At 40.1% G+C, this 72,089-nt stretch overlaps 5 gene segments (V, D, J or C); all 5 read left to right on the top strand.

Moving 5' to 3' along the window:
* Positions 1-16,187: 16,187 nt before the first annotated feature.
* On the top strand, positions 16,188-16,835 carry LOC119088453. The segment is given in 2 exon segments: positions 16,188-16,274; positions 16,450-16,835. Coding segments are annotated over 2 exon segments (438 nt in total).
* Positions 16,836-29,465: 12,630 nt separating this feature from the next.
* LOC119088452 lies at positions 29,466-30,136 on the top strand. The segment is given in 2 exon segments: positions 29,466-29,555; positions 29,703-30,136. Coding segments are annotated over 2 exon segments (486 nt in total).
* Positions 30,137-35,744: 5,608 nt separating this feature from the next.
* On the top strand, positions 35,745-36,488 carry LOC119088451. The segment is given in 2 exon segments: positions 35,745-35,920; positions 36,097-36,488. Coding segments are annotated over 2 exon segments (444 nt in total).
* An 18,228-nt stretch (positions 36,489-54,716) lies between these two features.
* On the top strand, positions 54,717-55,344 carry LOC119088533. The segment is given in 2 exon segments: positions 54,717-54,813; positions 54,961-55,344. Coding segments are annotated over 2 exon segments (372 nt in total).
* A 16,063-nt stretch (positions 55,345-71,407) lies between these two features.
* Positions 71,408-72,089, top strand: part of LOC119088532 — a 722-nt gene continuing 40 nt past the window's right edge. Inside the window, 2 exon segments of the V gene segment in view lie at positions 71,408-71,564; positions 71,724-72,089. The exon segment at positions 71,724-72,089 is cut by the window's right edge and continues 40 nt beyond it. Coding sequence covers positions 71,513-71,564; positions 71,724-72,085 — 414 coding nt within the window.

Raw genomic sequence — 72,089 nt, 5'->3', positions numbered from 1 at the left:
CCATTGTCAGATGTGATAGGCTCTATTTTATTTTATTTTATCTTAGTACAGTTTATTTTGTTATATTTTGTTGTTATCTCTTAGAAGCCTGTTCTTTTCTAATGAGAGACAGAAGAGGAGTGGATCCAGGTGGAGGTGGGGAAGCACTGGGAGCCAGATGCATTAGTGCATGTCTGTAGTCCAGAGCTCAGAGTGACCAAAGACAAGCACTTGAAAAGCATCTCCCATCGACCCACAGTTTGTACCCAGGCAGATCAATAGGACTCAGCCACTTGATTAAAAACTGTCTGAGATAAAATGTTCAGAACATGCAGAGGAAAAAAGCAAAACACAATTCAATATATCTTCTCAATCTAGTGTTTTTTTTTGGGGGGGGGGTTGAGATGAGGAAACTATTAAATTACCTTCAGACCAAATAAGTAATTCTACTGTTAAATTGTTAAACTTGCAGAATCATTTTTGCGTTATTTTTATAGAAAGCCTAACTGCTTAACCAACTTTTAAATAACATGTCTCACATTGATTTTTTTCAAAAATAGAATTGTGATCCAATAGGGTAGACCAGATTGTTTTAATTTTGTCCTCTTTCTGTAATCATATTGTGAAAGCCTTTTGTGCAACAAGAAGAAATATAAAGTGTTCTACAAATGACCTTGTCTGGGAAAAATATGATTTTGAAAACTACCTACATACATTGCTCATGTTTGGAGGTTTCTCGCTGAGGGAGCATTTCATGTGGGATTCATGCTAGCCTGTCCAGTGTTTTTCCTTTATAACGAGTGTGTAACTGAGAAGTCAAGGCCAGAATGACAGCTAACATGCCAATGAATATCAGATGGAAGAGTGTAGTGTCTATCTTGTGTCTAAACAAATGTGGCTCAGGAGGAGAAGGAGAGGGAGAAAAGAGAGAGGAAGTTAGGCTAACAAGGGGGGGTGAAAGAAAAATTGGGTGAGAATAGGTGTTAATGCTTTAGTAAAGTGATTTCTCCTTGAATTGCTGTTACAATTTCTTTCACAAGGCATTAGCAATGTTTTATTGTTAATATGTAAGGCTGAGGAAAGGTGGAAGATGCCCATGTGATCACTCTGAACTTCGCCAGCTAGCTGTATCTTCTAGTGACACTGTCTTTAAAAGGTGAGGTTTCAGGTAGGGAGACTTATTAGTCATAGAGACTTTAAATCCCCCTTATTACATGAGAATAATATTCCATCCCCAGAAGAATTAAGGACATTATACCTGGGTGAGTCCCTGTCAACATTAGAGTCTTAGCTAGTGTTGGGCTGCAAAGGTCAAGGTTTGCAGATACTGAGATGAAATACTAGTTTAGCAGGCCAAGTTTTTAGAAAAGGTATGACCCTGATACGGTGTCATTTGGCACAGGGCCTTTCGAAAGAGGTGATGGGACAAACCCGACTATTCCTCAGAATATAGTGGGTGGTCCAACAGGTTATCCAACAGTGAATGGTTTCACTTTACATCCAAGTCCTAACTGATTCAGGCTGCAAGCATGTTAAAGGTGGAAAGGCCAATGCACAGAAGACATAATAGAGTGTATGGAACATGAACCCATTATCACAGACTGCAGGACATGTGAGGATTATTCCAACCTCTATAAATAAGGTGATTGATAATGGCCATCAGGCTCCAGACTCTGCTGGAGTCTACTGATTTTTCTGTTATTTTAGGGGATTCCTGAAATTATCACCACCCACCCCACATCTCAGAGCCCTTGATCTTGCTCATCATATCTCCACATTGTTGTAATGGCATCCCTGGCTAGAGCTCTTTGTTAGGTCTGTGTTGAGCAGAAAGTACAACTAGTCTGTTCCTGGACCCGTTTCCCTCCTCCAACTGTCTAGGGTCCTGAACCATTGCTTACTCGGCTTTCTATCCTGCAGCCAGTGCAGTGGTATATGTTTTTATTTTGAAAAGACAATGAAGGTAGACAGGCACATACTACATTTGATGCAAAGAATTTCTGATCCTTACCCATTAGCCCGGTTACTTGTCCACCTGTAGCCATTGCCTTTGTCTTGGCCTAGTTTGACCTGCCCACACCCCATGTGCTTTGCGATGCTTCCCCTTATTTATCATTTTGTTCTAGACAAAAAGACACAGGCTCAGAAACTTGATGTTCCCTTACACCAAATGACATGATAGCACATAGGAGTCTTGAAGACTAGAGGTATAAGCTCAGTCAGTGAAGTGCTTATTGTGTAAATATGAGTGCCCTAGTTCAATCCCCAGAACCACCTCAAAATAAAACTAGCCAATACAAATGGTCAGTCCTAAAAGCATATATATTCAAGAAACACTCAGTGAACTCAGAAGGTTGTCTTTATATATTTCTCATATATTATATACAATATATAACATGCACATAACATACATACAGAGAGAGAGAGAGAGAGTGTGTGTAAAACAATAATTGAAAAAAGAGTGCATGTATTTGACAGGGAGTAGAGGAACACAAAAGGGAAACAATGCAATATTATTTTAATTAAAACTAAAATTTTGTAAATAAAGCTAGGGCTAGTGACAAGTGCTTACAATCTGAACACTAGAGGAGATCCCTGGTGCTTGCTGGCTAGACATCCCAGCTGAATCAGTGGCATCAGTGAAGGATACCATCTCAAAAAATTAGGTGGAGAGTGATTGGTAAAGACATCTAGTCTCCACGCACTTGTATCTATGTCCATGTATACATACATGTACATGCACATAAAACATACACATAGGGAGAGAGAGAAAGAGAGAGAGAGAGAGAGAGAGAGAGAGAGAGAGAGAGAGAGAGAGAGAGAGAGAGAGAGAGAGAGGACTCCTTTACAGAGATTCAGTGATATGGTTGCTTCTCACAGTCCCAGCACACTTGAGAGATATCTCCAGCTAGAACATTAGCCATCCCAAAGAATATGATCTGGGAAGATGAGTGAATCTGCCCAGCTCATGAATGGCAAAGCTAACTGTGTCTAGCAATGAAGGGCACACAAAGAAGGAAGCTTTTAAAGAACAGCTCTGACTGACATCAAACACCTGCCCAAAATAGACTCAGCACTAACATAAAGCAGAGAAAAGACAGTAGTTGCCAGTCACCTCACTCTTGCATATAGGCCATTTTCTCCAACTTTTGAAAAACCACAAAGAAGCTGCTCAAAAACTTCATCTTCTTTCTTTTTTAAAAAAATTGAACATATAAGACTGTATTTACTTAACTGTGTTTAACAAACTTTTTTTCATTTCATTCCCCCTCATACATTCATCTAATTTTGTTCACACATTATCTCCTTTCTTGCTTTTTTTGTTACCACCATTTTTCTCTTTTTTCTATTATGCTTTTAGTAGTACTTTTGTTGTTTGTAGTTTTCATTTCCCATCTTGAATTTATTTGATTTTTGGCTTTCTGTTTACTGGGAATTTTTTCCTTTCCTTTTGTTGTATTCTAATATATTTCTCATTTCTCTCTTCCTTATAAAATTCACTCCATTCCTCTTTTATTTCTTTAGACTTATTTCATCTTGTTTCTACTCGTTTCTGTCCTCCCCTCATCTCAAGAGGAGGCTGCTCAATACAAACTCCCCAAATAAAGCTGTCAGAGGTGTTCAAAACAAGTATGTGCAAATAATATCACAAAACATAAGAGATATGAAAACTACAACTTTATACCCCCCAAAACCATAACTCTTCAGCCACTAAATTTAAAGATGAATTCAATATAGGACATACAGAAGGAAGTCAGATTGCAGGGGGAAGGGAGTCGGTATGAGAAAATCAGCAATATGAATCAAAAGTAAACAATATGGGGGGAAAATTGTGTTGCAGTGAATGACCCTAAACCCATATGTGAATGGATAGCACTGGTAGGAATTACTGGGTTATCAAAAAAAGAAGAAGAAGAAGGCATGAAGTTAGGAAGGAAATATTGGGTGGTGGGTGTGGTGGGAACTGGAGAAGGAAATGGGAGTATTTATTATATATGATCATATTTTATTTTATACATGTATGAACTGTTCAAAGAGTTTTTTAAAGTGAGTTATATACTGAAACATCACATGAGGTACTCAGAAATGAAGTATGTCTGCCTGTCATCATACCAATTGATACAATTGGGAAGACAAGTGTTTTTATTTTATGAAGTTGAAAGTCTTTACTCAAAAGCTATTTGAAGAAAAAAAATCCTTTTATGTAAAGTATGAGATGAGTAAGAATCACTGAAATTATTAGTTTAAAAGAAACTTACATGAATAAAAGAGGTTTGTGCTGAATAATAATGATAATACTACTAATGATGATGATAATAATAATTAATAACAATAATAATAATAAGAGGAGGAGGAAGTTCATAGACCATGATCTGGTTGTTTTCATCCCAGGGATGCAAGTTTGCCTTAGATAGGAAAATCAATTAATGTAGTCAATATATACACTTAAAGACAGAAATAACAAGATTATTTTAATAAAGGGTAAAAACACCATTGACAAAGTTCAACATCTCTTCCTTACAGAAGTTCTAAAAAATCTAGGAACAAAAGAGTCTAATCTCAATATAATAATGGCTACAAAAAAAAACCTACACCACTATTATAATAAGCATAGAAAACTAAAGACATTTCTTCTAAAATCAGAAAAAAAAGCATGTGTGTCCACTTTTACCACTGTTACTCAATATAACACCTGAGGTATCAGAGAGAGGAAATCCAGGAGAAGAGAATGAGAAGAGTACAAGTAGAAAGAAAAGTTATTTGGAGATGGGACCCTCTTCTTGTTTATATTTCTATTGTTATGATAAACACATCGACAAAAGTGACTTAAGGAAGAAAGGATGTCCTTGACTCACAGTTTGAGGTGCAATCTACAGTGGAGAAGCCAAGGCACTGGGAGTTTTAAGCAGCAGGTCACATTCATTGTCTGTGCAATCAGAAAGATAAGAGCAGTGAATTCTGGGAGTCAGCTAGTTTTCTAATTTTCATGAAGTTCAGGTCCAAAATCCTGAGAATGGTGACATCCACACTGGGTGGTCTTTCTTACTCAAACCAATCATGATGATCCTCCACAGGCATCCAGATACCCATCCACAGGCATGCATAGAAGTCCATTTTCCAGCTGTTTCTAGATTTTAACAGGTTGACAGCTGACATTAACTATCACAATCATGTTCTTAGAACAAAATTAGCCCAACCAGAAAACTCTTAGATCTGATAAATACACAGTAAGGTAGGAAAATATAAAAGTCAGTATAAAGGTATCAGAAGCCTTTCTGTCAACAAATAATAAACTTGGCATAAAATACCTATACAGGTATTTCTCAACTAAGATTCTTCTTCTCTTATGGCCCTATCTTATGTCAAGTTGACATAAAAACTAGTCAGCACAATGACTCCTTGTCAAATTGACACACAAGCACATCATTTATTAAGGAATTAGTTTTCTTTTATTATTTTCCCTGATGTCATATAATATTAATATGACAATATAAAACAAACTTTTAAAGTCCTGTAGCTTTTATACATGTTGACACTTTAAAAGTTGTCTCCCTAAAATATCCAGTCTCTTTAAAAAAATCCAAAGTTTCTCTAAAATTGCAATTTTTCTCCAAAATTCCAAAGTCTCCTTAAAAATTCAAAGTCTCTCAATGGTGGCCTCCTTTAAAATCAAAAGAAGTTGAATTCCTTTTTCCTTACAGGGCACAGTCACAATCAAAGCAAAGCAAAGTCAAACTACAACTGTGTGGCCAATGTCTGGGATTCACTCACGATCTTCTGGGCTCCAAAGGCCTTGGGCAGTTACAGTTCTCTGGCTCTGCCATTCACAACATATACAGCTTGTCTGCTAGGTGCTGGCTGGCTCTACAACATGACAATGACTGACCTTGGTGGTCATCTTATGGTACTGGCATCTCCAAAATGCTGAGTTCTCTGTGGGCTGCACCTTCACCAAAAGCCTCTTCTGGGCTCTCTTCAGAGACTCTGACACTACCACAAGGTACAAACTGTCTCCATGATCCCTTCAATCTTGGGTTTTTCTATTGCACCTGGCACTGCCCCTTCACTAACGGCCTCTTCACACCTCTCTCTTCAGGAACTCCAGCTCTGCAGCACAGTGACAAGTCTCAGCTGTCCTCTATGATCCTTTCATACCTTCAAAACCAGTACATCCTGGGTGATTCTCATACATTCTATACATTACCAAGTTTGGCTGCCAATCATGAGATGCAGCCTCATCCCCAATTGGACCACATATGTTGACTATGAAAAAATATTTTCAGATTTACAATCCTCAATGTTACTGGGCTCTTCTTAATCATCACTAATTTCATAGCTACAGCTAATCATCATCAATTGTCCCAGCAAAGCAAAGGTTTCACTTTAGTGATTCTTAATTAAAAATATCATTTAAATGGTCTCAATAGGGTCTTTAAGAGATAACTTTCCTCTGAAACTTCACAAGCCAGTCCTGCACCATTGGTATTGCTTTAAACATCCTTATCTTCTAAACTTCTACAGAACAGCCCATTGAGCTTTCAGCACTAAATGACCTTTCCAGATGAGAGTTCAAATGACACCATAATGCTACCAAAAATATATGGTCATATCTGTCATATCAATGCCCCATGACCTGGTACCAATTTCTACCTTAGTTAGGGTTTCTGTTGATATGATTAAAAACTATGACCAAAAGAAACTAGAGAGGGAAGTATTTATTCATCTTATAGCTTGTAGTCAATCATCTATGGAAATTAAGCAGGAACCTGGAGGCAGAAAATGCAGAGGCTCTGGAGGAGTGCTGTTTACCTGCTTGCTCTCAATGGCTTGCTCATCCTGCTTTCTTGTTCCATCAAGGATCACCTGCTCATGGGTGGCACTCCCCATGATGATCTGGACATCCTACATCAACCATCCAACATGAAAATACCCAACAGTTTTCTTACAGGTCAATCATATAAAGACATTCTCTGGATTAAGATTCCTTCTTCTCAGGTGACCACAGCCTGTGTCAAATTGACATTAAAAAAATATCCAACACAAAGATGAAAGGACCTTTCATGCTCATGAATTGGCAGAATTAATGTTGTGAAAAAGGTTGTATTACTTTAAGTGATCTACAGATTCAACTCCATCTCAATCAAAATCTCAATTGCATCTTTTATGGAACTAGAAAATAACTAAGTTCATATGGAAACCCAAAGACCCCAAATACCAAATAATCTGGAACAAAGGTTAATGTTCCACCATATAATGATCACCGTATCAGATCTCAAACTATGCTACAGAGCTACATTCAGAAAGCAGCATTGTGGTGGCACAAAAGTACACATGTATACCAATAGAAAAGAAGACAGGCCTCAAAACTAAATGAATATAGTGATAGCCACCTAGTTTTTTATTCCTTGAATGTATTGTACATTTATGTGATGTACATTGATCATATCTACCAGCCACTATCTCCCTCCAACTCTTTCTATTGCCCCTCTCTACATAATCCTCCCAGATTCATATTCTTATTTATTTTATTATTAAGTGTTACTTGAGTCTAACTAGTACTGCCCAGATGTAGTATGGTCATCCACTAGTTCATAAGCAACCTAACAACAGCTTCATCCCCAAAGGAGAGTAATTCTCTTTCCCTCAGCAGTCATCAACAATACACACTTAATTTTTGACAAAGCTGTTAAAAAAATCATTATAAAAAATGGCAACTCATTTAATAAATAGTATTGGAAAAACAGGATATCCACATATTGAAGAATGAAACTTCCATCTGTATTTCTCATTTGCACACATACACACACACACACACACACACACACACACACACACACACAAATCAGCTCAAAATGTATTTTAAAAATTAAGATAGAACTGGAAATCTAGAGACTGCTAGATGCAACTATAAAGAAAAAAAAACTTCTTCAATCTTCAACACACATGTGAAGGTAAGAACTTTCTGAAAGAATCTTCACTACCAGCATAGAAAACAATCCCATGGATAGAAAATTAAGATTATAGGAAATTAAAAGCTTCTGAAAAACAAAGGAAACCATAGATGGAGATGGAGCCAACAGACAGCTTACCAAATATGAAAACGTCCTTTGTCAACCATGTATCAGACAGTGGATTAATATCTAGATTATTTAAAGAACTTCAACATTTTAAAAACTCCAAAATCAAATCATCTAATCAATTTATGAACTGCTCATTATTTATTATCAATAATTACCTGGATAGATATTCAAAAATTCAATACAAACAGCCAATAAGTATTGGAAAAAGTGTACAACATCTTTAGTTATTAGGGAATGGGAAATAAAGGCTACTAATTTCACTTCAGCCAAGTGATTATTGTTTTAATCAGACACTGATGAGGATGTGAAGAAAGAAAAGCCCTCGTATACTTCAGGGGGATATAAACTGGTATGACCACTATGCCAGTCAGTATGGAGGTTCTGCAAAAATTAAAATTAGAATTGCCATATGACCCATCTATATGACTCAGACATATGTCCAATAGACCCTAAGTCAATATACCACATAAATACCTGTACATCTATGCTAATTGCTAAACTCTTCACTCTAGCCAGGAAATGGGTGTCCTAGAGTCCACTGATAAGATAATGAATAAGTTACGCATTAGCTTAGACTGTAAAAGTTGATTATTTTGTCTCAGTGCTAGCCTTCCTCATGTTAAAAAATCAGTAATATGACTATGGGTATTAATGTGATAAACTGATATATTAAATTTTTGTTTTGGGATCATGTAGGTGATAAATGATCTAAAAGATTTGATGTAGGATAAATGAAGCATATCCTTCAGAGTCCCTTACTTTGAGGTCTAGGCCCAAGAAGAGCCCAGTGGTATGTGCACATGGTCTTGATTTTTATATTGTTTTTAAAAGTAAAATATTTTGAAGGTTTTTCCCCAAAATTCTTCTTTATTACAATTTCATTTCACATTTTATAAACTTTTAAAACCTTTCAAATAAATAAGCTCCACACACCAAAATTAACCAGATCCAAAATCTATACAACTTAATGAACTTATGTACACTTAGAATTGGCTGATGCCAATTATTACAACTTTAATTTTCTTTTTTTTTATTTTATTTTTTGAGACAGGGTTTCTCTGTGTAGCTTTTGCACCTTTCCTGGAACTCACTTGGTAGCCCCGGCTGGCCTTGAACTCACCGAGATCCGCCTGGCTCTGCCTCCCGAGTGCTGGGACTAAAGGCGTGCGCCACCACTGCCCGGCACAACTTTAATTTTCTAGGTGATGATAAAGTGGCCATAAACATGTTTTGGATTTGGCTGAAGTGAATGTCTGAGTTGGACTGAATTATATGACTAACATTTTTTTTCATTATTGTACAGCCTTTAGCTGTATTACATTGTGTCTGGTTACTTAACCCAGAGCCATAGTTTATTTCCTGTCAGTTTTCAGTATTGGAATCTGTATCTTCCCTTCCCTAGCTGCTTCCAATGTTCTTTTCTACCCTCACTCACTGCTGCCACACTGTGCACTCTGGTTGATCTGAGGAGGATTCTGTCCTTTATGTTCTTCCTTTGGCATAAAATTGCTTCACTAAACGGTACCTGTTAAGGCTTACAATAATTATTTTGATTCACCAATATGTTTATTTACGTAATTTAATACACACAATACCTTGCTTGAACTAGAACTGTGGTAGTAGAATGGAAGGTGATGCTCATGATTCCTGCCCCCTGGTGTGCAAGCCTGGCATAATCTTCTGTGGGCAGCACCTACTATATGACAAGTGTCATTCCTTGAATTAAGTCACATCTCATAAGAATGGGAAAAAGACTTTTGCATAGGTAACTAAGTCCCTAGTAGGTTTGACACATGTTGAATTTGACTTTGAGTTAATGCAGTGAACTGGAAATTTTAAGTTTCAGGCCTGCTATAATAGTCTTGTTTACTTGATTTACTTCTGTAATTCTTTTTGGACTCCATAATTCTTAATCAGGTCTTCATATGACAGCACATTTATAATACTTCCTATGGAGAGAAAAAAAGAAATGCCATGTTTATTCCTAGCACCATCAATCAAATTTCTACTCAGGTGCATTTTGATGATGTTTAGAACTTTAGCAATAAGAATGTTGCACAGTTTTCTGAACTGTGGTATTTCTGGTAGGTTCCTTTAAAATATATTAAGATGCTGTGTTTTTCTCACTCTAAGCTTTTTTGCACACATTTTCAGTTCATAACATTTTTGAAGTCACAAGCTTAACACCTTAGAAAATATATTTTCCTTGATATATGACTGTCCTAGTCACTTTTCCTGTTGCTATGATAAACCATGGACCAGAAGCCACTTGGAAATGAATGCATTTATTTCTGATTACAGACTATAGCCCACCATTGAGGAAGTCAGAGCAGGAACTCCAGGAAGGAACTAAAGCAGAACCAAGGATTCCCAATTTTCTGAGGAACCATCATATTGATTTCCAAAGTGACTGAACAGGTTTGCACTCCCACCAGCAATGGAGGAGATTTCCTCTTTCTCCACATCTTCTCCAGCATGAGCTGTCATCTGTGTTTTTGATCTTGGGCATTCTGCAGGTGTAAGATGGAATCTCAGCATCATTTTGATTTGCATTTTCCTGATGGCTAAGGATGATAAACATTTCTTTAAATGTTTATCTGCCATTTAAGATTCTTCTATTGAGAATTCTCTGTTTAGGTCCATACTCCATTTTTTTAATTGGATTCTTTCTCTCTTTGTTTCTTTCTTTGTTTCTTTCTTTCTTTCTTTCTTTCTTTCTTTCTTTCTTTTTTTTTTTTGATGTCTAGTTTCTTGAGTTCTTTATATGTTTTAGAGATTAGCACTCTGTCAAATGTGGGATTCGTGAAGATCCTTTCCCATAGGCTTCTTTTTTGTCCCATTGGCAGTGTCCTTTGCCTTATAGAAACATTTCAGTTTCATGAGGTCCTATTTATAAATTGTCGATCTTAGTGTCTGTGTGACTGGTATTCTATTCAGGAAGGTGTCTCCTGTGCCAATGTGTTCAAGACCCAGTGATACAACTCTTGGGCATATACCCAAAAGGTACTCAATCATATCACAAGGACACCTGCTCAACTATGTTCATAGTAGCTTTATTTGTAATAGCCAGAACCTGAAAACAACCTAGATGCCCCTCAACCAAATAACGGATAAAGAAAATGTGGTACATTTACAAAATATTATTATTTAGCTGTCAAAAACAATGACACTAGGAAATTTGAAAGCAAATGGATGGAACTGGAAAAAAACATCCTAAGTGAGGTAACCCAGAAGGACAAACGCTGTATCTACTCATAAGTGGATATTAACTATAAAGTAAAGGATAACCATGCTACAATCCACAGCCTCAGAGAGACTAGGTAACAAGAAGGGCCCAAGGGGGAAAACACATGCATCTACATGGAAAGGGCAAATAGAGATCTCCTAGGTAAACTGGGGGTGGGTAGGCATGGGAAAGTGAGGGACATGGTTGGGGGGAGGTGTGGAGGAGGAGCATGTTGAAAGAGATGACTAGAAAGGGGGGCTTTGTGGAGTTGGGTAGAAGCTAGATACAAAGGAAACTCCCATGAGTCTACAAGGATAGCCCCAGCTAGGACTCCTGGCAGCAGTGGATGCATAGCCTGAACTGGCCATTCCCTGTGATCAGACTATTGACTACCCCAATTGTTAACAGGGAGTCTTCATACAGTCACTGATAGAGGCAGATTCAGAGACTCATGGACAAACATCTGAGTCCTGGGAGTCTGAGGAGAAACATATATGCAATATAACAAAAATAACGTTAAATATGTATCAATACACCAAAATCTTTGTCAATGTAAAATATCTGAGATTAGTAGTTGTCTCTTTATCCTATATTTCAAGTGTCCCCTAAATGATAACAAACATCCATAACCCACCAAATAACCAACAACCATCCACCCCATCACTTGGGAGTGTGGGCACCATCTATTCTAGACTATTTCCTATTGTTCATGGATGAAGGCATCTTTAGGGGTCCATGAGAAGATTGAGATATTGCCCAAGTCCTAGGAAGACCAGCTGTAACCTTTGAGATTCAGGAGGTCTCCTCCAATCAAACCTGATCCATATTAATCCTGAAGGAATCCACACCCTGTGGAAACAAAAGCAAAAACTCTTCCCCAAGGCATTTTTTACTTCCATTTGACAAATACATTTTTTGTTTTCCACTTTAAAGTCAAGGCATTCTTAAAATATCTAGGCTGGGTTATTTCATCAGTCCCTCTTTCAATCCCATGTCTCTTGACAGCTGTCATTTGCTTATCAGCAACAAAAAATTCAAGATGAATACAGCAACATATGAGATCGAGACTTCCTGTGTATTTTCTGTCTCTACACAGCTTGTTCATATATGTGTGTGTGTATTATGTATATATGTATAATTTTACTTGTCTTTTTAAAGACTATTATTTTTAAACTATTGTTTCTTTCTATTACTGTCTATATCTTTTTTCCTTTCTTTCTTAAACCTCCATTTTTAAACATACTGGAACCTGTTTAGAGTTTTTTCCATCTGGACTTCTTTTACTGTATATCTCTACTCTTTTATTGACCTGTGAGCCTTTAAACTGCTAAGCTGCAGCAGCTAGAACCTCTGTCATGGCTGTAGTGACTGGCTCTGCCAACTTCTTGGGTCTTTGAGAGCCAAGCTTAAAGCTTGCGGGCCTGGTCAGAGGTAGGTGACCAAGAACTGCATTCAGTCCCCAACTCTGGAATGCCAGTGACCTGCACTGTCACAGGTGTTCACTTAATTTTTTCTGCTTAATGTGAAAAAGACTGTTTAAGTGCTTTGCTCTATGGCAGAGTTTCCTAAAGAAGCCTTATCCATTTTTTGTTTTGTTTTGTTTTTATTAGTTTTCTCCGGCCCTATGTGCATATTTGAGCCTCACATTGGTACATCAAAATGTAACTGTTTTTTTGTTTTGTTTGTTTTGTTTTTTTCCTATTTGGGGGTCTGCCACCAAGCTCCCAAATAAACACACAGAAACTTATTCTTACTGATGAATACCTGGCCTTAGCTTGGCTTGTTTCTAGCCACCTTTTCTAATTTAAATTATCCCATTTCTCTTTAATTATGGTTTGCCTCTGGGTATTTTACCTTTCTTTATTCTATATATTTGCTTTTCTTTTTATTCTATGACTGGCTGGGTGGCTGGGTGGCTGGCCCCTGGTATCCCCTCTCCTTATCATTTTCTTGCTCCTTGCTATTCTTTTTTTTCTAGCCTAGTCTTTTCCTCCTATTTCTTCTCTCTGTCTGCCAGCCCCACCTATTTCTCTTTCCTGCCTACCTATTGGAGGTTCAGCTCTTTATTAGAGCAATCAGGTGTTTTAGACAGGCAAAGTAACACAGATTTACAGTTAAACAAATGCAACATAAAAGAATACAACACACCTTTGCATCTATAACAAATATTCCACAGCATAAACAAATGTAACACATTTTAAAATAATATTCGACAACAAGGGAGCCTGAATGGGACTGACCTTGGCCCTCTGAATATATGAGATGGTTATGTGGCTTGGTCTATGTGTGGGACTTTTGATAATGAAAGCAGGGGCTACTTTGGTGGTGCTTTGGCTGGTTCTTGGGTACCTATTCCTCATGCTGGATTGCCCAGACTGAATATAGGGGGAGGTGCCTGGCTGGCCTTATGGCAGCTTAATAGACCATGCTTTGCTGATGCCCAGGAGAATGCCCTTTCTGAGTGAATATGGAGGTGGGGTACATTGCTGGGGGGTAGGGAGGAAGATGGGAGAAAGAGTGGGGGAAGAGGAGGGAGGCAAGGCTGTGGTCAGGATGTAAAAATTAAAAAATAAGTATAACCAGTGAGGAATGTTGCTTTCTGGCTTCCTTCTTGTGGTTGTTCAACTTGCTCTCACATACAAGCTAGGACCAGGTAACTGCCAAAGAGTGGAATTATCCACAATGAGCTGGGCAGTTCCAGATCAATCACTAATCCAGAGACATGTCCACAGGGTAATCTGAAGGAAGAAAATACTTAATTGTGGTTCCCTCATCTCAGGTGACTCTAGTTTGTATCAAGTTGACAAAATCTACTGTAGAATAGACTCCTTATCAATGTGACAGGCAAAGACATCACTATTCAAAACAACCTTTCCTTTCTTGTTATTTCTAAGATCTCATTAATATCATAATACAAAGCATCGTATAACTTTAAAAGTCCTATAGGTGGGCAAGTTCCACCCCATAACTGCTGCAGTCTTGGTGGTCATCCACAGTAGTCATGACATCTTCATCGTGCTGGGGTCTCCACTACAACTGATGCTTGTAGTGGAGGAAAGTCTGGGCAGGGAATCCAAGCAGAAATGGAAGAAGAACCATGAAGAAATGATGTGTATTGGCTGGCTTCCCATGGCTTTCTCAGCCTCTATTTTATACAATCCAGGATGGCAAGGCTCACAGTGACCTAGGCCCTCCCATATTAATCCTTAATCAAGAAAATGTCCCACAGACATGCCCACGGGCCAACCTGATGGAGGCAATTTTTGAATTGAAGTTTCCTCTTCCCAGGTGACTCTGGTTTGTGTCATGTTGACAAAACTAATCAGACAACGACAATTACAGCAAAATTGTGAACTTCCTATTTGGTAAATTTGCCCCCTAGGGGACACTGTTTCTAAATAGGAAATGACTTGTCTGTAGATTAAAAGAAAGATGCAAAAACCTACTTTCTCTACTGCTAAAGCAAGAGTCCTGACTGAGCATATTTTAGACAGCAACAGAGGAAGACTCTCAGATGCCAGAGGAAGGCTGATTGCCAAGAATGGCTTTTCCTGCCAGTCCTGTTGAGCTCCCTATCATCTTGGTATTCTTAAGCTCAGAACAGCCTCTGTACACTTCTCTCAGTGTCCTGGTTTTATTTGTTTTCTGGAGATCTCCCAGGCAGGAGTGAGAAGCTGCCTGCTCACCATGGTGACCTTGCTGTGCATCCTTAGAATGCTCTGTGACTGTCACTCTGCTTTAGTCTGTCTTCACAGAAGGAACACTGTGCTGTTTCACTCTGAACAGAGACTTTCCTATTGGCTGAATTCTCTACACAGCACTGATGCTGCAGAGCTCAAGCAGTGCCCTAGCGTGATAGCTGCATCTGTGCATCTGCAGCAGCTGCTCTGGAGCTGAGGGGCAGCTACTCATCCCTTGTCCCTCGGGGTCCTTACCTGCATGTGCAACAGCCTCACCTGGGTCTCCAGAGCCTCCTGAAGCTCACACCAGGAAGCCAGCCTGTCTCTGGCATGGAGGGCTTTCAGACTACATGCAGGAAGGATGGAAACTCCTTCGACCTCAGGATCCTCTGACAGCGGGGACTGAGGGAGCTGGGTAATCCTCTGTCCTGAGTCACAAGGACAGAGCTGGACACAAACCACCTGAGACTTGCTGAGTAAAAGGCCAGGGTCCCAGTTTCAGGCACTCTCAGGGATTTGACATGTTCTCTAAAACTTTAAAACCCTTTCTCTATTGTTACAAATGCATGCACGGTGCATTGTCCCTACAGTCACCATGTGCTCTAGCACACCAGAGCTGCTGCCCCTGCCACTCTGTTATTTAGGGACTTTGACCTGTTTTTCCCACTCCACCTTCCCCTTATGGGTCCTTTAAAAAGATTTACCACAAACCTTGGTTGTAGCAGGAGTGTCCAATGTAAATATTTTTATCTGTTCCAAGAAAAGGAACTATTTTACATAATAATTATAATATTGTTACTCTGTTTGATTGGAGCATCTCCTTTAAATTAATTCATAGGTCAGTAAAGATATTTTAGTCAGAGCAGGCGTCTATTTTCTGGATATAATATGTAGCTATTCTTTCTATACCATTCCCCAGGCTCTTGTTGATACAGTTGTGAGACATTTTCTTCTTAGGAGAAACTGGTGCCTTTCTCCTCTAAGGTCTCTCATATGTTTTACAATCCCAATGTCATCAAAAAAGGACCACCCCCACACCCACCCCCGCACTGCACTCCACCCAGACTCTCAGGCAGGTCTGGTTTGGGAGGAGCTTCAGGCTCAGAAGGCTGGGAGGGAACTCTGCAGTGTCTGGCCTGGCAGGGTTCCTGGGTGGAGCTGACTGGTGGCAGGAGGAGGGACATTCAACAGTCATCCTGACACCACAGCCCAGGCCTTGGTTCCTTGCTTCTGTCTCCAGCAGCCACACAAGCACCATGGAGAGGCTGCTGTGCTCTCTGCTGGGGCTGCTGTGCACCCAGGTTTGCTGTGAGTCTGGCTGTCCACATTCAGGGACAGAGAGGATTCTGTCAGCACATGGAGGGTGGGGAAGCAGACCAGGAGTCCTGCAGAGCTCCCACCTTCTCAGAGGACATGGGGTGTGTTCAGGGTTCTGTGGATGCTCAGTGACCCCATCTGTGTCTCTTTCTCTGTTTCTAACCAGGGGTGAAAGGTCAACAAGTGGAGCAGAGTCCTGTGTCCTTGGTTCTGCAGGAGGGAGAGCGTGCAGAGCTGCAGTGCAACTTTTCCATCTCTGCAACCCAAATGCAGTGGTTTCACCAAAGTCCTGGGGGACATCTGAAGAGCCTGTTTTACAATCCTTCTGGAACAAAGCAGAGTGGAAGACTGATATCTACGACACTCACTCAAGAACGTCGCAGCTCGTTGTACATTTCCTCCTCTCAGACCACAGACTCAGGCACTTATTTCTGTGCTATGAGTGCACAGTGCTCCCCTCACACCTGCAGCCAGTACACAAACCTTCAGCAGGGTGGGTGTGGCCCAACCAGTCACAAGACACCAGGAAGCCACAACATCTGTCTAGTTTAATGCCCCTTTTATCTTTTTTTATCTTTGTTTCTTAATATATACTCCCTTCTGAAGCAGAAATGTTCAACTTAGAACTAACAGAGAAGCTGATAAGAATACTCAATCAACATGATCATTTATGCCACAGTTTGCTAAAGTTGTAAAGGGTAAGGAGCAAAGGGAAAGAAAGGCAAAGGCAGTCATCCACACAAATCTGCTGTGGACAGTGATGCAGCTTAGTTGTGTCTCAAGCATATTCAGTCCTGACCACAGTGTGTTGGACAATATTTTGTTTGTGTTCTGACAAATAAAGCTCGCCTGGAGATCAAAGGGCAGAGCCAGCCACTAGTTAACCATAGGGGCCAAGAAGTGGAAACACACATTTTAATCCCTGCACTTGGGAGGAAGAAGCAGGAAGATCAGGAGTTCAAGGCCACCCTGGGCTACAAGAGATTGAACCAGTGTAAAATAGAAACAGAGCCACTCAGTGGAGACTCAAACCTTTAATCCCAGTACTAGGGAGGTAGAGACAGGAATATAAAATGGGTGAAGACACGATCTCAGCCCCATTCTGTCTGAGGATTCGTAGAGGTAAGAATTCTCAGATGCCTGGCTGTTCTGCTTCTCTGATCTTTCAGCCTTCCCCATCAAAATCTGACTCCAGGTTTTTATTATTAAGATCATGCTTCAACAGTGGGCCACAGCAAGGGCAGACACATGCACCTGACCTATTGATGCAGTATGAAAACATCCCCAAATGTTCCTATGCTGTTAAACAGATGTGAGCAGCACTTATGGTATATTTTTCCCTCACCTGCCTAAGTCCTGTTCATATCCTTGGAGTTTCCCTGAACTAGGAACCTGCCATGTTCTGAAGAGTGGTCTCTGCATGTTTAAAAACATGATCTTGACTGGATGAATATCTGTGAGTTCTCCTTGCTTCATAATGTTGTTATACTTTATTTTCTTTTGTTCTTTTCAGTATTCTTATTTATTATTAGTAGTAAGTTACTGGAGTCTCCAACTGTGATTGTTAAATGATCTCTTTCTACTGAAGCTCAGTCAGTTTTTGCTTTATGTATTTGAAAGATTGTTATTAGGTAAATATATAAGTGTTGTATTTTCCTAATGCAGAACATTTAATTTATTTAGTATTCAACCAAGGAAATAACTCTGCCACTGATCTATGTCCCCAGCTTTGAGACTGATTATTTGGCTGCCTTCCTGTGACCATTTCCATACACCTCACTTAGGTAGGAATGTCCAGCCCATGCTGTTAGCTTCGTTTTTCCGACCAAGCAACCATAACTTCCATCCCTAGCTGAAGTACGTAGACCCTTCCAATTGAACTCCACCCACCCTGCCAACCTCACCCATCCATCTATACACCCTTAGTTTCTCCTTTAGGCATACACCAGATTTACAGCACTATCCAACCTATCCCTGCAACCCAAGGACCACCACTCTCTAGGGAGATGCACTAGACCAGCAACTTCCCACACACCCGCTATCTGCTAAGGTACATGTGGTGTCTAACCACCTGCCTTCCTGCACATCTTTTGGCATACCCTCTTTCAGGTAGAGACTTTCAGTTCTCTCAAACAAACATATCCAGATGCAATGAGCACTCTTGCCCCCATCCTCAACCTGGACGACTAGACTCACCACCAAACTCAACTCTGTCCACCTACACTAACCCTACCCATCCTCACTGTTCATAATCCTTCACCAGACAGACACCAGACTTACTATACCAACTCTACTAGTCCCTGAAGCAAAAAAAAAAAAAAACTATCCCTCTCCAGGAAGGAGTACTAGACCCACTCTTTCAGACTCACCTGAGGATCCTGTGTCTCATACTTGCCCCCCTTTCTCACCCTCTTTTTATGTGGGAAAACCAAGTTCACCATTACTCATTATCTGAGGAATCACCAATTCCAACAACAACCATTATCTATGAGAAATCCTGAGCACCTCTCCCAAACACCAAAAGTCTAATTGTGAGACTCCTCTAACTCTATAGAGGGTCTGCTCCTGTGTTTAGAAACCTCTTTTAGCTTGAGGTGAGTTGGAACTTTAACCCCTTTGAACATCAACACTGATTTTCCCAAAGAATGAACCCTGAACCCCTTATAGCTAGCTAGTCAACTTTCTAACAAGTTAGAATAATAGAAGATATAGCTTCAAACACCAGTTTATCAAAATAAAGATAGTACCATACCAAGACACAGTAGCAATGACCCAACTCCAGATGCCTAGGTCCTATTGCAAATACACAAACATGAATGACCAAAATAATAAGGCTCTACCAAAAATTATAGCACTACAATAACTAATGCCCCCCCAAGAAAAGTGACTTAGGCGGTATACAAGACAATGATTTCAAAATAGCAACAATAAACATTATCAAAGAACTCAAAAGGATATGGAGTAATGCTGGAATAAAGACTCGAAAACATAAACCATTGGATGAAATAATGAAAATAATTCATAGTATGAAAACAGAATTTAATAAATAGAATTTCTGAAAAAAACAAAATTAAATTAAACTTGAAATCAAAGTTCAGGAATTCAAAAAATATTCAGAGGAAAGCTTCACAAATAGATGGATGAAGTGAAAGAAAGAATACCAAGTCTTGGAGCTAAGGTAAAGGAACTAAATTGCTCAGAAAAAAAAAATGTCAAATCAAGAATAGAAGGAGGAGGACAAAATGAGGAGAAGGAGAAAGTAAGGAGGAGGAGACCTACATAGAAACTCTGAACTAGTATTTTAAAATGTATAAATAATGGGTATAGAAGGAAAAGAGACTCAGATCAAAGGCACAGAAAATATTTTCAACAAAATTGTAAATTCACACTTCCTTAGCCTAAGGAAAAAGATGACTATCAAGATACAAGAGGAATACAGAACATCAAATAGAACCAGAAAAGTAATCCCCATGTCATTTAATTATCAAAACTTAAATTTACAAAACAAAGAAAATGTATTGAAAGAAGCAAGAGAGAAAGATCAAGCCACATACAAAAGCAGGCCTGTCAGAATAACGGCATATTTTTCAATAGAGACCATGAAACCCAGAAGGCATGGGGCGGATGCTCTACAAGTTTTGAAAGACCATGGATGCCAGCCAAGATAGTACCCAGCAAAACTATCAGCCATAATTTAAGTAAAAAGAAAAAATTTCTACACTAAAAATAGTCTTAAATATGGCCGGGTAGTGGTGGCACACACCTTTAATCCCAGCACTCAGGAGGCAGAGGCAGGCAGATCTCTGTGAGTTCGAGGCCAGCCTGGTCTCCAAAGCGAGTTCCAGGAAAGGCACAAAGCTACACAGAGAAACCCTGTCTCGAAAAAACCAAAAAAAAAGAAAGAAAGAAAGAAAAAAGTCTTAAATAATATATAACCAATAACAGAAGATGCTGGAGATAATATTTAAATCTGAAGAGATGATTAAACAGGCTCTAGAAGGCATTTAAAAAAGTTTCAGGAACTGAGTCAAAAGAGGTCTAATAGAAAATCACAAAAGCAACAAAATGACAGTAACAAATACACGTTTTCAATAATAACCTTTAGTATTAATGATCTCAATGAAGAGAAACAAACTAACAGATTGGATCAGAAAGCAGGATCCAACTTTTTCCTGCTTCCAAAAAACACACCTCAGGACCGATGGACACCACCTTAGGACGAAAAAGGTATTATAAGCAAATGAATCAAGGAACAAGGATGTGTAGCTATTCTAATATCTGACAGGACTGACTTCAAAGAACAACAATCAGAGGACACAAGGAGGGACATTTTTAATATGTTAAAGGGAAAATCCAACAACAGGGTGATTTATATGCACCAAACACAGGATCACTCATTTCATAAAAGAAACAGTACTCAACTTAAAACCACAGATCAATTCCAATACAGAGATGGTGAGTAATATTGTTATCTCATTCACACCAATAGACAGATGATCTGGGAAAACTAAACAGACAAACTGTAAGCAGGAAGAGATAATCAAAATCATTTCTGAAATTAATAAAATAGGAATGTAAAGAAATTATGAAAATAATAAAGTAAAGAATACTACTTTGGAAAAATGAGCCTTATTGACAAAACTTTAGCCAAAATAACCAAAAGAAAGGGCCAGAAGCCTACTTGATCATGGTGGTTGATCTTTTTGATGTATTCTTGGATTTGCATTTGGTTTGCAAGTGTTTTATTGAGTCTTTTTGCATCAATGTTTATGAGGAAAACTAGTTTGTAATTCTCTGTCTTTGTTGAAACTTTGTGTGGTTTGGGTATCAGGTTAACTGTGGCCTCATAAAATGAATTTGGTAGTGCTCCTTCTGTTTATATTTTGTGGAATAATTTGAGGAGTATTGTAGCTAGAGTTTTCCTGCCTTGCCCACAGTCAGGACAAATCTTTGTCACCCGCCAGTCCCACAGCCGCCCAGACCCAACCAAGTAAACACAGAGACTTATATTGCTTACAAACTGTATGGCCATGACAGGCTTCTTGCTAACTGTTCTTATAGCTTAAATTAATCCATTTCCATAAATCTATACCTTGCCACGTAGCTGGTGGCTTACCAGCGTCTTCACATGCTGCTGGTCATGGCGGTGGCTGGCAGTGTCTCTCTGCCTCAGCCTTCTGCTTCTCAGAATTCTCCTCTCTCCTTGTCCCACCTACTGGCTGCCTGGCCACTGGCCAATCAGTGTTTTATTTATTGACCAATCAGAGCAATTTGACATACAGACCATCCCACAGCAGAGTATTCTAGTATTGGTATTAGCTTTGAAAGTCTGGTAGAATTCTGCACTAAAACAATCTGGCCCTGGGCTTTTTTTGGTTGGGAGACTTTTAATGACTGTTTATATTCTCTTAGGGATTACAGATCCATTCAAATTGTTTATCTGATGTTGATTTAACTTTGGTAAGTGGTATCTATCAAGAAAATAGTCCATTTCTTTTAGATTTTTCAATTTTGTGGAGCACAGGTTTTTGAAGTGTGACCTACTGATTCTTTTGATTTCTCACATCTGTTGTTATTTCTCCCCCTTTATTTATTTCCTTTCTGGTTTTGTTATTTTGGATAGTCTCTATCTTTTAGTTAGTTTAGATAAAGGTTTATCTATCTTGTTGATTTTCTCAAACAACCAACTCTTTGTTTCATTGATTGTTTGTATTGTTCTCTTTGTTTCTATTTTATTGATTTCAGCCCTTAGTTTGATTATTTCTTACTATCTTGGGCATGCTTGCTTCTTTTTTTGTTCTAGAGCTTTCAGATGTGCTGTTAAGTTGCTAGTGTGAGACTATTCCAATTTCTTTTCTTCTTTTTTTTTGACTTTCCTTTTATTTATTCTTTGTGTCTTTCTCTATTATTGTTCCATTTTAAATTGAATTTAAATTCTACTTCACAGGGTAAACCTTGTACCTGTCACTATTGTTAGGCTAAGAACCTGTGACTAGACAGGTCATAGCACTAGGGAAGGCCTTACTATTATTGTACCATTACAGGAACATAGTATTAAACCAACTCCTAGTGACATCATTAAACCCACAGATTAATGCATGTCTCAGCCCTCATCAGAGAAGTTTCTGTTAGCAGTAGATGTCAATTGACACAGAAATGCACAACTAAGTGGTCAAGGTGCAGAGAATAAGTGACCATGGAATGCTCAACTGAAAATGGGATATCTTTATCATATTCCTTCCTCTCAAGGTTCAAAAGTCATTGAAGAAGAGGGTGTAGAAAAACTGCTAGAGCCAAGACAGTAGATGAATACAAGGAAATGGCATCCTCTGTGTTGGAGGCCATGGGAGTTGCAGCAGATGGCAACTGGTATTCAGATGCCAGCCCAACAGAAGATTGATTCTCTGATGGGGGAGAATCACACCTAGGCATGGCCTTTGGGACCATGGCCTGTGGGACCATCGACTCTGGAAGCTATTGCTCCTGTCTGTAATTTCACTTGTGCAAAAGCAGCTTTTTGTCTCCCCAATACTTTCATTGTAATGAGTAAACTTATGTGATGTGTATATGTAATCTCATGGTTACATCTCAATCTTATGGGCACATATATCCATGGATGGTCAGAAAGATGACTTCCCATTAAGATGTATAATTTTGATATACAGAAAATATACTAGGATATGCTTCATAATTAGATCTATTGTCCCTTGAGGACTGTAATATACTTAAAATCCTGCTTTGTTCCTTTTACTCAGACTAACACAAGAAAAAAACAATTTCTCCTCAGTCTAAGACAAACTGCATACACACAATTAGCTCATTTTACCTTGGAATAAGTTCAAACTAGACTAAATACCTCTGTGTATTGATCATAAGTATAAAACTTTGCAGTCGTGCACAAGGTCAGAGTCACAGGTGTCTAACCAAGGTTAATAACACAAAGCAGCCTAAAAAATCGTGTCAACTGCTTGCTTGCCAAATCTACCTGATAAAGATCTATGTCTCAAAGTTTATCTCACTGGGCACTGTGCCACTGGGTCCTGATGAGTCTTACTCCAGAAACCTTGAAACTTTGTGTTGTCATGGAAAATGGCTCTGCCCTTATCGCTTACCTAAGGAATGTGCTTTTGACCAATGAGATGTAACTCTAGTAATTGCTTCAAGTCCCCTGGGAAAAAAAAAGGTTTATTTAAGTTAGATGAACAAGAAGCTAGGGAGAACTGGAACAGAGAATTGAAACAGAGAATTAAAAAAGGATTTAGAACTACAGAACTAAAACTAAAGAATTAGGGCTAAGAAATTATAGACAATCACGACAAGAGGATTAGAATTAAAGAAGAATAAAAAAATAACCCTCAGATACTCTGTGAAGTTATTCTAGAAATGTTTCAATCCTAGCTCCTGAGAAGCATTCTCTGAAGATACCCTGGGTAGTGTCTCTGAGGGCTGGACCCCAGACTAGTAAACCTCTGGACATAGGGTTTAACACGAATCTTAAAAGGTCTTATGAATAGAAAAAAAACCAGAGCCAGATATTGGGGTGAAAGCTGAAAGATCAGAGAAACAGAAGAAGCCACAGCCAACCTCACCTTGCTAACTCCTCAGCTGATCTTGTTTCCTCATACTGAAAGCCTCTGAGTCCTCACTGGATCTCGGTTGAACTACGTAAAAGCTTCTAGATCCTGGTCCTCATGCCTTATATATCTTTCTGCTTCCTGCCATCACTCCCTGGGGTTAAAGGCATGTGTCCTTCCCAACATAAACATGAGATCTCAAGTCCTGGGATTAAAGGTGTGTGTCACCACTGCCTGGGTCTCTTTCTAGTGTGGCCTTGAACTCACAGAGATCCACATGGATCTCTGCCTCTCAAGTGATAGGATTAAGGATGTGTGCCACCACTGTCTCACTGTCTAGCCTCTATTTCTAATCTAGTGGCTAGCTCTTCCTCTGATCCCCAGATAAGTTTTATTTGCTAGAGCACAAATAAAATATCACCACAATAGGGCAGCTGCACATATGAACTCATCAATTATGACAGCATGCACATACCCCATGCAAGCTTAAACCAAATAAAATCCCAACATAGAGAGGGAAGAGAAGAGGTGGGAACAAAGGCCCACCTGTAACCAAGGAGCCACTGACACTTGAAGAAAAAGTGTCAGTTTTAAGTGCAGATGCCCTGCTAAGTTGACCACACTTCAGTGGAAAGCCACACATCGGAGAATAGCACAAATTGGACTTGATGGGTAAAAAAGGACACAAAGCTGGATGGTTGGATGAATGAACAGGGAAGGGGTATGGATCTGGGAGGAGTTCAGGAGGTGAATATGATCAAACACTTTGTAAGAAATTCTCAAAGAACTGATAAAAATTTTCAAAAAGATGAGGCTGGAGAGATGGCTCAGTGGATAAGAGCTCTTCCAGAGGACTGGGTTCAATTCCCAGCACCCACATGGAAGCTCACAACTGTCTGTAACTCCAGTTCTAAGGGACCTGACACCCATGGCAAAACACCAATACACATAAAATAAAATCTCAAAGAATTCTTAATCTTAAACTTATATTGCTCAGTATCTTTGCATTCAGTAGTTGAGTTGCAGTATTTTGAAAGATTATTACCTTTCTTCATAATGTTTCCTGTGTGTGACTGTCTGTTATGATTTGTGTTGTCTGTTGGTTTAGAAGTCTCTTCCAGTTCTTACTGATCATCCTATTTTTGAATGCTCAACCCCTGTCCTATTCTGAGTGGAGAAACCAAACTGTTACAGCAGCAATATCAAACCATAAAAGACAGAAGTGATAAGAAAGGATTTCTCCCTAAAACTGAGCAGTCCACTGCAGGAGTCACTACCCCATCCAATACTCACAAAACTCATTCAAGGCTTAGCATTGCTGTGGGCTTATCCTGAGGGTAAGCATTCCCATCTGCATTTTGTCTGGCTTATCTTTTGAAAACTATTTCTCACTTGCCCCTAAAATTCCAACTAGATGTTCTCATGGTTGACACTGTTAGGCTGACTTCTCTTTGACATGTCTTTCTCTGTTTTTGTTTTTTACTTTTAATCTCTATCTTTTTAGGTATCCTTTTCACTTCCTTTGTGGATTTCTGAACACTTTGTTTTTATTTGGAATAAAGCCCTTTTTCCCCTATTCTGGTATTCCTTCATTACCTCACACAAAAGCATCCTCCCTTCAGTCTATGCACTTACCTATAAGTTGTTAGTTCATAGATATCTGAAAGAAAAAAATTCTTGGAGGTTTTGTGATATTCCATTGAATTTATAGTAGACTTCTGAGAGAAACTGAATCTACTAAATCTTCTAATTAATTATTGTGAGTTAATGTTCCATTTTTTGATCAGTCCTTAACTTTAGTCAGCACTGCTTTGAAATCCTCTAGGAATAGGTTTGAGAGTCTTTGACAAAACAAACAAACAACCAATAGAAAGTACTCAAAACACTTTATCAGATTGGTATCTGTCCTAATTGTCATCATAGAACCTTCATCCAGTAACTAAAGGAAGCAGATGTACAGCTTAGCACTGGGCCGAGCTCCTGGAGTCCAGTTGAAGAGAGGGAGGATGGATTATATAAGCAAAGGGGAGTGGGGATCAAGATCATGATGGGGAAAACCACAGAGACAGCTGACCTGAGCTAGTAGGAGTTCGTAGACTCTGGACTGACAGCCAGGGAACCTGCATGGGACCCAACTAGACCTTCTGAATGTGAGTGACAGTTATGTGGCTTGATCTGTTTGTGGAGCCCCTGGCAGTGGGACCAGGACTTATCCTGGATGCATGAACTGGCTTTGGAGCCCATTCTCTATGATGGGATACCTTGCTCAGCTTTGATGCAGGGGTAAGGGGCTTGGTCCTGCCTCAACTTGCTATGCCAGACTTTGTTGACCCCCGGAGGGAGGCCTTGCCCTCTCTGAGGAGTGAAGGGAGAAGTAGCAGGGGGAAGAGAAGGGGGGAGAGAGGGAACTATGATTGGTATGTAAAATGAAAAAAAAAATTAAAAAAAGAACTTCAAACAGAATATGTAAAAATACCTATTGGATAAAAGAAAGAATTTGAAATATTTGAAAATAGAAAAATTGTTTTAGCAGACTCTGAAAAATAATGAGTTGGCTTACTAATAGACACATGGAAAGGCACTCTACATCAGGGGTCAAAAATATATGATTCAAGTCAAATCCAGCCATTTTTCTATTTTGTTGACTTTCTGTAAAATGATGACTGTATTGAGTACTAAGAAGAAGGTCAAACAATTATCCAATATAAAGACTACATAAGGCCACGTTCTTGTCTGTACGACTCAGCTTTAATAAGAGCAGAAGGACAATCTAAGAAAAATGCAGCCTGTGGGCCCACTGTGTGCTGGGAAAAGATCTCATATCAGGTATGATACATATGTCACATTGCAGAAGCATCATTCTTCCCAGGTGTGTCCAGCAGTCTAAACAAGACTTTAGATTCCCCAAGTCACACCTCAGTGCAGGATAAAGTGTGCTGTAGCTGCCCTCAACATGGACTAATTTTTTCTTTTTCTTTTTTTTAAAAAAAAATTGTTTATTCATTCCACATACCAGCCATAGATTCCCTCTCCTCCCTCCTCTGCTTCTTCTCCTGGCCTCCTCCCACCCCAGCCTACTCCCCATCCCCTCCTCCTAAAAGGTAAGGCCTCCCATGGGGAGTCAGCAAAGCCCAGCACATTCAGCTGAGGCAGTCTAAGGCCCTCCCTCTGCATCAAGGCTGCACAAGTTGTACCACCGTAGGCAATGGGCTCCAAAAAGCCAGCTCATGCACCAGAGATAGATCCTATTCCCAATGTCAGGGGTCCCTCAAACAGACCAAGCTACACAACTGTCTCACCCATGCAGACGGCCCAGTCCAGTCCTATGCAGGCTCCACAGCTGTCAGTCCAAAGTTCATGAGGTGCCAGAAGAAGACTCATCAGTACAGGGGTTTCTACACAGAAACCTTTAGGGAGCTCAGGAAACCTCCCCATTTGGCCACAGAGGGGCAGTGCTGCATCAGAGGAGATGAAGTTTCTTTCTTCTAAGTACTCATCAATGAGCCAGAGATGAGTACAGAGCCTGTACTCATCAGGTTGCATTTATATATTTATTTGAACATATATATGTAATTATAATTTTTAAAAGAGTTTATGAATTTGGGGAGTTAAAAAGGGTAGGAATACAGTAGAGATTGGAGGAAGGAGAGCAAAGAGGTAAGTTATATAAATAAATTTTAATTCTTAAAACTACATAGGACAAATTATCTCCCAACTTGCTTAAATGTATTTAGAGAACAACAAATACATATATCTATCTAGCATTTTCCTATATTGTACGTGTTTATCCTGGATCCATGGTATTGACAAATAGGATTTTGCAAGTGAACACTATGAAGGCACATGCTACCCTTCATGACTGGGGCCACATTACCTTCTCTAATGTACATTTCTAAGGTTGTCACACACACTTGGTCCGATCTCCAGCCACATTGATATAACCTATGCCTGAATTATGTAGGTGTTCTTTCCACTAAAAAATCTACTCATGGTTTGAAGCCAGCTCAATCTTCTCATCCATCAGGATCTTCTCTGACTGGATCAAAAAGCAGGGTCCACACCCTTTCCTTCATCATCTTGACTAGACACACAGGTATCTTTGATAGGCTTCAGTTTTCTGTTCTTGAATGATGAGACTAGGTTGAAGAATGGAACTGTGACTGTCAAAGACACTCGAGCACTCCCATACAGTAGGCACTCAGCAAATACAAAGCACTTCTTCCTCATCTTCAACTAAAATTGCTTTTGTCTTCAGAGCACCTTTACTTTTTTTCCTTCTTTTTCTAGTTTTCGCACATGAGAACAAATATATGATATTTTTCTTTGTCTATTTTGATTAATATCATAATCTTCAGGTCTATCCATTTCTCTACAAATGACAAGATTTCATTCTTCCACATGGCTGAACATACTCTCCTGTTTCACATGCAATATCTTCATTTATCTGGTGAGAGGTGGTACCAGGATATTCCTACATCTTGGGTATCATGGTCTTGCTGTGAAACCAGTGTGTACTTGTTCCTTATAAGCATGCATATGTAGGTATCTCTCTAGCTTGATGGCTTCAGTTAGTTGGATAAATACCCACAAGTAGAATAGCTGAATCACTGGCAATCCTTCCATTCTTTGTTTTTATCTTTCTTTAGAAATCTTTTATTTAAACTTTCCTATAAAATATATTGTAATCATATTTCAGCTCACCAGATCCTCTCCCACCTCCTACCTACCCATCTTCATAATTTCTCTTTCTTCTACCCTCTCCAATAAAAAACAAAAAGAAAAGGCACAAAACCTAATAAGAGGAAAATATCAAAACAAAACAAAATGAAGCAAAGAGCCCATTTTGTGTGGAGTTCAGGGCCTGGGACCTGCCATGGAATGTGGTTGGATATACCTCATGACCCTCCATTGGGGAAAACTGATTTTCCCTTTCCTAGCAGGTATCAACTAAAATAGCTGTTTTTGTTGGGGATGAGAACACATATTCACTCCCCCTTCTCAGTGCTTGGATTTTTCTGTTTTGAACCTTTGCAGGTTTTGTGTATTCTGCCACAGTCTCTGTGAGTTCATATATGCCCCAGTCTTGTTGTGTTTGTAAGACACTGTTCCTTGGAGTCATTCACCACCTCTGGCTCTTACAATCTTCCCATTCCTCTTCTATATAGATTCCTGAACTTTGAAGGGAGTACATTGATGAAGACATCCCATTTGTGGCTGAATGTCCCAAAGTCTCTTACTCTATGCACACTGTCCAGTGGGTGTCTATGTTAATTCACATCTACTGCAAGAAGAACTGTCTTTGATGAGGTTTTGAACACAGCATTGATCCACGAATAAAGCATGTCTATACTGCTATTCTTGGTGGCTATAGCAACATGCTACAGCATGTTACTAACATTGTGTAATGAATGGTTCCTTATAAGAAAGAAATTTCTAATTTTCAATGACTGTATTTTCAGTGAAACTAAATGGGGATTTTGAAATAAAAAAAAATGGGGGATGAGCTTCCTATGTCAGCTTTAGTCAAAGTGTTTGTGAAGGGTGGAGCCTGTTGAAAGAACTGAGGTGCCTGTGAAGTTGGAGTCAGTGTTCTGTGGGGAGATAAAAGGACACCTGGATTCTCACCGAGCTTCAGCTCTAAGAGGAATGGACAGGATTCTGAAAGCATCATTTTTAGTCCTAGCCCTTCACCTAGCCTGTGAGTCATAGAAGAGATAACCCAGGATATGGGATTAATGTGGAGGCAGAAGGGTACTGGGGCACCATACAAAATCATGAATGTGAAAACCACAAGAAGGTAATACATACCTGGGAACCTAATGGCATTTGTTATTTCTCTACTCAGGGGTGAGTGGCCAGCAGCAGGACAGACGTGACCAGCAGCAGGTGAGACAAAGTTCCCAATCTCTGACAGTCTCAGCAGGAGGGACTTCAGTTCTGAACTGCACTTATGAGAACAGCGCATTTGACTACTTCCCATGGTACCGGCAGTTCCCTGGTAAAGGCCTTGAATTCCTGATAGCCATAAATTTAGCATCAAATAAAAAGGAAGATGGAAGATTCACAGTCTTCTTCAGTAAAAGCATGAAAGAGCTCTCCTTGCACATCACCGATTCTCAGCCTGGAGACTCAGCCACCTACTTCTGTGCAGCAAGTGCACAGTGCTCTCCAGGCACCTGCAGCCCATACCCAAACCTGCGGCTGAGTTTCCAGCAAATCCCTGCTGTGGGGCAGAGCCTAGCAGAGGTGCAGAGGGTTTTTATTTACAGGATCAGGTGACAGGTGACACAGTGAATGTAAGGATTAGACTCATTCAGGCCAGAGACAAACCAAGGTGAAGTCATGGCTTGCTTTTCTCCAGTCTCCCTTTGCTACTCAGCTAGGACTCCTGGCAGTAGTGAATGCATAGCCTGAACTGGCCATTCCCTGTGATCAGATTGGTGACTACCCCAGTTGTTACCAGAGAGTCTTCATACAGTCACTGATAGAGGCAGATTCAAAGACTCATGGTCAAACATTGGGCCAACATCTGGGAGTCCTGGGAGTCTAGAAAGAAACATATATGAAATATAACTTTAAATTTGTACCAATATACCAAAATCCTTGTCAATGCAAAATATCTGAGATTAATAGTTGTCTGTTTATCCTATATTCCAATAGTTTCCTAAATGATAACAAACATTCATAACCCACCAAATAACCAACAACCATCCACCCCATCACTTGCAAGTGTAGGCATCATCTTTTCTAGACTGTTTCCTCAGGCATCTTTAGGGGTCCCTGAGAAGATTGAGATAATGCCCAAGTCCTAGGATGACCAGCTGTAACCTTCTCAGGAGGTCTTCCCCAATCAAACCTATCCATATTAATCCTGAAGAAATCCACAGCCTGTGGAAACAAAAGCAAAAACTCTTCCCCAAAGCATTTTTTACTTCCATTTGACAAATATGTTTTTTTTGTTTTCCACTTTAAAGTTAATGCATTCTTAAAGTGTCTAGGCTGGTTTATTTCATCAGTCCCTCTTTCAATCCCATGTCTCTTAGCAACTATCATTTGCTTATCAGGAACAAAAAATTCAAGATCAATACAACAACATATGGGATCCAGACCCCCTTTGTATTTCCCATCTCTAGAAGATATATATATATATATATATATATATATATATATATATATATATATATATATATATATTACTTCTCTCTTTAAAGACTATTATTTCTAAACTATTTCTTTCTTTCTATGACTGTCTATATCTTTTTTCTTTTCTTTCTTAAGCCTCCATTTTTAAACATACTGAAACCCACTTAGAGTTTTTTTTTTTCTATCTTCACTTCTTTTACTGTGTATCTACTCTTTTTTTTACTGTGTGAGCCTTTAAACTGCTAAGCCACAACAGCTAGAACCTCTGGCATGTCTCTAGTGGCTGGCTCTGTCCACTCCTTGTGTCTTTGAGAGTCAAACTTAATGCTTGCAGGACTGGTCAGAGGTAGGTGACCAAGAACAGCAATCAGTCCCCAATGGCAGTGACCTGCACTTTCTCAGGTGTTTTCTCTAAATTTTTCTGCTTTGTGTGAAAAAGACTGTTTAAGTGCTTTGCTCTATGGCAGAGTTTCCTAAAGAAGCCTTATCTATTTTTGGTGTTTTTTTGTTTTGTTTTGTTTTGTTTTGTTTTTATTAGTTTTATCAGGTCCTAGTGAATATTTGAGCCTCATGTTGGTATGCCAAAATGGAATTGGTTTTTTGTTTTGTTTTGTTTCATTTTTTTTTCCTCTTTGGGAGTCTGTAACCCAGCTCCCAAATAAACACACAGAAACTTATTCTTACTGATGAATACCTGGCCTTAGCTTGGCTTGTTTCTAGCCATCTTTTCTAATTTAAATTATCCCATTTCTCTTTAATTATGGTTTGCCTCTGGGCATTTTACCTCTATTTATTCCATATATTTCCTTTTCTTCTTATTCCATGACTGGCTGTGTGGCTGGGTGGCTGGCCCCTGATATTCTCCTCTCCTTATCCTTTTCTTGCTTCTTGTTCTTCTCTTTTTTCTCTAGCCTGACTTTCTCCTCTATTTCTTCTCTCTGCCTGCCAGCCCCACCTATTCTCTTTACTGCCTACCTATGGGATGTTCAGCTCTTTATTAGACCAATCAGGTGTTTTAGACAGGCAAAGTAACACAGATTTACAGTTAAACAAATGCAACATAAATGAATACAACACATCTTTGCACCATTAACAAATATTCCACAGCAGAAATGAATGTAACAGATCTTAAACTAATATTCTACAAAAATGGAGGCTGAATGAGACTGACCTTGGCCCTCTGTATATATGAGATGGTTGTGTATCTTGGTCTATTTGTGGGACTTCTGATAATGAGAGCAGGGGCTGGCCCCTGGTGCTTTGGCTAGATCTTGGGTACCTATTCCTCATGCTGGATTACCTTGACCAGACTGAATACAGGGGGAGGTGCCTGGCCTTATGGCAGCTTGATAGACCATGCTTTGCTGATGCCCAGGAGAATGCCCTTTCTGAGTGAATATGGAGGAGTGGTACATTGAGGGGAAGGGGTAGAGAGGAAGATGAGAGAAAGAATGGGAAGAGAGGAGGGAGGCGAGGCTGTTGTCAGGATGTAAAAATTTTTAAAAAAATAAGCATAACCAGTGAGGAATGTTGCTTTCTGGCTTCTTTCTTGTGGTTGTTCAACTTGCTCTCACACACAAGCTAGGACCAGGTAACTGCCAAAGAGTGGAATTATCCACAATGAGCTGGGCAGTTCCAGATCAATCACTAATCAAGTAAGCACCTCCAGAGACATGTCCACAGGGTAATCTGAAGGAAGAAAATACTTAATTGTGGTTTCCTCATCCCAGGTGACTCTAGTTTGTATCAAATTGACAAAAATCTACCATAGTATAGACTCCTTATCAATGTGACAGGCAAAGACATCACTATTCAAAACAACCTTTCCGTTCTTGTTATTTCTAAGATCTCATATTAATATCATAATATAAAGCATAGCGTAACTTTAAAATCCCTATAGTCTTTAAAACATTTGAAGACTTTAAAAGTTTTGTCTCTTTAAAATACTCAAACTCTATAGCAGATGCAAAAATGAAGAACCAAGGTACAAGTACAGTCAGATTAAAGCAAAACCCAACATTCTCCAGTGCAAATCAAATAACATAACTCAGTCAGTCTCTGGCCTCTGGAGCTCACTCATGATCTTGGCTCACAGAGGGCTTGGGCAGTTCAATTTACCTGGCTCTGCAAGCCATAGACACACAGCTTGTCTCATGCTTAGGCAAGCTCCACCCCATAACTGCTGCAGTCTTGGTGGTCATCCACAGTAGTCCTGGCATCTTCATCATGCTGGGGTCTCCACTACAACTGATGCTTTATCTTTACTAATAGCCTCTTATGGCATCTTCAGGGACTCTGGCCTTACCTCAAGGCAATAAACCTCAAATTCTCTATATTACCTCCTCAATCATTATGGGTTGTTTTTTTTTTCTCAAAGACATATATTATTGACCAAACTTGGCTGCCCTCTTGAGATGCAGTAGGGCCCCCTATGGATCATATCTGTGTGTAAACACTGATGAAATACTTCATAGATTTTACCTCAAAGATACTGGTTTCTTATTAATCACAGATAAGTTTTTTTCAGACCCATCTAACTAGCATAAACTGCCTCAGTAAAGCAAAAGTTTTGCCTCAGAGCTGCTGGTCTCTTGTCAATCACAGCTGATTCTTCAGCCCTAAATGACCAGAAAGTACAGATTCTTAATTCAAAATATCACACAAATATTCAAAATAGGGTCTGTGGAGGACTCTCAAGCTTCCCTCTGAAATTTTGCCAACAGGACATCCATTATCAGTATTCTTATCATCCAAACTTCCCTGGACATCTCATTAAGCATGGCCAAGAGATTCAAGCCCTCTATCTTTCATACACAAAACAGTCCATGGCATAAAACAACACATGGTCATATCCATCAGAATGGGTACCAGTTTCTGTCCTAGCGACTTTCCCTGTTGCTGAGATAAAACAATGACCAAAGCAACTTGGAAAACAAAAAGTTTATTTCAGCTTACAGTCAAGTCTGTAGTCAGTCACTGAGGAAAGTCTGGGCAGGGAATCCAGGCAGAAATGGAAGAAGAACTATGAAAAATGATGTGTATTGGCTGGCTTCCCATGGCTTTCTCAGCCTCCTATTTTATACAATCCAGGATGGCAAGGCTCACAGTGACCTAGGCCCTCCCATATTAATCCTTAATCAAGGAAATGTCCCACAGACATGCCCACGAGCAAGCCTGATGGAGGCAATTTTTGAATTGAAGTTTCCTCTTCCCAGGTGACTCTGGTTTGTGTCATGTTGACAAAACTAATCAGACAACGACAATTACAGCAAAATTGTAAACTTCCTATTTTGTAAATTTGCCCCCTAGGGGACACTGTTTCTAAATAGGAAATGACTTGTCTGTAGATTAAAAGAAAGATGCAAAAACCTACTTTCTCTACTGCTAAAGCGAGAGTCCTGACTGAGCATATTTTAGACAGCAACAGAGGAAGACTCTCAGATGCCAGAGGAAGGCTGATTGCCAAGAATGGCTTTTCCTGCCAGTCCTGTTGAGCTCCCTATCATCTTGGTATTCTTAAGCTCAGAACAGCCTCTGTACACTTCTCTCAGTGTCCTGGTTTTATTTGTTTTCTGGAGATCTCCCAGGCAGGAGTGAGCAGCTGCCTGCTCACCATGGTGACCTTGCTGTGCATCCTTAGAATGCTCATGAGTGTCACTCTGCTTTAGTCTGTCTTCACAGAAGGAACACTGTGCTGTTTCACTCTGAACAGAGACTTTCCTATTGGCTGAATTCTCTACACAGCACTGATGCTGCAGAGCTCAAGCAGTGCCCTAGCCTGATGGCTGCATCTGTGCATCTGCAGCAGCTGCTCTGGAGCTGAGGGGCAGCTACTCATCCCTTGTCCCTCGGGGTCCTTACCTGCATGTGCAACAGCCTCACCTGGGTCTCCAGAGCCTCCTGAAGCTCACACCAGGAAGCCAGCCTGTCTCTGGCATGGAGGGCTTTCAGACTACATGCAGGAAGGATGGAAACTCCTTCGACCTCAGGATCCTCTGACAATCAGACTGAGGGAGCTGGGTACTCCTCTGCCCTGAGTCACAAGGACAGAGCTGGACACAAACCACCCGAGACTTGCTGAGTAAAAGACCAGGGTCCCAGTTTCAGGCACTCTCAGGGATTTGACATGTTCTGTAAAACTTTAAAACCCTTTCTCTATTGTTACAAATGCATGCACGGTGCATTGTCCCTACAGTCACCATGTGCTCTAGCACACCAGAGCTGCTGCCCCTGCCACTCTGTTATTTAGGGACTTTGACCTGTTTTTCCCACTCCATCTTCTCCTTATGGGTCCTTTAAAAACATTTACCACAAACCTTGGTTGTAACAGGAGTGTCCAAATGCAAATATTTTTATCTTTTCCAAGAAAAGGAACTATATTACATAATAATTATAATATTGTTACTCTGTTTGATTGGAGCATCTCCTTTAAATTAATTCATAGGTCAGTAAAGATATTTTAGTAAGAGCAGGCATCTATTTTCTGGATATAATATGTAGCTATTCTTTCTATACCATTCCCCAGGCTCTTGTTGATACAGTTGTGAGACATTTTCTTCTTAGGAAAAACTGTTCCCTTTCTCCTCTAAGGTCTCTCATATGTTTTACAATACCAATGTCATCAAAAAAGGACCTCCCCCACCTCCACCCCACCCCCCGCACTGCAATCCACCCAGACTCTCTGGCAGGTCTGGCTTGGGAGGAGCCTCAGGCTCAGAAGGCTGGGAGGGAACTCTGCAGTGTCTGGCCTGGCAGGGTTCCTGGGTGGAGCTGACTGGTTGCAGGAGGAGGGACATTCAACAGCCATCCTGACACCACAGTCCAGGGCTTGGTTCCTTGCTTCTGTCTCCAGCAGCCAGACAAGCACCATGGAGAGGCTGCTGTGCTCTCTGCTGGGGCTGCTGTGCACCCAGGTTTGCTGTGAGTCTGGCTGTCCACATTCAGGGACAGAGAGGATTCTGTCAGCACATGGAGGGTGGGGAAGTAGACCAGGAGTCCTGCAGAGCTCCCACCTTCTCAGAGGACATGGGGGTGTGTTCAGGGTTCTGTGGATGTTCAGTGACCCCATCTGTGTCTCTTTCTCTGTTTCTAACCAGGGGTGAAAGGTCAACAAGTGGAGCAGAGTCCTGTGTCCTTGGTTCTGCAGGAGGGAGAGCGTGCAGAGCTGCAGTGCAACTTTTCCACCATGGCGACCCAAATGCAGTGGTTTCACCAAAGTCCTGGGGGACACCTCATCAGCCTGTTTTCCAATCCTTCTGGAACAAAGCAGAGTGGAAGACTGACATCCACGACAGTCACTCAGGAACGTCGAAGCTCTTTGTACATTTCCTCCTCTCAGAGCACAGACTCAGGCACTTATTTCTGTGCTATGAGTGCACAGTGCTCCCCACACACCTGCAGCCAGTACACAAACCTTCAGCTGGGTGGGTGTGGGCCTTCCCTGTCAGAAGACATCAGAATTTCATCACAGAACATCTGTCTAGTTTAATGGCCCTTTTATCTTTTTTTATCTTTGTTTCTCAATATATACTCCCTCCTGAAGCAGAAATGTTCAACTTAGAACTAACAGAGAAGCTGATAAGACTACTGAATCAACATGATCATTTATGCCACAGTTTACTAAAGTTGTAAAGGGTAAGGAGCAAAGAGAAAGAAAGGCAAAGGCAGTCATCCACACAAAACTGCTGTGGACAGTGATGCAGCTTAGTTGTGTCTCAAGCACATTCTGTCCTGACCACAGTGTGTTATATGATAAAGTTTGCCTGGAGATCAGAGGGCAGAGCTAGCCACTAGTTAACCATGGGGCTAGCTACACATCTTTAATCCCTGCACTTGGGAGGAAGAAGCAGGAAGATCAAGAGTTCAAGACCCCCCTGGGCTACAAGAGATTGAACTAGTCTAAAATAGAAACAGCCACGTGGTGGAGACTCAAACCTTTTCTAGGGAGAAGCACTAGACCAGCAACTCCACACACACCTGCTATCTGCTAAGGTACATGTGGTGTCTAACCACCTGCCTTCCTGCACATATTTTGGCATACCCCCTTTTATGTAGAGACTTCCAGTTCTCTCAAACAAACACATCCAGATGCATTGAGCACCCTTGGCCCCTTTCTTAACCTGAAAGACTAGACTCACCCTCAAACTCAACTCTGTCCACCTATACTAACTCTACCCATCCTCACTGTTCATAACCCTTCTCTAGACAGATACCAGACTTACTATACCAACTCTACCAGTCCCTGAAACCAAAGAACTGTCCCTCTCCACGAAGGAATACTAGACCCACTCTTTCAGACTCACCTGAGTATCCTGTGTCTCATACCTGCCCCCTTCCTCACCTTCTTTTTATATGGGGAAAAGCAAATTCACCATTACTCATTACCTGAGGAATCACCAATTCCACCAACGCCCATTACCTGTGAGAAATCCTGAGCACCTCTCCCAAACTCCAAAAGTCTAATTGTGAGACTCCTCTAACTCTACAGAGGGTCTGCTCCTGTGTTCAGAAACCTCCTTTAGCTTGAGCTGAGTTGGAACTTTAACTCCCTTTGAACATCAACACTGATTTTCCCAAAAACTGAATCCTGAACCCCATAAAGCTAGCTAGTCAACTATCTAACAAGTTAGAATAATAGGAGATACAGCTTCAAACACCAATTTAACAAAATAAAGATATTATGTCCTTACCAAGACAGAGTAGCAATGACCCAACTCCAGATGCCTAGGTCCCATTGCAAATACACAAACATGAAAAACCAAAATAATAAGGCTCTACCAAAAATTAGCACTACCATAACTAATGTCCCCCCAAGAAAAGTGACTTAGATGGTATACAAGACAATGATTTCAAAATAGCAACAATAAACATTATCAAAGAACTCAAAAGGATATGGATAAATGCTGGAATATAGACTCAAAAACTTAAACCATTGGATGAAATAATGAAAATAATTCATAGTATTTAAACAGAATTTAATAAATAGAATTTCTGAAAAAATCCAAAATTAAATAAAACTTTAAATCAAAGTTCAGGAATTCAAAAAATATTCAGAGAAAAGCTTCACAAATAGAGTGGATGAAGTGAAAGAAAGAATACTAAGTCTTAAAGCTAAGGTAAAGGAACTGAATTGCTCAGAAGAAAATGTCAAATCAAGAATAGGAGGAGGAGGAGAAAGTGAGGAGGAAGAGACCTACATAGAAACTCTGAACTAGTGTTTTTAAATGTATAAATAATAGGTATAGAAGGAAAAGAGACTCAGCTCAAAGGCACAGAAAATATTTTCAACAAAATTGTAAATTCAAACTTCTTAGCTAAGGGAAAAGATGCCTATCAAAATGCAAGAGACATACAGAACATCAAATAGAACCAGAAAAGTAACCCCCATGTCATATAATCATCAAAACTTAAATTTACAAAACAAAGAAAATATATTGAAAGAAGCAAGAGAGAAAGATCAAGCCACATACAAAAGCAGGCCTGTCATAATAACAGCATATTTTTCAACAGAGACCATGAAACCCAGAAGGCATGGGGCAAATGATCTACAAGTTTTGAAAGACCATGGTGCCAGCCAAGATAGTACCCAGAAAAACTATCAGCCATAATTGAAGGAAAAAGGAAAAAAAAATCTATGCTAAAAATAGTCTTAAATAATATATAACCAATAAGCAAGCTCAACAGAAGATGCTGGAGATAATATTTAAATCTGAAGAGACGGTTAAACAAGTTCAAGAAGGCATTAAAAAAACAGTTTGAGCAACTGAATCAAAAGAGGTCTAATAGAAAATCACTAAAGCAACTGTGGGAGCCCACAATTGACTCAGTTTCCCAGTTTGAATCTGAAGTCTATTCTGAGTCAATAGAGTTCAAGCTTGTTTGCCAAGGCTGTGAGAAAATTCTGATTAGCCCAGAGTCTCCTTGAAGGGCTGTGAGAAAGTCCTGATTAGCCCACAAGAAGGAACACACTATCTAGCTAGATGTAGGCTGCTGGTGCCAGCCGGAGGTACATTGAGATAGAAAATGAAACTCCCTGCTCCTTGATGCAAGGCAGGATAGATAGTGGCTGAATGCCTGTGCTGTGCATTGTTCTACCTCTGTCCTTCAAAACTGTATATAAGCTGGCTGTGAAATAAACTCGGGGCTGTCCAGCATTGACTGGCAGACCTCTCAACTCTTTTCTGTCTTCTTCATTGTCTCTTCAATCTGCACGCCTCTACCCAGCTACCCAGCTGACTGTCGGCAGGCCCGACAAGCAACAAAATGACAGTAACTAACACACGTTTTCAATAATAACCTTTAATATTAATGATCTCAATGAAGAGAAATAGACTAAGATTGGATCAGAAAGCAGGATCCAACATTTTCCTGCTTCCAAGAAACACACCTCAGGACTAATGGATACCACCATACGACAAAAAAGGTTTTATAAGCAAATGAATCAAGGAACAAGGATGTGTAGCTATTCTAATATCTGTCAGGACTGACTTCAAAGAACAACAATCAGAGGATATAAGGAGGGACATTTTTAATATATTAAAGGGAAAATCCAACAACAGGGTGATTTATATGTACCATTAAAAGAAGCAGTAACAACTTAAAACCACAAATCAACTCCAGTACAGGGATGGTGGGTAATTTTAATACCTCAGTCACACCAATAGAAAGATAATCTGGAAAAATAACTAAATAGACAAACTGTAAGCAGGAAGAGATAATTAAAATCACTTCTGAAATTAATGAAATAGGAATGTAAAGAAACTATGAAAATAATTAAGTAAAGAATACTACTTTGGAAAGATGAGCATTATTGACAAAATTTCAGCCCAAGTAACCCAAAGAAAGGGGCAGAAGCCTACTAGGTCATGGTGAATGATCTTTTTGATGTGTTCTTGGATTCGGTTTGCAAGTATTTTATTGAGTCTTTTTACATCAATGTTCATGAGGAAAATTAGTCTGTAATCTCTGTCTTTGTTGAAGCGTGTGGCTTGGGTATCAGGTTGACTGTGCCCTCATAAAATAAATTTGGTAATGTTCCTTCTGTTTCTATTTTGTGGAATAATTTGAGGAGTATTGGAATATTGGTATTAACTTTGAAAGTCTGGTAAAATTCTGTGCTCAAACCATCTGACCCTGGGCTTTTTTTGGTTGGGAGACTTTTAATGACTGCTTCTATTCCTTAGGGATTATATTGCCTTAGGGGCTATAGCTCTATTTAAGTTGTTTATCTGATGTTGATTTAACTTTTTTTTTTTTATTTTTTTTTTTAGTAAATTTATTTTACAACATCATTTAGTTCAACATAATAGCCACAGATTCCCCTGTTCTCCCACTCTCGCCCCCCTCCCCCTCCCCCCAGCCCACCCCCCATTCTCACCTCCTCCAGATCAAGGTCTCCCCCGAGGACAGGGATCGACCCGGTAGACTCAGTCCAGCCAGGTCCAGTCCCCCCCTCCCAGACCGAGCCAAGCGTCCCTGCATAGGTCCCAGGATTCAAACAGCCAACTCATGCAACGAGCCCAGGACCCGGCACCAAAACAAAGCTGCCTCCCAAACAGATCAAGCCAAATGACTGTCTCACCCGTTCAGGGGGCCTGATCCAGTTGGGGGCCCCTCAGCCTTTGGTTCATAGATCCTGTGCTTCCATTCATTTGGTTATTTGTCCCTGTGCTTTATCCAACCCTGGCTTCAACAATTCTCGCTCATATAAACCCTCTTCTTTCTCACTAATTAGACTCCCAGTGCTCCACCAGGGGCCCAGCCGTGGATGTCTGCATCCAGATTCCTCAGACCTTCCTTGGATAGGGTTTATGGCACAACTAACAGGGTGTCTGGCCATCCCATCACCGGAGTAGGTCAGTTCCTGCCGTCTCTCAACCATTGCCAGCAGTCTTTTGTGGGGGTATCTTTGTGGATCTCCGTGGGCCTCCCTAGCTCTCTGCTTCCTCCCCTTCTCATGTGGTCTTCATTTACCATGGTCTCCTATTCGTTGTTCTCCCTCTCTTTTCTTGATCCAGCTAGGATCTCCCACTCTCTTTCCCTCGACCGTCGCCCTTCATTGTTCTGACTCATGACCAGGCTGTTCATGTAGATCTCATCCATTTCTCCGTGTCTTTTTTGGGGTCCCATTTTCCAGGTAGCCTCACTGGTGATGTGAGTAGCAGTCCAGTCATCCTTGTTCCACATCTAGCATCTTCCTATGAGTGAGTACATATCATATTTGTCTTTCTGAGTCTGGGTCACCTCACTCAGGATGATTTTTTCTAGATCGATCCATTTGTCTGCAAACCGTATTATGTCATTGTTTTTCTCTGCTGAGTAGTATTCCATTGTGTATATGTGCCACAATTTATTTATCCATTCTTCAGTTGAAGGGCATCTAGGTTGTTTCCAGGATTTGGCTATTACAAACAATGCTGATATGAACATAGCTGAGCAAGTGCTCTTGTGGTATGATTGAGCATTTCTTGGGTATATGCCCAAAAGTGGTATAGCTGGATCTTGGGGAAGATTGATTCCCAATTTTCTAAGAAAGCGCCATATTGTTTTCCAAAGTGGTTGTACAAGCTTGCATTCCCACCAGCAGTGGAGGAGAGTTCCCTTAGTTCCACAACCTCTCCAGCATAAAGTGTCTTCAGTGTTTTTGATCTTAGCCATTCTGACAGGCGTAAGGTGGTATCTCAGAGTTGTTTTGATTTGCATTTCCCTGATGATTAGGGATGTTGAGCAATTCCTTAAATGTCTTTCAGCCATTTGGGTTTCCTCTGCTGAGAATTCTCTGTTTAATTCTAAAGCCCATTTCTCAATTGGACTGTTGGTCGTTTTGATGTCTAATTTCTTGAGTTCCTTATATATTCTGGATATCAGTCCTCTGTCACCTGTGGGGTTGGTGAAGATCTTTTCCCATTCTGTAGGCTGTTGCTTTGCCTTGTTGACCATATCCTTTGCTCTACAAAAGCTTCTCACTTTCAAGAGGTCCCATTGATTGATTGTTTGTCTCAGTGTCTGCGCTACTGGTGTTATATTTAGGAAGTGATCTCCTATGCCAATGCGTTCAAGACTACTTCCTACTTTCTCTTCTAGCAGGTTTAGAGTAGATGGATTTATGTTGAGGTCTTTGATCCACTTGGATTTAAGTTTTGTGCACGGTGACAGATATGGATCTATTTGCAGCCTTCTACACGTTGATATCCAGTTATGCCAGCACCATTTGTTGAAGATGCTTTCTTTTTTCCATTGTACACTTTTGGCTTCTTTGTCAAAAATTATATGTCCATAGGTGTGTGGGTTAATGCCAGGGTCTTCAATTCGATTCCATTGGTCCACATGTCGGTTTTTATGCCAATACCAAGCTGTTTTTATTACTGTAGCTCTATAGTAGAGCTTGAAGTCAGGGATTGTGATGCCTCCAGAAGTTGTTTTATTGTACAGGTTTCTTTTAGCTATTCTGGGTTTTTTGTTTTTCCATATGTAGTTGAGTATTATTCTTTCCAGGTCTGTGAAGAATTGTGTTGGTATTTTGATGGGGATTGCATTGAATCTGTAGATTGCTTTTGATAAGATTGCCATTTTTACTATGTTAACCCTGCCTATCCATGAGCATGGGAGATCTTTCCATTTTCTGACAGCTTCTTCAATTTCTTTTTTCAGGGACTTAAAGTTCTTGTCATATAGGTCCTTCACTTGCTTGGTTAGTGTTACCCCAAGGTATTTTATGTCATTTTTGGCTATTGTAAAGGGTGATGTATCTCTAATTGTCTTCTCATCTTCTTTGTCCATTGTATATAGGAAGGCTACTGATTTTTTTGAGTTGATCTTGTATCCTGCTATGTTGCTGAAGGTGTTTATAAGCTTTATCAATTCCTGGGTGGAATCTTTGGGGTCACTCAAGTATACTATCATGTCATCTGCAAATAGGGAAAGCTTGACTTCTTCCTTTCCAATTTGTATCCCCTTAATCTCCTTATGTTGTCTTATTGCTCTGGCTAGAACTTCAAGTACTATATTGAATAAGTATGGGGAGAGTGGACAGCCTTGTCTCGTTCCTGATTTTAGTGGAATTGCTTTGAGTTTCTCTCCATTTAATTTGATGTTGGCTGTTGGTTTGCTATATATTGCCTTTATTATGTTTAGGTATGTTCCCTGTATTCCTGATCGCTCCAAGACTTTTATCATGAAGGGGTGTTGGATTTTGTCAAATGCCTTTTCTGCATCTAGTGAGATGATCATGTGGTTTTTTTCTTTGAGTTTGTTTATATGGTGTATTACGTTGATGGACTTTCGTATGTTGAACCACCCTTGCATCCCTGGGATGAAGCCTACTTGATCATGGTGGATAATTGTTCTGATGTGTTCTTGGAGTCTGTTTGCCAATATTTTATTGAGTATTTTTGCATCAATGTTCATGAGGGAGATCGGTCTGTAGTTCTCTTTCTTTGTTGTATCCTTGTTTGGTTTAGGAATCAGGGTAATTGTAGCCTCATAAAAGGAGTTTGGTAATGTTCCTTCTGTTTCTATTATGTGGAACAATTTAGAGAGTATTGGTATTAACTCTTCTTTGAAGATCTGGTAGAATTCTGCGCTGAAACCATCTGGTCCTGGGCTTTTTTTGGTTGGGAGACTTTTAATGACTGTTTCTATTTCCTTAGGGGTTATTGGGCTATTTAAATAGTTTATCTGGTCTTGATTTAACTTAGGTATGTGGTACTTGTCCAGAAAAATGTCCATTTCTTTTAGGTTTTCCAGTTTTGTGGAGTAGAGGTTTTTGAAATATGACCTTATAATTCTCTGGATTTCCTCAATGTCTGTTGTTATGTCCCCCTTTTCATTTCTGATTTTGTTGATTTGGATACTCTCTCTCTGTCTTTTGGTTAGTTTGGATAAGGGCTTGTCTATCTTGTTGATTTTCTCAAAGAACCAACTCTTTGTTTCATTAATTTTTTGTATTATTCTCTTAGTTTCTAATTTATTAATTTCACCTCTCACTTTGATAATTTCCTGGCATCTATTCTTCCTGGGAGACTTTGCTTCTTCTTGTTCTCGAGCTTTCAGGTGTGCTGTTAAGTCACTAGTGTGGGATTTCTCCAACTTCTTTATGTGGGCATTTAGTGCTATGAATTTCCCTCTTAGCACTGCTTTCATAGTGTCCCATAAGTTTGGGTATGTGGTGTCTTCATTTTCATTGATCTCTAGGAAGTCTTTAATTTCTTTCTTTATTTCTTCCTTAACCCATTGGTGATTTAGTTGAGCATTATTCAGTTTCCATGAGATTGTAGGTTTTCTGTAGTTTTTGTTGTTGTTTAAATCTAACTTTAACCCATGGTGGTCTGATAGAACACAGGAGGTTATTCTAATTGTTTTGTATCTGTTGAGATTTGCTTTGTGGCCAAGTATGTGGTCGATTTTAGAGAAAGTTCCATGGGGTGCTGAGAAGAATGTATATTCTTTCTTGTTAGGATGGAATGTTCTGTAGATATCTATTAGGTCCAATTGGGTCATGACATCAGTTAAGTCCTTTATTTCTCTGTTAAGTTTCGATTTGGGAGATCTGTCCAGTGGTGAAAGTGGGGTGTTGAGATCTCCCACTATTAATGTGTGGGGTTTTATATGTGGTTTAAGCTTTAGTAATGTTTCTTTTACATATGTGGGTGCCCTTGTGTTTGGGGCATAAATGTTCAGAATTGAGACTTCATCTTGGTGGATCTTTCCTGTGATGAATATGTAATGTCCTTCTTTATCTCTTTTGATTGATTTTAGTTTGAAGTCTATTTTGTTGGATATCAGGATGGCTACCCCTGCTTGTTTCTTAAGACCATTTGATTGGAAAGTCTTTTCCCAGCCTTTTATTCTTAGGTAGTGTCTGTCTTTGAATTTGAGATGTGTTTCTTGTATGCAGCAGAAAGTTGGGTTCTGCTTTCGTATCCATTCTGTAAGTCTATGTCTTTTTATAGGTGAATTAAGTCCGTTGATATTAAGGGATATTAATGACCAGTGATTGTTCATCCCTGTCATTTTTGGTGGTAGTGTGTGTGTACTTCCCTTCTTTGGGGTTTACTGTTGTGGCTTTATCTATTGCCTGTGTTTTCGAGTGTGTATCTGACTTCCTTCGGTTGGAATTTTCCTTCTAGTGCTTTCTGTAGGGCTGGGTTTGGGATAGGTATTGTTTAAATCTGGCTTTGTCTTCGAATGTCTTGTTCCTTCCGTCTATGATGATTGAAAGTTTTGCTGGGTATATTAGTCTGGGCTGACATCCATGGTCTCTTAGTGTCTGCATTACATCTGTCCAGGTCCTTCTGGCTTTCAAAGTCTCCATTGAGAAATCGGGTGTTATTCTGATGGGTTTACCTTTATAGGTCACTTGGCCTTTTTCCTTGGCTGCTCTTAATATTCTTTCTTTATTCTGTACATTTAGTTGTTTAATTATTATGTGTCAAGGGGACTTTTTTGGGGGTCTAGTCTGTTTGGTGTTCTATAGGCTTCTTGTATCTTCATAGGCATTTCCTTCTTTAAGTTGGGAAAGTTTTCTTCTATAATTTTGTTGAATATATTTTCTGTGCCTTTGAGTTGGTATTCTTCACCTTCTTCTATCCCTATAATTCGTAGGTTTTATCTTTTCATGGTGTCCCAGATTTCTTGGACATTTTGGTTCATGACTTTGTTGGCTTTAGTGTTTCCTTCGACTGATGAAACTATTTCTTCTACTGTATCTTCAATGCCAGAGATCCTCTCTTCCACCGCTTGCATTCTGTTGGTTATACTTGCATCCGAAGTTCCTGATCTTTTACTCAGGTTTTCTATTTCCAGCATTCCCTCTGTTTGTGTCTTCTTTATTTTTTCAATTTCCCTTTTCAGTTCTTGGACTGTTTCCTTTGTTTGTTTCACTGCTTTTTCATGATTTTCTTTCAGTGCTTTATTGTTTTCTTCCAGAACTTTATTGTTTTCTTGGAGGGCTTTATTGTTTTCTTCTAATTTGTTTGCCCTTTCCTCTAGTTGTTTACAGCGTTCTTCCAATTTTCTTGTCTTTTCCTCTACACAAGCCTCTACCTTCTTCATGAAGTTACTCATAAGGCTACTTTCTTCTGCTTCTTCCAATTTTTGGTGTTCAGTTCTAGATGTTGGAGGCGGGCTAGGTTCTGGTGATGCTGTATTGCTCTTCATTTTGTTGTATGTACTTCTGCCTTGACGTTTGCCCATCTTCTTGTGGTTCCTTCTTGGTCTTAACAGTGTACTTGTTTCAGAAAGAGCTGACAGATTCAGGAAGACTCTCTCTCTTGTCCAAAAGGGAGTTCTCTTGTCCAACTCTCTGGTCCAGAAGGGAAGTCGGGGGCAGGCTCTGGTCCAGAATGACAATTGGGGGCAGGCTGGGAGCTGGGGGCCGGTCTCTAAGTCTCAGGAAGTGGCTGGAGTCTCGGGCAGATGGGCGTGGGGGCAGGGTGCGGAGATTGCAGGGGCTGCCGGGGGGGCTTGGAAAAGGGGATCCCTCCCGGTGGGGCTAGAAGGGGAGCTGCCCGGTGGCCAGAACCTGGTGCCAAGTTGGGCAGGTCTTCCCGGAGTGGCTGGTGCCCAGGGATGGGGTCCGGGTTGGACCCAGGTACTCACCTCTGGTCCAGAAGGGAAGTCGGGGGCAGGCTGGGAGCTGGGGGTCTGTTTCTAAGTCTCAGGAAGTGGCTGGAGTCTCGGGCAGATGGGCGTGGGGGCAGGGCGCGGAGATTGCAGGGGCTGCCGGGGGGCTTGGAAAAGGGGATCCCTCCCTGTGGGGCTAGAAGGGGAGCTGTCTGATGGCCAGAACCTGGTGCCAAGTTGGGCAGGTCTTCCAGGAGTGGCTGGTGCCCAGGGATGGGGTCCAGGTTGGACCCGGTATTCACCTCTCGTCCAAAAGGGAAGTCGGGGGCAGCTGATTTAACTTTTGTAAGTGGTATCCATCAAGAAAATTGTCCATTTCTTTTAGATTTTCCAATTTTGTGGAGCACAGGTTTTTGAAGTGTGACCTACTGATTCCTTTGATTTCTCAGTGTCCCTTGTTATTTACCCCTTTTTCTTTCCGAATTTGTTACTTTGGATATTCTCTCTCTGTCTTTTAGTTAGTTTAGATAAAAGTTTGTCTATCTTGTTGATTTTCTCAAAGAACCAACTCTTTGTTTCATTGATTGCTTGTATTGTTCTCTTTGTTTCTATTTTATTGATTTCAGCCCTCAATTTGATTATTTCTTACTGTCTTGGGTATGCTTGCTTCTTTTTGTTCTAGAGATTTCAGATGTGCTGTCAAGTTACTAGTATGAGACTCCTCCAATTTCATTTTTTTCACTTTCTTTTTATTTATTCTTTGTGTCTCTCTCTATTCTTGTTCCATTTTACTGACTTTTTCCACTTTGCTGCTGACTTTTCTCTCCAGGTCCTGGATTCAGCTCATCTACTCTTTCAGGTCATTGGGGTTTTTTTTTTTTTTTTTTTTTTTTTTTTTTTTTTTTTTTTTTTTTTTTAACCAAAAATGTTTCAAAGTTACACTGGTGCAATACCAGTACAAATATCATGGGGGCAACCAACCACTTTCCAGTTAGATTTAAATCCTACTTCACACGGTGAAATCTGTACCTGGCACTATTGTTCGACCAAGAACCTGTGGCTAGACAGATCAGAGCACTAAGGAAGACCTTACTATTATTGTACCATTACATGAACATAGTATTAAGCCAACTCCTAGTGACATCATTAAACCCACAGATTAATTCATGTTTCAACCCTCATCAGAGAAGTTTCTATTAGCAGTAGATGTCAATTGACACCGTAATGCACAACTAAGTGGTCAAGGTGCAGAGAATAAGTGACCATGGAATGCTCAGCTGAAAATGAGATATCTTTATCATATTTCATTCTCTCAAGGTTCGGAAATCATTGAGGAAGAGGATGCAGAATGACTGTCAGAGCCAAGACAGTAGATGAATACAGAGAAATGGTGTCATCTGTGTTGGAGGACATGGGAGTTACAGCAAGTAACAAGTGGTGTTCAGATGCTAACCCACCAGAGGAATGATTCTCTGATGGAGGAGAATCCACCCAAGCATGGCCTGTGGGAACATTGACTCTAGAAGCTATTGCTCCCGTCTGTAATTTCACTTGTGCAAAAGCAGCTTTGATGTCTCCCCAATACTTTCATTGTAATGTGTAAACTTATGTGATGTGTATGTGTAATCTCATGATTGCATCTTATGGGCACATGTATGCATGGATGGCCAGGAAGATGACTTCTCATTAAACTGTATAGTTTTTATATATAGAAAATATACTAGGATATGCTTCATAATTAGGTCTATTATCCCTTGAGAACTATAAGACACTTAAAACCCTGCTTTGTTCCTTTTACTCAGACTAACACGAGAAAATAACAATTTCTCCCCAGTCAAAGACAAAATGCACACAGTTCATTTTTACCTTGGAATAAGTTCAAATTAGACTAAATACCTCTGTTTATGGATCAAAAGTATAAAACTTTGCAGCCATGTACAAGGTCAGAGTCACGGGTGTCTAACCAAGGTTAATAACACAAAGCAGCCTAAAATATCATGCCAACTCCAAGTCTAACTGATAAAAGACCTATGTTTCGAAGCTTATGTCACCAGGCACTCTGCCACCAGGCTCTGATGAGTCCTACTCCTGAAACCTTGAAACTTTGTGTTGCCATAGTAAATGGCTCTGCCCTTATCGCTTACCCAAGGAATGTGCTTTTAACCAATGAGATGTAACTCTAGTAATTGCTTCAAGTCTCCTGAAAAAAAAAAAGGTATATTTAAGTTAGATAAACAAGAAGCTAGGGAGAACTGGAGTAGAGAATTGAAAGCGAGAATTAAAAAAGGATTTAGAACTACAGAACAGAAACTAAAGAATTAGAGCTAAGAAATTATAAACCATCAGGACAAGAGGATTAGAATTAAAGAAGAATAAAAAAAATGACTCTCAGAAACTGTGTGAAGTTATTCTAGAAATCTTTCAATCCTAGCTCCTGAGAAGCATTCTCTGAAGATACCCTGGGTAGTGTCTCTGAGGACTGGATAGGACGTCCAGGCTACTAAACCTCTGGACATAGGGCTGGAACATAAATCTTAAAGAGTCTTAAAAATAGAAAAAAAAAACCCTGGCACCAGATATTGGAGTGAAAGCTGAAAGATTAGAGAAACAGAACAAGCCACAGCTGACTTCACCTTTGCCAACTCCTCAGGTGATCCTGTTTCCTCATACTGAAAGCCTCTGAGTCCTCACCCAAATGGATTTCAGTTGAACTACTTAAAAGCTTCTAGTTCCTGGTCCTCATGCCTTATATACCTTTCTGTTTCCTGCCATCACTTCCTGGGATTGAAGGTGTGTGTTCCTCCCAAGAAAAGACATGAAATCTCAAGTCCTGGGATTGAAGGTGTGTGCCACCACTATCTGGCCTCTATGTCTAATTTTGTGAATGGCTCTTTCTCTGATCCCCAAATAAGTTTTATTTGTTAGAGCACAAATAAAATATCACCACAATAGGGCAGCTGCACATATGAACTCATCAATTATGACAATATGCACATACCCCATGCAAGCTTAAAACAAATAAAATCCCAACATAGAGAAGGAAGAGAAGAGGTGGGAACAAAGGCCCACCTGTAACCAAGGAGCCATTGACACTTGAAGAAGGTGGGTCAGTTTTAACTGTAGATGCCCTGCTAAATTGACCACACTTCAGTGGAAAGCCACACATCCGAGAGTATTGGAAAGGACAAATTGGACTTGATGGGTAAAAAATGATCATAAACTTGGATGGTTGGATGGATGAATAGGGAAGGGGTATAGATCTGGGAGGAGTTCGGGGGGTGAATATGATCAAATACTTTGTAAGAAATTCTCAAAGAACTAATAAAAATTTTCAAAAAGATGAGGCTGGAGAGATGGCTCAGATGTTGAGAGCACTGACTGCTCTCCCAGAGGACTGGGTTCAATTCCCAGCACCCATATGGCAGTTCACAACTGTCTTTAACTCTAGTTCTAGGGGACCTGACACCCATGGCAAAATACCAATACACATAAAATAAAATCTCAAAGAATTCTTAATCTTAAACTTATATTGTTCAGTATCTTTGCATTTAGTAGTTGAGTTGCAGTGTTTTGAAAGATTGATATCACCTTTCTTCATAACGTCTCCTGTGACTCTCTGTTATGATTTGTGTTGTCTGTTGGTTTAGAAGTCTCTTCCAATTCTTACTGATCATCCTATTCTTGAATGCTCAACCCCTGTACCACTCTATGGGGAGAAAGCAAACAGTTATGGCAGGAACATCAAACCATAAAAGACAGAAATAATAAGATGGGATTTCTCCCTAACACTGAGCAGTCCACTGCAGGAGTCACTACCTCACCAATACTCACAAAACTCAATCAAGGCTTAGCATTGCTGTGGGCTTATCCTGAGGGTAAGCATTCCCATCTGCATTTTGTCTGGCTTACCTTTTGAAAACTATTTCTCGATTGCCCCTAAAATTCCAACTAGATGTTCTCATGGTTGGCACTATGTTAGACTAACTTCTCTATGACATATCTTTCTCTGTTTTTTGTGGGTTTTTTTGTTTGTTTGTTTGTTTTTCTCTATCTTTTCTGGTATCCTTTTCACTTCCTTTGTGGATTTCTGACATTTTTATTTTTATTTGGGATAAAGCACATTTTTCTCTATTCTAGTATTCCTTCATTACCTCACACAAAAGTATCCTCCCTTCAGTCTACAAGCTTACCTATAAGTTGTTAGTTCATAGATATCTGAAAGAAAAAAAAATCTTGGAGGTTTTGTGATATTTCATTGAATTTATAGTAGACTTCTGAAAGAAACTGAATCTACTGAATCTTCTAATTAATTATTGTGAGTTAATGTTCCATTTTTTGATCAGTCCTTAACTTTAGTCAGCACTGCTTTGAAATCCTCTAGGAATAGGTTTGAGAGTCTTTGACAAAACAAACAAACAACCAATAGAAAGTACTCAAAACACTTTATCAGATTGGTATCTGTCCTAATTGTCATCATAGAACCTTCATCCAGTAACTGATGGAAGCAGATGTACAGCTAAGCAATGGGCCAAGCTCCTGGAGTCCAGTTGAAGAGAGGGGGGATGAATTATATAAGCAAATGTGTGTGTGGGGGGGTCAAGATCATGATGGGGAAAACCACAGAGACAGCTGACCTGAGCTAGTAGGAGCTCATAGACTCTGGACTGACAGCTGGGGAACCTGCATGGGACCCAACTAGGCCCTCTGAATGTGAGTGACAGTTATGTGGCTTGATCTGTTTGTGGAGCCCCTGGCAGTGGGACCAGGACTTATCCTGGATGCATGAACTGGTTTGGAGCCCACTCCCTATGATGGGACACCTTGCTCAGCTTTGATACAGGGGTAAGGGGCTTGGTCCTGCCTCAACTTGCTATGCCAGACTTTGTTGACCCCCGGAGGGAGGTCTTGCCCTCTCTGAGAAGTGAAGGGAGAAGTAGCAGGGGGAAGAGAAGGGGAAGGAGAGGGAACTATGGTTGGTATGCAAAATGAAAAAAAAAACTTTTAAAAAGAACTTCAAACAGAATATGTAAAAATACCTATTGGATAAAAGAGAAAGAATTTGAAATATTTGAAAATAGAAAAATTGTTTTAGCAGACTCTGAAAAATAATGAGTGTGGCTTACTAATAGACACATGGAAAGGCACTCTACATCAGGGGTCAAAAATATATGATTCAAGTCAAATCCAGCCATTTTTCTAGTTTGTTGACTTTCTGTAAAATGATGACTGTATTGAGTACTAAGAAGAAGGTCAAACAATTATCCAATATAAAGACTACATAAGGCCACATTCTTGTCTGTATGACTCAGCTTTAATAAGAGCAGAAGGACAATCTAAGAAGAAATGCAGCCTGTGGGCCCACTGTGTGCTGAGAAAAGATCTCACATCAGGTATGATACATATGTCACATTGCAGAAGCATCATTCTTCCCAGGTGTGTCCAGTAGTCTAAACAAGACTTTAGATTCCCCAAGTCACACCTCAGTGCAGGATAAAGTGTGCTGTAGCTGCCCTCAACATGGACTAATTTTTTCTTTTCTTTTCTTTTTTTTTAAGAAATTGTTTATTCATTCCACATACCAGCCATGGATTCCCTCTCCTCCCTCCTCTGCTTCTTCTCCCAGCCTCCTCCCACCCCAGCCTACTCCCCATCCCCTCCTCCTAAAAGGTAAGGCCTCCCATGGGGAGTCAACAAAGCCCAGCACATTCAGCTGAGGCAGTCTAAGGCCCTCCCTCTGCATCAAGGCTGTGCAAGTTGTACCACCGTAGGCAATAGGCTCCAAAAAGCCAGTTCATGCACCAGAAATAGATCCTATTCCCAATGTCAGGGTTCCCTCAAACAGACCAAGCTACACAACTGTCTCACCCATGCAGAGGGCCCAGTCCAGTCCTATGCAGGCTCCACAGCTGTCAGTCCAAAGTTCATGAGGTGCCAGAAGAAGACTCATCAGTACAGGGGTTTCTACACAGAAACCTTTAGGGAGCTCAGGAAACCTCCACATTTGGCCACAGAGGGGCAGAGCTGCATCAGAGGAGATGAAGTGTCTTTCTTCTAAGTACTCATCAATGAGCCAGAGATGAGTACAGAGTCTGTACTCATCAGGTTGCATTTATATATTTATTTGCACATATATATAATTATAATTTTTAAAAGAGTTTATGAATTTAGGGAGTGAAAAAGGGCAGGAATACAGTAGAGATTGGAGGAAGGAGAACGAAGAGGTAAGTTATATAAATACATTTTAATTCTTAAAACTGAATAAGACAAATTATCTCCTAACTTGCTTAAATATATTTAGAGAACAACAAATACATATATCTATCTAGCATTTTCCTATATTATACCTGTTTATCCTGGACCCATAGTGTGGACAAATAGGAATTTGCAAGTAAACACTATGAAGACACATGCTATGCTTCAAGGCTGGGGCCACATCACCTTCTCTAATGTACATTTCTCAGGCTGTCACCCACACTTGGTCCGATCTCCAGCCACATTGATATAACCTATGCCTGTAATTATGTAGGTGTTCTTTCCACTAGAAAATCTACTCATGGTTTGAAGCCAGCTCAATCTTCTCATCCATCAGGATCTTCTCTGACTGGATCAGGAAGCAGTGTCCACACCCTTCCTTTATCATCCTATCTAGACACACAGGTGTCTTTGGTAGGCTTCAGTTTTCTGTTCTTGAGTGATGAGACTAGGTTGAAGATTGGAACTGTGCCTGTCGAGAAAGACACCGGAGCACTCCCATACAGTAGGCACTCAGCAAATACAAAGCACTTCTTCCTCATCTTCAACTAAACTTGCTTCTATCTTCAGAGTACCTTTACTTTTTTTCTTTTTTTTCTAGTTTTCATATATGAAAACAAATATATGATATTTTTCTTTATGTGTCTATTTTGATTAATATCATAGCCTTCAGGTCTATCCATTTTCCTATAAATGACAAGATTTCATTCTTACACATGGCTGAACATACTCTCCTGTTTCATATGCAATATCTTCATTTGTCTGGTGAGAGGTGGTACCAGGCTATTTCGACAGCTTGGCTATGATGGTTTTGCTGTGGAACCAGTGTGTAATGGTTTCTTATATGCAAGCATGTGGAGGTATATCTCTAGCTTGATGACTTCAGTTAGTTGGATAAATACCTACAAGTAGAATAGCTGAATCACTGGCAATCCTTCCATTCTTTGTTTTTATCTTTCTTTAGAAACCTTTTATTTAAACTTTCCTATAAAATATATTTTGATCATATTTCAACTCCCCAGCTCCTCTCCCACCCCCCACCTACCCAACTTCATGATTTCTCTTTCTTCCACCCTCTCCAATAAAAAACAAAAACAAAAGGCACAAAACCTAATAAGAGGAAAATATCAAAACAAAACAAAATGAAGCAAAGAGCCCATTTTGTGTGGAGTTCAGGGCCTGGGACCTGCCATGGAATGTGGTTGGATATACCTTTTGACCCTCCATTGGGAAAAACTGATTTTCCCTTTCCTAGGAGCTATCAACTAAAATAGCTTTTTTTGTTGGGGATGAGAACACATATTCACTCCCCCTTCTCAGTGCTTGGATTTTTCTCTTTTGAACCTTTGCAGGTTTTGTGCATTCTTCCACAGTCTCTGTGAGTTTATATATGCCCCAGTCTTGTTGTGTCTGTAAGACACTGTTCCTTGGAGTCATTCACCACCTCTGGCTCTTAAAATCTTTCCAGCCCTCTTCTAAATAGATCCCTGAACTTTGAAGGGAGTACGTTGATGAAGACATCCCATTTGTGGCTGAATGTCCCAAAGTCTCTTACTCTATGCACACTGTCCAGTGGGTGTCTATGTTAATTCCTGTCTACTGCAAGAAGAACTGTCTTTGATGAGGTTTGAACACAACATTGATCCATGAATAAAGCATGTCTATACTGCTATTCTTGGTGGCTATAGCTATAGCATGTTACTATCATTGTGTAATGAATGGTTCCTTATAAGAAAGGAATTTCTAATTTTCAATGACTGTATTTTCAGTGACACTAAAGTTGAAAAAAATGGGGATGTGCTTCCTAGTTCAGAAATAGATTTAGTCAACGTGTTTCTGAAGGGTGGAGCCTGTTGAAAGAACTGAGGTGCCTATGAAGTTGGAGTCAGTGTTCGGTGGGGAGATAAAAGGACACCTGAATTCTCACCGAGCTTCAGCTCTAAGAGGAATGGACAAGATTCTGAAAGCATCATTTTTAGTCCTAGCCCTTCACCTAGCCTGTGAGTCATAGAAGAGATAACCCAGGATATGGGTTTAATGTGGAGGCAGAAGGGAACTGGGGCACCAGACAAAATCATAAATGTGGAAACCACAAGAAGGTAATACATATCTGGGAATCTAATGGCATTTGTTATTTCTCTACACAGGGGTGAGTGGCCAGCAGCAGGACAGACGTGACCAGCAGCAGGTGAGACAAAGTCCCCAATCTCTGACAGTCTCGGAAGGAGGGACTTCAGTTCTGAACTGCACTTATGAGGACAGCACATTTGACTACTTCCAATGGTACCAGCAGTTCCCTGGTAAAGGCCTTGAATTCCTGATAGCCATAAATTTAGTGTCAAATAAAAAGGAAGATGGAAGATTCACAGTCTTCTTCAATAAAAGCACGAAAGAGCTCTCCTTACACATCACCGATTCTCAGCCTGGAGACTCAGCCACCTACTTCTGTGCAGCAGGAACACAGTGATCTCTAGGCACCTGCAGCCCATACCCAAACCTGCAGCTGAGGCTCCAGCAAAACCCTGCTGTGGGGCTGAGCCTGGCAGAGGTGCAGAGGGGTTTTCATTTGCAGGAGCAGGTGACAGGTGTCACAGTGAATATGAGGATTAGACTCATTCAGGCCAGAGACTGAGCTAGGTGAAGTCATGGCTTACTTTTCTCCAGTCTCCCTTTGCTCCTCAGGCATCACTGGAATTTTAGATCTATTTCTTTAACTAGCTTAGTTGAATTGTTTTCCTTAGTGGTTATGCAAATAGCTCTCTGTGTGGTTGGTTTGTCCCAAATGGGAATTATAACATCCCCATCTCCCTACACTCTTGTCAACAGTGTTGTTAATGTGTGGTTATTACAGTCCAATGTCAGTCACTTTGACTGTAGCTTCTGTGATAGAAATCACATAGAATTGTCTTTTACCTTAATATTCTCTGATGACAAGGGAAGTGGTGATTTGCATGACCACTGACCACTTCTACTTCCTCTTGTTTTGAATTTTATTAATAAGAACTTTTAAGATTCATGCTACACAGGGCTTGTCTCAACTCCTGGCTAGAGTAGTCTGTGAGGCTGGATCATCTCAACCAGCCACCTTGAAACTGTCCTGAGTAGTTTGTAGCCCAAAGATGATCAATAATCTACCTTCCTTCCTTCCTTCCTTCCTTCCTTCCTTCCTTCCTTCCTTCCTTCCTTTCTTCCTCCCTCCCTCCCTCCCTTCCTTCCTATATATAAAGAAATAACTCCTTTCTTTTTTGTCTACATTCAGAAAATTCAAGTATGTAAACCAGGAGGCATTCAAGGGATGCAGGTGTGTTTACAATAGATAAATGACATCAGTGAGGAAGGAATGAAATTTACTCACATAACAAAAATATATAACTTTCATCAAAGAAGTAGTTTCACATGTGGTTTTCGTAGATGAATCAAAACGTATAATGTTGAGTATAAAAAGTGAATGTCAGAATGAGACATACTTCATGACATACTTATAAGAAATCTTGAAAATTCAAATGAAATATTGTATATTGATATTTTCATATTATTTCAGTATTATTGTTTTTGTTGTTGATGATGATGATGATGGTGTGTGTGTGTGTGTGTGTGTGTGTGTGTGTGTACATGACACAGAGCACCCGTGGAGGACAAAGGATAGCTTTATAAAGTCAGTTCTCCCCTTTCTCCATTACCTGAGTTCAATCCTAGGAACTAGGCTTCCAGGGCAAGTGCTTTACATACTGACCCACCTCACCAGGTTTATATATTGTTTTCTAATGTGTACCTACAAGAAATATTACAAGTGCCCTGTATAGAAACTTCTCAATCATGATTTCTCTTTAGACACAAAAAAGAAAGGAGTTATTTCTTTATATATAGGAAGGAAGGGAGGGAGGGAGGAGGGAGGGAGGGAGGGAGGGAGGAAGAAAGGAAGGAAGGAAAGAAGGAAGGAAGGAAGGGAGGGAGGGAGGAAGGAAGGAAGGAAGGAAGGAAGGAAGGAAGGAAGGAAGGAAGGAAGGAAGGAAGGAAGGAAGGTAGATTATTGATCATCTTTGGGCTACAAACTACTCAGGACAGTTTCAAGGTGGCTGGTTGAGATGATCCAGCCTCACAGACTACTCTAGCCAGGAGTTGAGACAAGCCCTGTGTAGCATGAATCTTAAAAGTTCTTATTAATAAAATCAAACCTGAGCCAGGTATTGGCATGAACTGGAAGATCAGAGAACCAGAACAAGCCACAGCTACCTTACCTCGCCAGATCCTCAGCTGGTCTTGCTTCCTCAAACTGGAAGCCTCTGTGTCCTCATATCTGAATGGCTCTCAGCTGAACTATGCAGCTCAAATACTAAAAGCTTGACCAGCCAAATGCTTAACCAGCCAAATGCTTCTAGTTTCTGGTCTTCATGCCTTATATATCTTTCTGCTTTCTACCATCACTCCCTGGGATTAAGCGCTCACTTTCTGGGATTAAAGGTGTGTGCTACCACTGCCTATTCTAAGTATTTAGTGGCTTTTCTGTTCTCTGACCCCAGATAGGTTTATTAGGGTACACAATATTTTGGGGAACACAATACCACCACAGCCCTGCACTTTCCCATTATACAGGGACTTGACTATATAGCTAGCTCTCCCAAGACTTGACAATTATCCCAATTTTTTTTCAGGGTCCCTTAAGATGCCATTGCCCCCAGACAATAGGAAGTAACTTTAAAAACATGATACCCATATTCTCAATAGATGGGGTGGGTAGTTTTTAGTCTTTCAGTGGGTTATGGATATTTGCCATCATTTAGGGTACTTGGTTACAAGTCTTTATTGGTAATGATCAGGGAAAAAAAGCTGAACAAAGGAGATTAGATTAAGGGATCTCATTCTAAAAAGAAAAAGGGAGGTATAGAAATAAGATAAAAAGGTAGATTATTGAATCTACTTTTAAAAAGCAACTACTAGTTTTACATATTTTACATTGGCTTGGATTTTTGTATATTAATACAAATTTGAGGTTATTTTTGTTATATATATAATATATATGTAATATGTATGTGTGTTATAGAAAAGATAGGATGAAAAGGTAGATTATTGAATCTACTTTTAAACCAAAACAGCAACTACTAGTTTTAAATATTTTACATTGATTTTTGTATACTGATACAAATTTAAGGTTACGCTGGTTAGAAGATACTGTAAATACATTTCTACTCTTATTCAAGGTATTGTACCTATACAGCTCATCTAACAATGGAATGTAAATTTCTGGTCCTTGAAAGTTACTATTAAAAACTACTATAATAAATAATAAAGAATAAAGAAAGACAGGTTAGTAGTCACCTATTACAATCAAGCTTGTAGTCTTGTTACGTATGTTTTCAAGGTCAAACAGATTAATTTAGATAGGCAAGTGGTCTTTGAACACTTCAGAAATCTACAGAATATGGCATTTATGATGTTTTAATAACATAAGGTTTTCTTTTCTTATGACAATGAGACATGTCTGCTCCTGAGACATGTCTGCTCCTGGAAGCACCAATCTACTTCAGAGAACATGATGGGCATCGAAGAAACTCCATATGAAGTTTATTTTCTTTGTGACAAAAGTTATCCACTGGGCAGGAAACTGCCCTTTCCTCAACTGCTGACAGTATGCTGTCCAAATGAGACAAGTAGGACAGAAAGGAAAGTGACTGCCAAACTTTGCCAGGACAAGGTGGGACTGTCCTTCAAAAATTCTGCTTCACAGATAAGTCTGTCAGATATTCTAGGTCTATAGGCCAAAGATGGAGGCCCAAACATTATATAGGAACCTTAGGTAACTGTCCAGACAGCCAGCAGTTTCTGTCATTTCTTATTTTTGGAAGTTGTTTATTCTGCAGTTCCTGTTTACTCAGGTAATATTATATCCTTCTCAGGAGTTAAAGACTTTGTAGCTATACTTTTCATTTTTAACAAATTCAGAAAAGACACTCATAAAAGAGGTGTAAAGTGTATAAGGTTGAGAGATAGTTTGGGGTTAGTAATGCAAATTAGTATAGAAAGTAAATTAGGTACAACACTTTAGACTCACCAAGATAGGATAGATAATGGAATATTTCCTCTAAATTTGTCAAATGATAATGAACTAGACATTGTTAATGTAATTATTGCCTGTATATACTTGTATATAGTTATTGCACTTATTGTATATAGTTTTTCTATGTTAGTTAAAACCTTTGATTTGTTTAGACAAAAAGGGGAAAATGTTATATGATATTTTGTTTGTGTTCTGACAAATAAAGCTTACCTGGAATCAGAAGGCAGAGATTTTGGACTTTGGAAATTTACATAAATTCTGCTTCAGCATATAGTCAAGGTCCTTCAGTGTCTGAAAAGAAAAATATTCATTTTGGACAATGTTCACATATTCAGTTTTGTGGATGAAAGATCATTCACAGAGGTTGTTTTTTTTTTCTTCATGAGAACTATAATAACTGCAGGATATCGTCAAGCATGGGCATGTTCCCATGGCAATGGATAACATCACTGAACATCTGGACACAGATGCTCCTCACTCCCTCACTCTCATGCTCCTCCTTCCCCAGACTTCTGCTAAGACTCCCACAGTTTTGTCATCACAGTCAGTCTTTGGGCCACTGCCTCTCCAGGACACAACTATAGACTTCAGCCTCAAAAGCCTGCTCTGATGTCAGTTGTCTGAGCCAATCTTTGGCTGTTGTGAAGTGCCAGGGGTGAGAAGGAAAGAAGGTGTGGGAAAGATTTCTGGTTTGTCTCTGCTGGGAATCCAGGATTGGTGATCACATTTCACCTTCAAACAAACCTGAGTCAGGACAGTTGAAACTTGAATAAATATGAGCAACACTTGGATATTTTGTTTCAGGAATACCTCTCAGACATTATCACAGATTAATTTAATAAACTTTTGCTAAGTCTACTTTATTGTTTATCTTTTTTTTCAAGATTTTACTTTTAGTTGTTTATTTGTGTTTGTGCATGTGTGTTTGTGTGTATGCACATGAGTGTGTGTGTGTTTGTGTGTGTGTGCACATATATGTTGGAGAATGACTTATGGTGCTTTTTTGAGACAAGAAGAGTGTGTCAGATCCCTTAGAGTGGGAATAATTGAAATGATCCATGCAAGATTGTTATTGACAACCATGCTGATTAAGTCAATTAAAAATTTTAAGTCCTTTTTACTGATGTTCAGACAAAGAGTAGGCTCATGTCTCTGAAAGTCTCTTAGTGAACAAGTTCAGGGGTACAGATATTTTAAAAGGCAAAAAACCCACAGACCATAATTTCCATCAAAGTTAGATGAAAGTAACATCAAAGTACCCTTGAACTGTTCATTTCTGACAGAGCACAGTAATTATTTTAGACATAACGTGCCAATTATTTTTGACATATCTTTTCTAGTTATTTTAGTTTAGTTAATTATTTTGGTTAATACATCTGGACTGTTGTCAAGACCATGGAAATCTCAAATGTGTTGCCAAGGCAGACATGAGCATTGTGGGGAGGGAAATAGAGGGGTGAGAACTGTCTAAGTAAACACGAACTGAAGCCAGAATAGAATGACCTTACCTTAGTCATTTCAGTAATAAGCAGTGCCTGGGTGGCCAGCAAACTGAAACCTGAACCCTATCCTCATGATGAAGCACCAAATGCCTTTAATCAGCAATCGATCTCTCTGCCCTTTTAAGCTTTATTCTTTACCAGACTGTATTGCTAGCCAATTCAATCACATAAAAAGGAAAAAGAATGTTTCTAATCGGACCAATTTCCCAGTCCAATAAAACTTGATATACCCCCAAAACCACACTTTAGAGGCTGTGGGAGAGCCTGCACCTGTTCTGTCAAAAGCATAGAACACAGCCCTGGTATCAAGAGCTCCCCAGAATCTCCCATGGTCTCTTGCTTAGCTACAGTGACTGGGTTACAGGACATGGGATACCTGCCAGCCCTCGGCAGTCAAATTGCCAGAGAAGTAGACTTCAGATATCAGAAACTAGTTCCAGAAGCACTCATTAATCTTCTATTTAAACTTTTAACAAAAAGCTTGAATTTCAAAGATCTTGTTTATGCTTTCTTTCCTGATTTCCTTTTTTATTTTTATTAATTAATTAATTAGTTAATTAATTCATATTTCAAGTCATGATCTCTCTGTGTGTAGCCCTGGATGTTCTAGAACTCACTCTGTAGATCAAACTGGCCTTGAAGTCACTGAGATTCACCTGCCTCTGCCTTCCAATTGCTGGGATTAAAGGCATGTGCCACCACCATCTGGCTGAATCTATGCATTGAAATGATGAGAATAAATGAAAGATTAATAGCTCATTCTTTTTTAACACATTATTTTTATTGTATGTGCACTGGTGTTTTGCCTGCATGTGTGTCTGTGTGACTGTGTTGGGTCCCCTAGAACTAGAGTTAGAGACAGTTGTGAGCTGCCATGTGGGTGCTGGGAATTGAACCAGCATCCTCTGGAAGAGCAGTCAGTGCTCTCAACCACTGAGCCATCTCTCCAGCCCCCAATAGCTCATTCTAAATGACTATACAGTGGTACACAAAAATTCAATCACCAATTAATGTGCCACTAACATGACCCAAAACACTTTCAGGTTATATGTACCATGTACTGTGGAGACAAATAAGCTTGCCTCATGAAGATACCTGGCAAGTTTATTCTGAGAATATTTTGCAATTAAAAGTAGAAGGAGAATTTAACAAGTGAGATTGAACAGTTGAGGGCAAAGTTATTATTGTTGTTGTTGTTGTTTTGTGTACATATATATTTACCTGGGTACATTTGTGGAGGCCAGAGCCTATGTTGGGTATCTTCCTATATTGTTTTCCATCTACACTATTTGGAAGACAGGATCTTTCATGGAGCCTGGAGCTTGCCTATTAGACTAGATTAAGATACTTTCCAGAGCTAGGACTACAGGGACACCCCACGGCATCTAGATTCTTTAATGGCTGCTGGAGATTCACATGTAGGTCCTCAGGATGCACAGACAATAGATGGAGAGAAGTAAACATATGACAATGGTCTGGAAGTGCGTTAAAGACTGAACATGGCTCATGATGAATCTGACTTTGGGTTGCCCAAACTATCCCACTGAATAAGAACCATGTGTGCAGAGCAGCTTTACCCTCAGCAGGGACAGGTTTTCCCATTCTCCCTTTTACGTGATGCCTCTTTTAACAACCAAGAAAGACAGGAAGCAAGTAAAAGTCTGTGGTGAGCTACGCTTTTGTTCTCTCTACATGGAACTTGTGGCCTATGATCATTCAAAACCTATTTCCTGCTTGAGTAAGAAACACAGGTGGTACACATGCACACTGCCAGACACTTAAGACATTGAACACTAAGCTGAGGCAAAGCAGATACACTGGTGTAGAGGGACATGTGTTATGTGCCTCCCCACACCCTGTTCTGTGAGTTGGTGGCCTTGACCTCCTCTGTATGGATGTTTCACATATATCTAAGGCTATATTAAGCAGGATGCCTTGTTCCAGGCATATATGGCAAATCACACGGATCTGAGGGGGAATAGCAATTAGAGAAAAGCAAGCAGAATGTGTCTTCAGTTAGGTTTACCTTTGGTGTTAAGATAATCTAATTCCTACACTGTTTTATTCACATCACACAATCAGCTGTGTTTTTTGATTCTTCTACAGGATCCAGAAAGTGACTCAGGTCCAACCAGCACAAGTGGGAGGAAAGGGGAAGAAGTCACCCTAGTCTGTTCACATGAGACATAGCAGAACTTATACCATCTTTCCTGGCATAAGTTTCTGAGTGGAGAGATGATTTTCCTCATTCATCAGTTTTCTTCATCTTGCAGGATAAAAGGAGTGAGCAGCCACTATTCCGTTGTCTTCCAGAAGTCAGACAAGTCCATCAGCCTGTCATTTCAGCCTCACAGCTGGGACATTCAATGAATTATTTATGTGCTCTCTGGAAACCGGCTCACGGTGTTGGAAATGACAGTGCAAGCTGAATAAATGTGGGAGCTCCTTAAGCACAGCCCCTCTCAGGCAGCCCAGCTGAGAAGCACACCTGCATGTCCCAGACAAGGAGGTCCCAACCAGGGTGGATTCATCTGCGGTTTGCATCAGAAGCGTGTTTCTAAGTAAAACGCCCTTCTATAAGATTTGGAAATGGTTATTGTGAGCATCTTATAATAATACATTGTCTTGAATATATGTTAGTAAAAATTAGATGAGAGAGAACATATATAGTATCTCCTACAGCTTCGTAGCTTACATCATAGTAATTTAAATTGCTCGTTTCCCTTTAAGGTGGTCACAGTGCATACCTACATATCTGAAATAAAAAAGAAAATGATTCCCTTGTGAACGTTGTCATTATGAATGAAGTAGTCAGAGATTAATATAAGGAATTCAACCATAAAATTGCTGGAAATGACTGGAGAGTGCCTGAAAATCTTTGGCTTTGCATCTGGCACTGAGCCTGGGGTCCTGAAGGTCAGCTAGACCAGCAGTTGGGAGGGACAGTCGCATGAGGGCAGCACCTGGGTTACTGAGACGTGTGAAAGTACAGTGAGACTAACAAGGCGATTGGAATCTAGAGGGACAAACCTCCCTTGCCTCCTCAGTCTCTCTTGTTTGGAGGAACTTCAGAAGAAGCCATGTAATTTGGCCACACGCTACACACAGATCTGACAGCATATGAGCTGTCGAAGCCTGAGCCATTCCTACTGAGGGTAAAGATCTGCAGAGTCATGTAAAACATAAATGCTGCGTCACTCCTGTCTTCCAAGTCTTCTATACTTCCTTCTTTCATGCCCAACCCTGAAACAGAGCCACACAGCGAAGGGAATTCTGGGAAATCTATTTCTAGGCAGTTTAAGCTGAGGCTCTAAAGCTACCACAAGACTTCTGGGTAAGAACGTAGATTAGAAGATGTGTTTGTGTGGCCAGTTGAAAAAGATTTAAGGCAGAAACACAATAGATCATATTCACATAAGACAAAGAGAAGAAACAAACAAACAAAAAACAGACATTGGTTAAAATTGTAATTAGAAACAGCTAAATGTCCAAGCAGCAGTGAGCAGTAGTCACTAAAGTTGCCACATGCTGGAGCTAAAGAGAGAGAAAATCCAGGCTTTAGTCATGCAGCCAGAGGCTAGATTGGGCATGCGCAGAGACCAAGCAGCCTCAGAGCAGGCACTGGAGAAAGAAGCACAAATGTGTTATAAGAACCCGAAGCTGAGACTGGTAGACACTTGCTAGAGAAGGCCTTGTCCCCTCCACTGCCTGGAAGAGGAGCACAGTATCACAAAGCCCGCTTTGTGGAAACTGACACCGGACCCTGGTGGCTCAACAAAGGTGAACTCAGCACAGCCACTGTAAGTCAGTGGTGGAATGCTTGCTCCATAAGCTGACACTCTAGGTTCAATGCCCAGAACTGCAATAAAACGATGACCAAAGGTAAACTCAGTTGGCCAGGCTTTCCACACACTTTAGGAACATTGGCCAGAGAAAGGTTTGTGTGCCGAGTCCCCCAAACCCCAGAGACAAGTTTCGACTTGCTGGTAGAAAACCTCACGTCTGGAAATTCTAGCAAAAGAGGTCTTGGTCACAGAAACCCTCATCTGGGAGGACACACTGACAAAACTGGTTCAGATTAATGAGACCAGCCGCCTTCTGACCATTTATGAAGACTGAGAGGGAAACCTCATCATCCAGATGAGATCGGAACTCTTGACTGTGTGCATGATGTCTTCAACTTCATGTTATTACTTACTTTAATTTTCTTAATTTTTATTTATTCATCATTATGTATGTGTGTGCATCTGTAAGGAAATTTGATTATATTCCCCCACTGTCTTCTCTTGTCCCCTCTTCTTCCTGACAATTTCCATTCCTACTTCCATGTCCTTTCGTATGCACCCTCCTGGATTTAACTAGAGTCATTTTCATTAGCACAGGAGGGAGGTTATTGACTGGTGCAAGGCAGCTGACTAGTGGCTACACCTCACAAAAGTGTCCTGCCTCTTGCAGGCAACCATTAACTTTCCTTACAGTTCCTCATGAAGTGATGGAATCTCCTCAGTCCTCCCATCAATAATGGACTGTTGATGAGCCCAGAAGTGTGCATATTTCTGTAGGTAAACAGCCACTACTGCTGTGAGTTCAAGTGTTCAACAGCCACACCACATCCAAAAGACACATGTTTAATTTTTATTATTATTATTTGCAGTTTTATGCTTTGGTAGGTTATTGTGCTTTAATTTAATCTTGCTGTCAGTAGATTTATGACTGCCCTTTACCTTCCCAATAGTCTCTCTAGTGTGCATAATAATGATTCACATGCTTCCTTTTTCATTTTCATTTTAGTACTTCTGTTCCTCTTTCCCTTTCATTACTCAGTTTGCTCTTTAAACATTAGCTCAAAGAAAACACATTTCTTCCAAACAACGCCTTAGTGCAACTGTCACTGAAATCTGCTGGTGATACATGTAAAGTGCACCAGTGTCTTCTACTAGAAGTCACCACTGGGCAGTCAGTCAGTCAAGTCACTATGTATGGTAATGCAGGCATTTTTCTAAATTACCATGAGGTACATAAACTAAGTGAAACCAACTCATTAGGAGAACTCACCTGACGTAAAACATCAGGGAAAAATAAAAGTTCAAAGACACATCCTTCACCTCAGATGCACAACGCACATGGATAAACACTGATATACAAGACAAGCACACACTAGGACACCCCTGCAAGGTCACAACTCCTCAGTAGTGGACACCAAAGATAATGAGACAGCTGAAATGCCAGGAAATGTTTTCAGGACCCCCCCACCTTGAAAAAGGGTTGAATGAAAATAGTTAGAACTCAAATAAGCAGATGAACAAAGCAAGAAAATTACATCAGGACATAGGCAAGAAAGTTACAGAGTACATGATATGGTCAGTAACTTGGAGGGGAAATTCAAAGACATGAAGAAAAACTCAGCAAGAAAACTGAGACTCTGAAAATGAACCAAATATAATGCTGGCAATAGAGAAATCAGTCAATCAAATAAAATATGCTGGGAAGCATTATTAACAGATAAGACCAGGCAGAGTGGATTTCAAATGTGTAAAATAATATAATCAGAAACATGGGAAGAAAGAAAACTAATGAACATATCCCAAGTTTCCAAGAACTCTGGGACACATTAAAGAGATAAAACTTAGGAATCTATGGGACAGACAAGAGAGCTGAGATAAGTCTGAAAACAATTTACTCAATTAACGTGTAGCAGAAACATCTCCAAAGCTAAAGAAAGAACTACAGATCCAATCTAAAAAGCATTAAGAACCAACCCCAGGCATATATGACCAGGCAAACCCTGGCTAAGTCTCAGAAACACAATGCCCACAAAGCCTTCATCTTCTGTTTAGAGAGACACACGTACTCAAAAGGAAGCCACTTGGGGGAGCGGGAGTTGAGGGGACTGAGCTTTGGACATGGAGGATTTCAACTATGTAGTGTACCACCTCTCCCTAGGGAAACTGAAGGATTTCAGCCCTGCACCACCTCTCTCTGATAGAGCTGGGAAACAGAAGGATCCTTATAAATTTCTGTGGCAATTTCAGACACAATGAGGTGAGGCTTGTTCCTGATGTATGCTTTCCCAGCCCCTGTCACCATTTATACTAGCATGCCATTTTCTTCCAGAAAACTCAATTCTGAAAAACTTTATGAGCACTTAATAAAGAGTAAGCCTTTGCCTCCAACTCCCCACCACACACCCACAGCTGTGGTTTCCCAGGATTTCTCTAACTTGTTTTCTCGTGTCTTCCTAAGCTTCTGGGAGGTAATGCACACACTTTCTCTTTAAAGCTTGTGTGGATTATTATGCGGATTTACTTGTAAATTAATTGGGGGGATGTTGATTAAGAACTGAGGAATAACTTAGATCTGAGTTTTGTTTAAAACTTTATTTATTATAAACACTAATTGACACAAAACATCACATGCATCCCTAATCAGTAATGATCTGAGACTTCCATGACTCACTGTGATGTCAGGAATCCCTCCCAAACTAAAAGCCAGCAAAGAAATTGCAGAGCTAAGGGGTTCTGCAAGTCCAACAATCTTATTTTGACAGGAGAACCACAGACAGGCCAAGGAAGGCAATACACGTTAAGAGAACTCACTAAATACAAACATTGTAATCCTGTTAACAAATGTAAAATTCATATTCTCTCCTCTGAGAAACAAGGACTTCATTAGATGCTTCATTAGAAGTGATAGAAATCATCAAGAACAAAACATTTTTAAAGGAAAATGAATAAAACTTTCAAGATAACTTTCTATGAACTTGACATTTGTTTTTCATTGTCCTTGGTCAAGGTTGCTCAAGCTGGGCATAGTAGCGCCTACCTGCAGTTTTAAATGACTTGTGTGGCAGAGGCAGAGGATTGTCAATTGAGACTACTCAGAGTAACAGCTATATTCTGTCTTTAAAAAAAATGAAGAAAAAAAAACAACTTAAGAGTGAGGAAAGTTCACACACACACTGGAAAACTATCTTTGCGATGCATAGTTCTTTGCTTCCTTTTAAGAGATGGTCTTACCATGCTCCCCAGTCTGACAACCAACTATTGCTCTATGCTGAAGTGGTCCTTGCCTCATCATCCCAAGTACCACAGGCAAGAGGCACAGTGTCTGTCTCTGCAATGTGTCTATCTGAAAAGGATTCAAATGAGGAATATATAAAAAGTGTATAAAATCAGTGAGAAAAGAAATAATCATGGTAGAGCTTAGCTGCTTCACAAATGATACCCAATCAGTAAGCATATAAAAACACTCAATGTGACTTTTCATCAGGGGAATGAAAATCAAGCCCCATTTTTATATGCCGCTTGTGTTCTCAGCATCACAAATATATTACTGCAGTCAGAAAGAAATGACCCTAAGAAGATAGCAGAAAATGATGACTATTTCTAATGAATGGATGTTTATGTTTTCTAGACAGTTCCATCATCAAATCCATGTGCAGAGAAGATTAAGCAGAAATGAGCCGTGGACCTAGACATTGAAGGAAAGAAATGTTTTACTTAAGAGAAAGGAAGTTGATATAGTTGCCATTAATATGCATGAGAGATTAAAATACATATTTCAGAATCTGTTTAATTCACATGCCAAAATTTCTGTCAGACAGCTCTTAGTTTTCTCATTTTTGATGTTCCGGATTGGGACACAGTGGTCTCTAACTTCGGATAGCATCTCAGTACGCCTGTCAGCTAGTGTAGCACCAAGGGCTCCTAAAAAGTAGGCATTTTACAATGGGAGACCATGGCCCAGAGCAGAGCTGCTGGCTGTCTCAGCGATGGTGACATTATCGGTTGTAAGTGATCCTAACAAAATGGAAGCATACATTGCCCCAGGATCAACAGATCTAACATTCACTGACTCACCTGTTAGCAGAGCTGAGTGTCTCAGGAGTCTCTTCTGATGTCCTGTGCTGTGAATACAAGGAGCCAGTGGGAAAGGTTATCAGGAGCACACGGGGCACATTTCCCTACCAGGACTTCTGTCCCCTGCCTTTGCCAGCCTGCCCATAGTGCTGTCCCATCAAATCTCAGCATGGTGGTGCTCTGCACTTCCTGTAAGTCTCCACTCAAATGCAACCACCTGCGAAGACTTTGTCTAAATCTTTCCATGTTCCTTCCTTGAAAATCACACTCTAACATACTCCTTATGTCAAAGAAAAAAGTAGTTATTTTTAAGTTTTATTTATATTTTAAATAATTGATTTTAAAAATCAGTGCCTAATATAATGGGATTTTTATGAGATTTTCATTCATTTTGGTTGATCATTTTCCCACTTCCCTTCTCCTGTCCTCTGCCCTGCCTACTGGATCCTGACTCCGCCTATTAGTCCCCTTCTGCTGTCATGTCATTTGTATTCTAGTACTCTCGTTTTCTGCTTCTATTTTTCATTTCCCAACTCTCCTCTAATATTTCTTTTTCCTTCCTCATGGTCCATTCCATTCTAGTCCTATCGCCTAGGACACACACACACAAATACACACACACACACACACACACACACACACACACACACTCACTTAAAAAAATGTAAGTCTAGAATCCACATATGAGAGAAAACATGCAATATTTGTCTTTCTGAGGCTCAAAAGGAAATAGTCCGTGACTGGACCTCTGCCACCTGATGTCTAACTGAAGTGCTGAGCTCCTTCCTGGCCTCTGATGCTCACGAGTTAAATTGTGAGAACACACAGTGGCAACAGCAGCTACCCTTGCTGAGCTGAAGTTAGAACTCTGCAATAATCATGCCAGGCAGGATTCAGGCAGACTGGTGTGGTGTCTGATCTACAGCTGTCAGATGTGAGGGCAATTCATGTAGGAGTTCCAAACAGATGCATAGGTGCTTTGAGAGAGAGAGAGAGAGAGAGAGAGCAGAAGAGTGCTTTGGATACAAAGCTTAGCCTGGTTGCCCAGGGTGGGGCATTTCTCTTTGTTAAGTGAAGTTTGTGTCTGTATTCTGACCAGCTTTATACCACAGGAATATCCTGAGCTGTGGGATCAAGTCACTGGTGGGGAAGAAGCCGCTGTAGGTCACATGACATTAGTGAGCTCCTGTCGTCTTCCACTCCACCTTCGACCCTTCCAACAGAATGCACGGTTTTCCCATCGACAGTAAGACATGTGACAGACCACAGATGCCAGTGAGATTCCATGAAAGCTGTCCTTAGGATGCATTGTCAAGTAGACCTCAGAAGAGTTCAAAGACTTTCTCTTGTAGGCAGACACAGCAACCTAAGAGTGTGCCTGCTACACGGTAAGCAGACCCAGCAAGTGTCTGAGGCAGGGGAGCTACTGTGCTGTGGGATTTGCATGTGTGTTCTTGTTTAGTGCTCACTGGAAATGCCAAAGTTCTTGAATTTTCCCTCCTTGAACAGCATAGTGACATTCCAGAGACTAGGAGTTAGGTTAAAATTCTGGACCTACCACTTATTAGCTGAGGAGTTTTGGCAGATTGCTTCACAAATTTCTTGCTTGATTTCCTCATCTCTGCATGCAACTAATAATAATATCTACTGAAACGGTTTCTATAAGAAATAAATTAAATGATGGCTGCCAAGGCTTAGCTTGTACCAAAAAATAAAAAGTACAAAGTTGCTCAGAGAAATTGGATATATGAGAAATTGAACTCCTTGCCCAGTGCCACAGAGTGCCCATCAAAGCACGACCTTCTCTCCCTCCTATTTAAAGATAGCATTGATCTGTTGGAGAAACCAAGTTTTTGGATTACATCTATTTCACCCCTTTCTCTTGTTTTATACACCTTTAGATAGATAGGTAGATAAATGATAGATAGGTAGATGATAGATAGATAGATAGATAGATAGATAGATAGATAGATAGAATATAGAGAAATAGTGAATAGTTAGATAGTAGATAGATAAGTGGTAGATAGGTAGTAGATAGATGATAGATAGATAGATAGATAGATAGATAGATAGATGATAGATAGATTGATAGATTGAAGGTTTCTGAAACCTTAAATTCATAAACAAGTGCTAGTTGCCTTTCTGAGTCTGATTATTTGCTTCAGTCTATTTTTCTGCAATGATGTTACTTCCTCCTTTAGAGCAGAGGAGATTCAGTTGTGTATATTTATTTATGCAGTCACTTGACATTCTGACAGATTCACTCTTTTGGCTTTTATGAATGGTGTTTCAATAAACACTGATATGCAAGTGTATCCTACTGACTTAGATTCTTCTGGGTGTGAACATAAGAGTTAATCATACGATTTTTATTATATTTTTTAAGATTTGAGAAGATTCATAGTAACTATGTTTACATGCTCACACACGCATGTGTAAGCTTTCCAATTCCCTGCATCCTAAGAAGCATTCTGTTGTCTTGGTGATGACCATTCTGACTAGAGTGAGATAGAAACTCATATCGTTTCATTTTATATTTTCTTTATGGCAAGGATACTAAAATTTTTCTCTCATATACTTATTAGTCAATTATATTTCTTCTTTTGAGAACTCCATATTCAATTCATTTGTCTATTTATATATTATTGAGAAGATTTTTTTGGTATTTGAGTTTTTATAGGTTACTGGTAGTTTTCCAAGCAGTTTAACCCTAGCTCCGCAAACTCCCCAATTTTCACACCTTGGATGGCTAATGTCTAAATGAGACATTGTCTCCTGAGCATGTTAAGGTGTCGGGGAGGCAGGAGAGCATGTAAATCTGTTACTGGAGGATTCATCTCAATGTTTCCTAATCCTGCTCAGTGCTGAATAACCTGCAGAATGGATGAGCTGTCAGAAATGTCCCAGAAATATTTATTCTAAAATTATAGCAAATATGTGAAAGTGTGTGCTATAGGTAGATAATACCTGAATACTTAACAATTCTACAGTCTGTTTTCTAAAGTGTAATATTGACTAAAGGCTTTAAAGTAAGCACATGAAAAAAAATGTAATAGTAAAAAGGAGGATTGGAGGGTACAGCAGGTAGGATCTGTCCACCAGGTGGCAGAGCATCACCACTGCTGCAAACTTACAAAAGGACTTAGACTTCTGAAAGAGCAGCTGCAGTCAGCAGCCATCTGTGCAGACAACTGAAGAAGCTGCAGTGCTGTGGAGGACAGAGGAGGAGAGCTGATCACAGAAGCATCTGGCCTGGTGAAAACCACAGTCCCCAGGGAGAGCAATGAAGACATTGACTGGACCTTTGTACCTGTGCTTGTGGCTGCAGCTGAACTGTGAGTGAGAGCTTTTGGGAAACAAGGCATTTGGCAATGTTCATTGTCAGTCTGAGGGGTGGACAGGTTCCTCCAGATTGCCCATAGTCATCCCAGGAAGAAAAGCAAAGTCTGGGGAACGGTGGCCTGACGGCCTTCCTGATGTTTCCTTTTGCACAGGTGTGAGCAGAGGAGAGCAGCTGGAGCAGCAGCCTTCTCTCCTGAGTGTCCAGGAGGGAGACAGCGCTATTATCAACTGTACCTACACAGACACTAATTATTACTTCTACTGGTACAAGCAGGAGCCTGGGGCAGGTCTACAGCTCCTTATAAATGTTCCTTCAAGTGTGGACAAAAAAGAAGAACAAGGACTGATTGTCCTCCTGAAGAAGAAGGACAAACAACTCTCCCTGAACTTCACAGCTGCCCATCCTGAGGACTCAGCCACATACTTCTGTGCAGCAAGTGCACAGTGCTCCCCAGGCACCTGTTGTCTGCACACAAACCTGAGACCAAAAAGACAAACATTTTTCCACCTTTGAGATG

This window comes from Peromyscus leucopus, chromosome 9, assembly GCF_004664715.2.
Source record: "Peromyscus leucopus breed LL Stock chromosome 9, UCI_PerLeu_2.1, whole genome shotgun sequence".
NCBI classification, from domain to species: Eukaryota; Metazoa; Chordata; class Mammalia; order Rodentia; family Cricetidae; genus Peromyscus; species Peromyscus leucopus.
The sequence above is the reverse complement of the archived record's forward strand: the minus strand, read 5'-3'. Positions and strand labels throughout refer to the sequence as shown.